General features: G+C 44.3%; 2 protein-coding genes across 3 annotated transcripts; both read right to left on the bottom strand.

Annotated features, from left to right (window-relative positions):
* Nucleotides 1-15,529: 15,529 nt before the first annotated feature.
* Nucleotides 15,530-20,807, bottom strand: ETV3L (ETS variant transcription factor 3 like). Its single transcript, XM_045817313.1, is given in 10 exon segments — nt 15,530-15,715; nt 15,717-16,009; nt 16,153-16,167; nt 19,508-19,555; nt 19,558-19,612; nt 19,997-20,133; nt 20,136-20,185; nt 20,438-20,528; nt 20,531-20,699; nt 20,766-20,807. Coding segments are annotated over 10 exon segments (1,086 nt in total).
* Nucleotides 20,808-41,688: 20,881 nt separating this feature from the next.
* On the bottom strand, nt 41,689-55,622 carry ETV3 (ETS variant transcription factor 3). 2 transcript variants are annotated; one of them, XM_045816696.1, is made up of 5 exons: nt 55,536-55,622; nt 53,634-53,692; nt 52,838-53,075; nt 51,552-51,667; nt 41,689-46,432 (listed from the first exon to the last, which is right to left on the bottom strand). In XM_045816696.1, exons 2-5 carry the CDS (start codon nt 53,677-53,679, stop codon nt 45,291-45,293), a joined length of 1,542 nt encoding a protein of 513 aa, XP_045672652.1. In that variant the 5' UTR covers nt 53,680-53,692; nt 55,536-55,622; the 3' UTR covers nt 41,689-45,290. The 2 variants fall into 2 exon arrangements, with proteins under 2 accessions (XP_045672652.1, XP_045672653.1); XM_045816697.1 differs by having other exon boundaries at nt 53,634-53,689; nt 55,536-55,602.
* Nucleotides 55,623-71,540: the final 15,918 nt, after the last annotated feature.

Raw genomic sequence — 71,540 nt, 5'->3', positions numbered from 1 at the left:
AGCCAGGCCCTGACTAGGTGCTAGCACTGTAGAGAGTGGTAGGGCCCTATTTGACCTTTCCTATGGGGTCAAGATGAGCTTCTGAATGAAATTTTTAAGAATGAGGAGGAGTTAGCTTAAGAAATGGGCAAGACAGGGCCTTTCAGTCAGTGGGATAAGCAGGAACCCCAAACCCAGAAGCATAAGCAACCTGGTGCCACCAGAATGTCAAGTGGATGGTGGTAAGTGGCTGCAGAAGGGTCTCTGAGTGTTTGTGGGACTGCAGTGGTGAGCTCCTGAATCCCATGCCTTATGACACTTGGTCTTGGTTCTTTAAGTCTCAACCTAAAGTCCATGGAATTTAGAAAGGTTAACTTTTGTGTCTTTTAATGACAACACAAAAAACAAATGACATAATCATGTTTTGGATCATCTGGCCAGCACCTATATTGTCTGCATTGCATTTGTGTTTGTGATGAGTTGGCACTAAGTAGTGCTGCTTTAATTGTATCAGCTAATGAGAAGAGAACAAAAGAGGACTTAATATATGAATGATGCATTTGTACCTTGAGGAAGCCAAATGTCCTCCCAGCAGGCTGAGTGAACAAAGGCTTAGCAGAAGTTTTAATAGAGAAAAATAGTGGGAGAAGTGAGTCATCACATGCTTAACAAACTCTAGAGACTCCCCCACTGAGGGATTCCTTTGATATTCACAGTTTACGTGGCAATTATTTTCAGCAAACATCATTTGTTGCAATAAATTAACATTTTTATTTAAAATGTATTGGTTTTAAATTTTTGTTTCTATTTAACTGGTAAACTGCAATTGTTTTCATAGTTTTATGTGGCATAAATATGTTTTTATACCTAGTTTTATGTCTGTATCTATTTAAATGACATTGTAGTCCAAATAAATTACTACCACTGGGGGGACAGAGAATTTTTATTTTTTAATCAGGGGAGCCACTGAAGGCTTTTAAGTCACATGATAAAATTGACATTAATTTTTTTTGAAGTATTTTTATTGATTATGCTATTACAGTTTTCCTAATTTTTCCCCCTTTATCCCCTCTCCGCCCTGCCTCCCCAACCCTCCAGCATCACGCTCCCCCCACTTTCAATTCATGTCCATGGGTTGTACATATAAGTTCTTTGAGTCCTCTGTTTTCTATACCACTTTTTTATCTCTCCCGTCTATTTTATGCCTACTAATTATGCTTCTTCTTCCCTGTACTTTTTCCTCCCTATTCATCCCTCCCCCCTCCCCACTGAGACCCCTCCATGTGATGTCCATTTCTCTGATTCTGTTCCTGTTCTACTTGTTTGCTTGGTTTTTGTTTTCATTGCTTTTCTTTTCTTTTAGGTTCATTTGTTGATAGTTGTGAGTTTGTTGTCATTTTACCGTTCATATTTTTGGTCTTCTTTTTCTTATATAAGTCCCTTGAACATTTCATATAATAATGGCTGAGTGATGATGAACTCCTTTAACTTGACCTTATCTGGGAAGCACTTTATTTGCCCTTCAGTTCTAAATGGTAGCTTTGCTGGATAGAGTCATCTTGGATGTAGGTCCTTGCCTTTCATGACTTGGAATACTTTGTTCCAGCACCTTATTGCCTGTAAGGTTTCTTTTGAGAAATCAGCTGATAGCCTTATGGGCACTCCTTTGTAGGTAACTCTCTCCTTTCCTCTTGCTTCTTTTCAGATTCTCTCCTTATCTTGACTAACTTAATGATGATGTGCCTTGGTGTGTTCTTCTGTGGGTCCAACTTCTTTGGGACTCTCTGGGCTTCCTGGACTTCTTGGAAGTCTATATCCTTTGCCAGATTGGGGAAGTTTTCCTTCATTATTTGTTCAAATAAGTTTTCAATTTCTTGCTGTTCTTCTCCTTCTGGCACCCCTATAACTCAGATATTGGAGTGTTTCAGGTTGTCCCAGAGGTTTGTAAGACTCTCTTCACTGTTTTGAATTCCTGTTTCTTCATTGTTCTGGTTGGACGTTTATTTCTTCCTTTTGTTCCAAATTGTTGCTTTGAATCCTGGCTTCCTTCCTGTCACTGTTGGTTCCCTGAGTATTTTGCTTTTTCATTTTGGGTATCTTTCATTTGTTTTTTCATTTTTTGACCAAGCTCAATCAGATCTGTGAGCATTTTGATTACCAGGGCTTTAAATTCCCCATCAGATAGGCTCTCTCCTCCTCGCTTAGTTGTCTTTCTGAGGTTTTGGTCTGTTCTTTCATTTGGGCCATATTTCTTTGTCTTGGTGCCCCTGATAAGTTGTAAGGGGGTGGGGTCTTAAGTATTTACCTGGGCAGGGCAATCCTCTTTGCTGTGCTGTGGCACTGCCTGTGTGGGAGGGGCCAGAGAGGGAACAATGCAGCTCACCTGCTAGTCCCTAGCACACTTTCCAATGGACTCTCATGTGAGACTGGGAGTTTCTCCCACCGTGGCAACCACCATAGTCCACTCTCCCCTTAAGTCAGCCCTGCCCACACAGCCCGCCACCTGGCTGTGGCCAGCCCCCCTGCCCAGTCCACTGCCTTGCAGTGTTTTTTCTCAGCTGGCCTGCCTGCACGGTCTATGGTCTGCTGCCTTACTGGTCTGGTTGTTCTGATTGATTTTTTCTTTAATTCCTTGATTGTTGGAGTTCTATACAGTTTAATTTTTCTGGCACTTCTGGTTGTTTATTGATTTTAGGTTGGTTGTTATGCTCCTTTTGGTTGGGTGAGGAAGCAAAGGGTTTCTGCCTGCACCTCCATCTTGGCTGGAACTCCAAATTGACATTTTTAACAGAGCACCTGGCAGTGCAGAATATGAATTGGAAAGGGACAAGCTTAGACTCTCTAAGACTTTGGTGAAGACCTAATTTAGGTCAGTATAGAGTTGTTCAGAAGAGGATAGATTTGAGAAATTTTAGGATTTGGTGATGGACTGGGTGTAGGAGATGAGTGAGAAGAAAGCATAGCTTTCCATCCTAGTTTCTACTTGGGTGTAATTGGATATACTGTGGTGTCATTAACTAAAGAAACCAGAAGAAAAGGGGAATAAAGGGCAGTACTGGATGCAGAGACAAAGAATTCCATTTGGGACATAAAATGTTTGATATGCCAGTGGTACATCCAGGTAGAGATGCTCAGTGGGTAGTGAGCCCAATGAAGCTAACGCTTGAGTCAGAGGTCATGGCTGACTGTGTAGATGTGTCAACAGTCAGAATTTGGTGATGGTTAAGGCAAAGAGAGAAGACAAAACTGAAACCATGTAGGAAGCATATGTAGAATAAACCAAGCTGTAGTCAATGTTCTGGAGAACATGGGAAATGGGGGTGCATAGGGGAGCCCAGTAAGGAATTTGAAAAAGAACTTAGGAATAGGAGAGCTGGAAAGGGTTAAGGACCTAAAGCATGCTCACTGAATTTAGTCATATGGAAGTCATGGAAGAAACATGGTACCACTCCTGTTCCCAAGCCCCCAGTACAACCTTGCCTGACCTTCTTTGTTTGATACAAGTGGGAGAGGTTTCATCATTGGGGAGACAACCCCTTCCTGGGACTGGAAGAATAGACCAGAGCAGGGGAGGGAAGCTCTAGTAAGAAGTGAGTAGAGAGAAAGAGAGTGGGATATAGGTAAGAGAACAGATTTATAAAGAATACTGAGAGTTAATCCAGGACTAGCATGAGGTTGGAGAAGGTGGCTTTATAGTAGCACCAAAGCCTGCAGTTGTGGCATTCTGTCCATCAGTCCACAGCTCACTGGTGGTGGGAAAAGTGAATGAGCTTGATACATAGGTATTGATAAACAGGTTTTGCTGTTCTTAGTGGCACAGGCAGGACAACTTATTTTGGGGGAACTTTGAACCCTCAATTGAAAAATAGATAAGGCTGACTGATGGTATCTCTGGCTCCATTTCTAAGTTTCTGTCAGTAGTTCATGGTGACTATGCTGTTTGGGTCTCATTCCATTTGGAGGCAAAGACCAAATGCCTCCCATTTGCCTCCCTCTCTCTGGCTCAAAGACCAAATCTTATCCATTCCTTGTTTTCTTCTGGCTGAATCCCACAGGCAATTACTGCTGTGCTTACTTGATTCTGCCTGGTGGGTTGCCCTGACTTGTCAGAGACTTTCAAAGGACAAAGCAATGAAAAATTATAAACATTCATTATATATATTATATATTATATATATTATATTATATATAATTATTATATTCATTAGCTACATTACTAACATTTGAAATGGATATAACAGTCCTCAGTCCAAATGACCAGATAAGGATATTACAGAAGTAATTTACTTAGGACAGTTGGGCAATATCTATCTAAAATCATTAAAATGCCATAATTTTTGACCCAGTTATTTCACTCCTGAGAATATATCTCCAGGAATTAATTTTAAAAAGAAAGAAGAGATTATGGAGAAAGATTTTGGAACCATTTTATTCACAAAGCAAACAATAAGAAACATTCTACTGGGTTGGCCAAAAAGTTCATTTAGTTTTTTCTGTACGATGGCTCTAGTAGTGCTTAGTTTTCTTTAACTTCATATGAAAAACAATTTTGTTAGATTGTATTGTGCCAACTCTCTATCAGCATGCATTTAAACAAAACATCAAAATTGTTGAATTTTTGTGCAGCCACTTTAATATTGAGGATGGAAGAAGATATGTAACATTTTCAGTGTATTATGATTTATTATTTCAAGAAAGGTAAAAATGAAACTGAAACACAAAAAAAATTTGTGCAGGGTATGGAGAAGGGGCTGTGACTTGTTAAAAGTAGTTTGTGAAGTTGCTGTGGGGCTATCTTATGCATTGGAAGATGCTTAGCAGCACCCCTGGCTTTTACCCACTAGAAGTCAATATCAGGAGATAGCCAACATACTGAAAATATCAATAAAGTTATTGGTGAAAATGAAAAATGTGTCTTTTCAGCCAGTCCTTGTAGCTGACTGTCTTGGGTAAATCCCTCCCACTGACCTGCTAATAGCAATCAAGTTTCAACTACAAGAGGAAGGTGTACTCAGCCCAAACAAAGGGTGCGCCATGAGTACCCAACTTGGGTTACTGGGGAGGCTGTGCCACTGGACCCTACAGGACACCCACTACATTAGGCCATTCTACCAAGACACACATTCATAGCAGCTCTACCTAATATATGGAAACAAATACAGAAAGTCTGCCAAAATGAAGAGATAAAGAAACATGGCTCAAATGATAGGACAGATAAAAACTCCAGATAAGAACCAAACCAAAGAGAGATAAGTAATCTATGAGATTCAGAGTTCAAAACACTGGTTATAAGGTTGATCAAGAAATTTAGTGAGGACCAAAAAAGTGTAAAAAAAGATTCAGTCAGAAACAAAGGAAAGGACTTCCAGATAAGACAGAGGTGTAGGTAGATAAACTTTGCCTCCTCACACCAACAAAGGAAGGATAACAACAAATTTAAAAACAAAAAATAAGCAGAGCTTCCAGAAAATCTAACTGTATGGAAGTCTGACAATCAAGGAGTTAAAGAAGAAACATCCATTCAGACTGGTAGGAGGGGCAGAGATGGGGAGCTACAGAGGAGGGGATGCACAGCAAGGCAGCAGCTTGCAGTCCCACATTTGCATGCAGGTAAATCGGGAGGAACAACTGGGGAGCAAGACAGATCACGCAACCCAGGGTTCCAGTGTGAGGAAATAAAGCCTCAAAACCTTGGGCTGTAAAAACATCTAGGGGTTGCAGCCGCAGGAGAAACTCCCAGTCTCACAGCAGAGTTCATTGGGGAGACCCACAGGGTCATAGAACATACACAAAACCACCCACCTGGGAATCAGCACCAGAATGGCCCAATTTTTGTGGGTAGCAGGGGAAGTGATTGAAGGCAGGGCAAAAGCTGAGCATGCCTGCATGTTCCCTTTCTGACCCCTCCACCACATACAGAGCCACAACACCCAAAGTGGGTTACCCTGTGCTGATGAATACCTGGGGCTCCACCCCTTACAACATAACAGGAGAGCTGAGGCAAAGAAACATGTCCCAAATGAAAGAACAGATCAAAGCTCCAAAAATAGAACTAAATGACTAGGAGATAGCCAACCTATCAGATGCAGAGTCCAAAAAACTGGTAATCAGGATGCTCACAGAAATGATTGAGTATGGACACAAAATAGAGGAAGAAGTGAAGATGATACAGAGTGAAATAAAGAAAATATACACAGAACCAACAGTGATGGGAAGGAAACTGAGACTCAAATCAACAATATGGAACAAAGGGGAGAAATAAACATTCAGTTGGAACAGAATGAAGAAATAAGAAAAATAAATACATTTTTTTAATGAGGAGAGGCTTGGGAACTTCCAGGACAACTTTAAACATCCCAACATCTGAATCATAGGGGTTCCAGAAGGAGAAGAACAACAGCAAGAAATTGAAAACTTATTTGAAAAAATAATGGAGAACTTCCTCCATCTGGAGAAGGAAATAGACTTCCAGGAAGTCCAAGAAGCTCATAGAGTCTCAAAGAAGTTAGGCCCAAGGAAGCACACACTAAGGAACATTATTAGCCAAGATTAAAGATAAGGAGAGAATCCTAAAAGCAGCAAGAGAAAAGGAGACAGTTACCTACAAAGGAGTTCCCATAAGACTATCAGCTGATTTCTCAAAAGAAAACTTGCAGGCAAGAAGGGGCTGGAACGAAGTATTCCAAGTCATGAAAGGCAAGGACCTACATCCAAGATGACTCTATCCAGCAAAACTATCATTTAGAACTGAAGGGCAAATAAAGTGCTTCCCAGATAAGGTCAAATTAAAGGACTTCATCCTCACCAAGCCATTATTATATGAAATGTTAAAGGGACTTATCTAAGAACAAGAAGGTGGTAAAAAATATGAATGATAAAATGACAACAAAATCACAACTATCAATAACTGAACCTAAAACAAAGTAAAACAAAAACAAACTAAGCAAATGACTAGAACAGGAAAAAATCACAGAAGTGGAGACAACATGGAAGATTATCAGTGGGAAGGGTGAGGTGGGAGAATAGGAGAAAAGGTGGAAAATAAGAAGTATAGATGGTAGGTACAGAATATACATGGGGAGCTTAAGAATAGTGTAGGAAATGGAGAAGCCAGAGAACTTATATGTATGACCCATGGACATGAACTAAGGGCAGGGGAAATGCTGGTGGAAGGGGGTGTGCAGGACACAGGGGAACAAAGGGGAGAAAAAAGTGGGACAACTATAATAGTTTAATAAATAAAATGTACTTTAAAAAGAAAATTAAAAAAGAAACAAAGGATTTGCTAGTTGAAATAAAAAACAATTTACAGGGAAACAACACTAGAGTGGATGAAACTGCGAATCAAATCAATGATTTGGAAATTAAGAAAGCAAAAATCAATGAATCAGAACAAGAAGAAAAAAGAATCCCCCAAAACAAGGATATTGTAAGCAGCCTCTGGGACAACTTCAGGCATTCCAACATTCACATCATAGGAGTGCCAGGAGAAGAGAAAGAACAAGAAATTGGAAATCTATTTGAAAAAATAATGAAAGAAAACTTCCCTAATTTAGTGAAGGAAATAGACATGCAAATCCAGGAAGCGTAGACAGTCCCAAGCAAAATGGATGCACAGAAATCCATTCCAAGACACTTCATAATTAAAATGCTAAAGATTAAAGATAAAGAGAGAATCTTAAAAGCAGCAAGAGAAACAAAGTTAGTTACCTACAGGGGAGTCCCATAAGACTGTCAGCTGATTTCTCAAAAGAAACCCTGCAGGCTAGAAGGGACTGGCAAGAAACACCGAAAGTCATAAAAAGCAGGGACCTACATCCAAGATTGCTCTACCCAACAAAGCTATCATTTAGAATCAAAGGACAGACAAAGTGCTTCCCAGGCAAGAAAAAAACTAAAGTAAAAACTAAAGTTCATCATCAACAAACCATAATTATATGAAATGTTAAAGGAGCTTATTTAAGACAAGAAGATCAAAATTATGAACAATAAAAGGCAAAAAATACATATCTATCAACAATTGAATCTAAAAAACAAAGTAAGCAAACAAGAAGAACAGAGACAAAATCATGGGTACAGAGTTTTGATGGTTGCCAGATGGGAGGTGGTTGTGGGGAAATATGTGAAGAACTAAAGGGTTTAAGAAATACAAATAGGTAGTTACAGAATAACCATGGAGATGTAAAGTATGGTATAGGAAATGGAGTAGCCAAAGAACTTATATGCATGACTCATGGACTTGAACAATGGTGTGGGGATTGCCTGTGGGACTGGGGAGTGCTGGGTGGAAGGGGGCAAAGGGGGAAAAATTGGACAACTGTGATAGCATAATCAATAAAAGATCATTAAAAAAAGAAAAACGTGTGTTTTATTTTATGGAGAAACTAAACAGATCTTTTCGGCCAACCCAATAAAAGACCACCCAAAGGGTAATAGACAAATACATGCCGTTTCAACATGACAGGATATTCTGCTATGGTTATGATGATCAACATTAACTGTGAGTAAAGGATGAAGTGTTTATGAAGTAATAGTAAATAAAAAAAGTGATCATAGAATCGTATCTGTGTTTTGATAACTTTATAAGCAATCTACACATATTGCCTGGCTTTCTGCATTTGGGGGTTAGAAGTGACTTAAGATTTACTTGTAGGTGTTCATAGTTGGTCGACTGACTATGAAAAGTAAACAAATTTATATTTAAATTAGGTGTTACACACTTATAAGAAAACTTTCCTGTCAAGTGCTCTGTACTCAATCCCCTGACTGTGAGCCCCTGCTCTGCCCACCCCACCCCCAGTGCAAACTGCTGACTTCCTGTGCAAGGCACTGACTCGTGTCAGCTCCCTGTGACACTTCACAGATGAAAGCATCTTAAGGGCAGATACCTTGCACTTCATTACCTGGCAGCACAGTGTTTGGCATATAGTAGGCATTTAAGAAATGTTTGGTGAATTACATATATGTGTGTGTAAATCATACATGACACTTGAATTTTTTCTCTGCTCCTGGTCAAGGTCCTTCATTGGGAAGAAAAGGGGAGAGGGTAGGGATTATTCTCATTGCCACTAGCAACTCAGGGCAGCAAATGCTTTGCTTTTATGTTTGTTTTTAAATCTCCAAGGCCACATCCATATGCTAATCAAGTGCTCTGGTAACAACACCTTCCATTCAACAAGGGTGTGCTGCACTAACCTGACAATATGGCTTTAAGGGGACATAATATTAACACATACCAACAATTAGAGGACAGCACCAGCCCATAAGTAATCAAACTCCAAAATGCACACAAAAAGGGAAATGTTTGCTACTATGGTCATATTAAAAATTATACAGGAATAACTTAAAATTTCTCTCTCATTATGTAATATATTTTTATTTCTGAGGAATTTTAAGGGCCTCTTAAACTCTCAATCCAAGAGATTATGGTAAGTCAGAAGCATATTGACTGATAATTAGGAAATTTACATTCTAAATTTGGCTCTCCTACATGCAAGATTTCAAACAAGTCTGTTTCTCCCTCTGGGCCTGTAAAATTAGGGGGCTGAACTTGATGTCAAAGATCCCACTTGCTCCTAACAATCTAAGATTTATGAAGCCTGGAAGTCTGACTCAGTAAAACTCTGCCTGAGTGAGTGCTTCTGTTTTTGTCTTTGGTGTGATAGAGCTGAGGGGCCCAGGAACAGGGGTAGTGGTGAACCAACTGAACCTTTTCTTGGTTTTGTTAACCAATAGTAGGTGTCAATTCAAGACCAACAGGAATCCCCAATTTGGGGGGCAGTGAAGAAGGAAACTATTCAGTGCAAACAGCTCAATTGTAATACAGTACCACTGTGAAAACATGACAACTGTGGAAGAGTTCAATAGTGTTACAGTTCAATTATTAAGCAGTACAGCTGTGGAACAGCATGGCTGCGGGGCTATGCAGCCCTGGGGCCAGGGCTCTCTTTGGCTAGACAGCTCTGCTCTACTCTGCTCTGGTGAAATATCGCTGGTGTTTCATCTTCAGTGTTTCTGCTTCAGGTCCAGCCAGGAGTGTCTTTGGCCTTGGTGGAAAAGGGAAGTACGCTCCTAGAGTGGGGCTGGGGGGGGTGGGGGGGGGGGCGAGGTGGGGGTGTGTGGGGCTGACTTACATAAACAGAAGTCCCACCCCTGGTTCCTGATTGGTCTATCCTCACACAAATGAGGTAAAGATACTTATGGGGATATAGCTGCACAGCTCCAACTGAATAGGAAAAGCCTTAGGTCTATTGGTTGAAATAGAATTCCAGAAACCCCTTTATACAGGTTGGCTCAGATGGCAGCAACACAATGCAAATAAGCAGTTCAGGGCAGGAGACAGGCAGCTTAGGGCAGGCTTCTCCCTGAAGTGCGGTTTGCATGAGAAATTTGCCTGCATAGAAATGGTTGCTAGGCTTTGTTTTTTAAACTTGAGCCCACTTAAGCCACTGAGAGAGAGCCCTTCTTAGTAGGTATTTTCTTTCTCAAGAAATAGTTTCCACTGCTCCTAGAAGAAGGCTGAGTAGCCACTTCATCCTCTTCTCAGGGGAGGCTGGTGGCCACAGATGACCAGGAGCTGTGATCTAGGGTTGATAGCGGCGCCAATTGTACAAAAGGAACTGACACCCCACAGTCTGTTGTCATATTAGACTTGCTGATAGACTTGGGTGAATAGTTCATGATTTTCAAAAGGAGTTTGAGATGGTAGGATTAACGTACAATGTTTTTCTCCTGTGATTTGCGTCTTCCTCTCAGAAGACTCCAAGCTGTCCATCGTCTTTTTATGGGCTCCCCATGGACTGTACCCACCCAGGCTAGTTTAGAGCTCTGAGCTCTTCCAATTGCTAGTATTGACTATGGCCATCAGAGGGCACTCTTGCAACGTGGGACCCAACAGTTCTCTGTGTAGAGCCCGAGTCTCATCTTTGCTCCAACAACCCGGAATAGGGAAAGCCATCATTCTCTGCTGAAGAGATTCTCAACCAGGGACGATTTCTTCCCCCCAGGGGACCATTCACAATGTTTGGAAAGGAAAGGAGGGTGCTTATTGCTCTCTAGGGGCCAAGGATATTTAAACATCCTGGAATGTACATATAGCTCCTTACAACAAAGAATTTTGCAGTCCAAAATATCAATAGTGCTGAGGCTGTCAAGCTTTGTTCTACCTGAATCTGTTGTCAAAAATGCAAACTGTGCCACCTGGAAACTTCTGTCCTCTGGAACTAAAATTTTCAGTCTCCTAAGTTCACCTACCCCAAAGGGAAATTTTAGAATAGTGAAGCACAGTATTGCCTGAAAGCGGGGGTGGGGGGGAGCGGGGGTTGCAGGCTCAGCAACCACAAACCACTGAAGAAGACACAAGGCAGAGGACTCATGGGTTCTCATTATGGGACTCTGTCCCTGGGGCTGGCCTCTCTAAACTGGGTTTAAGCCCCTCTTTCTAGAGCAGACAGCCCTAACTCTTTGTCTTCCCAAACTGGGCAAGTTATTGGGAAAGCCTTGGTGTTTGGGCCTGTGGCTTTAGGAGGAAGTGAGGAGTAGTTTTCTCTGTAGTCCCTGGGATCTCCTGGTGGAGACACTCTGAGGTCCCCCTTTGTAGGCATCTAGGGTACAGGAGGGAGATTGAGATGAGGAATACCTTTAGATTATTTCTGTTGGCTTGGGTCTGTGTTTCTTGCTCTTCTCAACCTTCCTGTGGGGTGAGGCCTAACCCTGCCCCACTCTGGGTCTCTCTTTCCCCTTCCATTTGTGACAGTGATGCACCTACCACAAAGAAGCACTGAGAGGCAGCAGAAAGGAAAAAGTACAGGGATCACAGAGAGAGGGAAGCACCCTTACTCTTTGGATGAGTGACAGGGACAAATGATGGACAAAGAGACCCTGTGCACCTCCTTGGTCCCTGCTACTCATCATAGAAAGGAAGTGGAGACAAATCCTGAACCTGTCATTGACAGCCTGGAGATAGGAGAGCAATATTGTTCAGTCACCTTCCTTGGTTAAGCAAAAGACCATCTTTCATGTGTCTCCCCTTCTCCAGCCAATGCTTCAATCAGGCCCTGTCACCACTTTTAGGACCTGAAGTTCAGAACAAGAAGGACTCTGCCAGTGCCATCCTTCACCCCTGCCCCTTAAGCTCTGCTTAGAGATACACAGCAGGCATCCAAGGGTCATTCTGAAAGATCCCTGCTCTGCTCTGTTCTTTCCTTGAGGCTGGTTTTCTACATCTCCAGAGTGGCTTCTTTCAGCCTTTATTTCTGGGACATGAGGGCAGCAGGAGGGAGGAGACTGGCTGGCTTCATTTCCATAGCTGTTCCAGGCCTCATCCCAGTGTTTAGGTCCACAACAGATCAGAGAGCAGCAGGAATGTCAGCCAAGAAGGAAGTTTGCCAAGGGCATTTTATTTATGGTCTGCAGTAGAGTATTACAGAGTCCCTGTTGGCTCCACTTGATTGGGTCTTGGGAAATGGAGATCGAAGGACATACCTGCATGCACATCTCAGGGTCACAGAAATCAGAAGGATGGGAAAGAAGTGCATGGAGGGGCAAGAGGGAGACTGGGTAAGGAACATGGGCCTCACAGAAGGAGGGGGTTGCCCTGAGATTCAGGGAACAAATCAACTCCTGATCCCTTCCCAAATGAGACCTGTGATTTCTTCCTCATGTGGGCAGGTGTGGGGTACTTCAAATGATGAAACCCTACTCTCATGTCCCTTAAAAAAAGTTGAGATTAAGAATGTTCCTTGACATGGCTGGGTGGCTTTATTGGTTGGAGCATCAGCATGTGCACCAAAAGGTTGCAGATTCCACCCCTGGTCAGGGAACACACTTAGGTTGCAGGTTTGATCCCTGGTCAATGTGTGTATGGGAGACAACAGATTGAAGTTTCTCTCTCACAGTGATCTCTCTCTCTCTCTCACCCTCTTTCTCTAAAAAAACCACCACCAACAACAAAAAAAACATATCCTTGAGTGAGGATTTTTAAAAAATAAAATAGAAAAGTGGGGCTTTTGACCAAGATGAAGGCATAGGTAGATACATTTTGCCTCCTCGCACAACCAAAAGAAGGATAACAACCAATTTAAAGACAAAAAAGAACCAGAACTACCAGAAAATCGAACCATATCGAAGTCTAACAACCAAGGAGTTAAAGAAGAAATATTCATCCAGACTGGTAGATAGGAAGAGATGGGGAACCAGGGCAGAGAGGATGTGCAGTGAGGTGGCAGCTGGCAGACAAGGAGACCCCACATTTGCATGCAGATAAAAACTGGGAGGAACAACTGGGGAGTGAGACAGACCACGTAACCCAGGGTTCCAGCACTGGGCAATAAAGCCTCAAAACCTGTGGCTGTGAAAAATCTGTGGTGGTTGCAGTGGTAGAAGAAACTACCATTTCTAAGGAGAGTCCATTGGAGGGGTCCACAGGGTTCTAGAACATATACAAACCCACCCACTCAGGAAATCAGCACCAGGGCAGCAACTGGAAGAGCATCATGTGCTTGTGGGAAGTGAGGGAAGTGACTGAAAGCTGGGAGCAAGCAACATTGTTCCCTCTCTGACCCCTCCACCACATACAGAGCCATGACACAGTAACATGGGTTGCCCTGCCCTGGTGGATACCTAAGACTCTGCCCCTTACAATGAAACAGGAGCTAAGACAAAGAAATATGACCCAAATGAAAAAACAGATCAAAACTCCAGAAAAAGAACTAAGTGACAAGGAGATAGCCAACCTATCAGGTGCACAGTGTTTTGTATTACCAGATATAAAACAGTGGTAATCGGAATGCTCACAGAAATGATTGGGTATAGTCTCAAAATAAAGGAAGAAGTACAGGCTATACAAAGTGAAAGAAAGAAAAATACACAGGAAACTAACAATGAAGGGAAGAAAACTGGGACTCAAATCAATCATTTGGAGCAGAAGGAAGAAATAAACATTGAACCAGAACAGAATGAAGAAATACAAATTCGAAAAATGGAGGAGAGGCTTAGGAACCTCTGGGCCAACTTTAAACTTTCCAACATCTGAATGACAGGTGTACCAGAAGGAGAAGAGGAAGAGCAAGAAACTGAAAACAGTTTGAAAAAATAATGAAGGAAAACTTCCCCAGTCTGGAGAAGGAAACAGACATGCAAGTCCCAAACAAGTTGGACCCAAGGAGGAACACACCAAGAGACATCATGATTAAAATGCCAAAGATTAAAGATAAAGAGAGAATCTTAAAAGCAGCAAGAGAAAAGAAGAGAGTTACCTACAAAGGAGTTCCTATAAAACTATCAGCTGGTTTCTCAAAAGAAATCTTACAGACAAGAAAAGGCTGGCAACAAGTATTCAAAGTCATGAAGAGCAAGGACCTACATCCAAGATTGCTCTATCCAGCAAAGCTTTCATTTAGAGTGGAAGGGCAGATCAAGTGCTTCCCAGATAAGGTCAAGTTAAAGGAGTTCATCATCACCAAGCCCTTATTATATGAAATGTTAAGTGGACTTATTTAAGTAGAAGAAGAAGATTAAAAATATGAACAGCAAAATTACAAGAAAATCACAACTATCAACAACTGAACCTAAAAAACAAAACAAAAACAAACTAAGCAAACAACTGAAACAGGAACAGAAACACAGAAATGGAGATCACATGGAGGATTATCAGCGAGGAAAGGTAAGGGGGAGAATGGGGGAAAAGGTACAGGGAATAAGAAGCATGATTGGTAGGTATAAAATAGATAAGGGGCCCTGGCTGGTGTGGTTCAATGGATTGAGTGCCGGCCTGTGAACCAAAGGGTCACTGGTTTGATTCCCATTCAGGGCACATGCCTGGGTTGCAGGCCAGGTCTCCCGTAGGGGGCCTGCTAATGGCAACCACACATTGATGTTTCTGTCTCTCTTTCTCCTTCCCTTCCCCTCTCTGTAAAAATAAATAAATAAACCTTTAAAAAAATAGACAGAGGAAGGTTAAGAATAGTATAGGAAATGTAGAAGCCAGAGAACTTATATGTATGACCCATGGACATGAACTACATAGTGGAGGAAATGCTGGAGGGAATGGGGTACTGGGCAGAGGGAGATAAAGGGGAGGAAAAAAGTGGGACAACTATAATAGCATAATCAATAAAATAAAAAAAAGAGCTGTGGTGGGCTAGCTCAGTTGGTTAGAGTGTCATCTCAGCACACCAAGTTTGCAGGTTTGATCCCTGGTCAGGGCACATATGGGGGAAAAAAAACAATGAATGCATAGGTGTGTGGAACAATAAAATGATGTTTCTCTCTCTTTCAAATCAATAAAAAAGAAAAGAAAAAGAATTTCTCCTTAAACTGATTAGCAGTTTAGTGGATGGGGAGGAGGCACCCTTCCTCAGTTTTTCCCATACCCACGTATGCTCGCTCCTTCATGGCAATGCCCCCATCCTCTTGGGTCCAACTCCATTCATTCAAATCCTCCTGCAATGTAAACCAATTTCCACCTACAGGAAGGTGCAGAGCCAGGAGGGAGGTGGGTGAGAGGAGAAATGGAGTTTGGAGGTCCCCCACTTCACATATTCCTCCCCAGTTAAGGAGGATCCAAGGTCCACACTGCTTCAAAATTCTCCAAATTAGGGGACATAGGACTTTTCTCCCCAATTTTGGGTCCACGTATCTCTGAGGAGAAGCCCTCCCAGGGATCCAGGCATCGCTTTGCCCTCATTGAGGGGTGCAGCTTTATCTCCAACACTTCCTGCCTAAGAGACAAGAGACTTGAGCCTCTCACCAGCTCCCTGTCCCAGCTCAGCCAACAGGGGAAGCCCTGAAAAATTCCAGGCTGCTGAGGGGCACATCGGCCCAGGAAGCAGAGTGTCTGGCTTGGAGGACCCTGGAAACTGCTGCTCCGGGAGGAGAGGGGGCAAGAAGGGACCTGAGAGGCGGGTCTAGTCAGAGGGGAGAGAGGGTAGAAGGGGAGGGGTGAAGGAGGCAAAACTGGGCAGCTCTTCTGGGAAGCTCCCCAAGTGGCAGCAAGGGTAGAGCAGGCAGGGGGCGGAGGCAGAGCCAAGTCCTAGAGAAAGGGAGAGAAAGAGGGTCAAGAGAGTGTCCCTCCCCACCGACTTATCTTCCCCCTTTTCACTTTTCTTTTTTCTGTTGCTTAAAACTTTCTCTCCTCCCACATGCCCTCTTTTTTTTCTTTGCTTCATGTCTCACTGTAAATTTCACTTCCTTGGAGGAAGTGATCACTTCCAGGAGGCTGAGATCACCCCAGCCTGGGCAAGGATCCTGGTTGTTCCTTAGGACCCCCAGTGCCCCTCCTCCAGGGCCCTTTGCTTGATTAGCATCAGGTACTCATTTGTGTGATTACAGCTCTGTGGGGACAGGAACATTCTGTTTTACTTTCCTCTGGATCCCGCCCAACCCGGCACATATTAAGGGCTCAGTAAAAATGTGTTGATTGAATGATTGAAGATATTCTTTTCCATAACCCAGTGAATCCATTCTTTACTCTCCCTGTAGCAGAGGGCTCCAGTTCTAGCTGGGCAAAGGACTGGTTGCATGGCCCTAGACATGTTGTTGAAATTCTCAGGCCTGTTTCTTCATCCATAAAAATCCCTTTGCTAGCTAAGAACAAGTGGCATCATCAATAAGAAGGGGCCCAGGGAGCCAGGGACCGGGTGCACATGGAATGAGCCCCGGTCCTCCTCTTCTTTGGCTGGCTCTGGCCCAGAACTATTCTCCTCCAAGAAGCCTTCCCTCCTTCCATTCCTTCCAAATCTGCCTTCTTTTTCTAGGATTATACATAGGGGCTCCCAGCTTGGGGTGTCTAGGTATGGCTATATAGAACTTCATGTCACTTTCTATATTTCAAAAACCTAACACTAGTTTCACATTTTTCTTATCAGGCTACATCATTTAACTAGAAGAGCAAGTATCACCTCCATGTGATCCCATTGATGGGGCTATTGTTGATAAAAACTGGAAAAACAAATTAGTTATAAAAATGTAACCGATTTATTTAAGAGAAACAATATTTCTGAAGTTGGATCTATGTAAGGGGAAAATAGTAAAAATGATCCTTTGTGAGGAAAAGTGTGGAGACCTCAGCCAGAGGACCCCCTTCTAGGCCACTGTCTTTTTCTGTAGGTCCTTACATGAGGTGGAGACTGCTGTTTTTCACCAAGAAGGTTGTGTCCCCTGACCCCTGAGGTCAGGGCTGTGTCTCCCTAGGAGATCCACAGGTGAGTAGGCATGTGGAGGAGATAGTCCTGCTTCTTTCCCGCCCCTTCCTAGCACCAATCTTGCAGCTTTTGTCTCTGGCTCAATAGTCTTGGACACTGTTCTGCCCAGAACCAGATTCCTCTCTTGGCACCATGTACTCTGAGGGAAGGTGGAGGGGAGGGGCTGGCACAGCTTTCTGAATCACCATCCAGAAGTGAGGCATGTGGCTGCTACTAGTCTTCTGGTGACCTACACCTTCCCTCAGGGCCCAAGCACAGGCAGGTTTGTGTGTGTACCTGCAGAGAGTAGGGAGGTACAAAATAACCCACTCCAAGCCAGGGAACACTTTTTCTCCCCTCATAGTTTCCCAAAGAGAGGAGCTCTGTGCTCAAGGCATTCCCAGAGCTGGGAAGGGGTGGATGGGGGCGGGAAGAACAGGCAGTACTGTTCAGGTGCTATTTGGCTCCAGGCTGCCAGATGAGTTCCAGCAGGCCCTGGGCTGCCCACACCCACACCCTCAGCTGCATTCACAGGGACCCAGAACCAGGCCCCTGTGTTCTCTGAGAGCGGGGACTTCTGGGTCCCCAGCTACACTAGGGGTGGGACTAAGGCCAAGAATTCTTATTCCAAGAAACTGCCAAGGAATAAAGGGGTGGGTCATTGGCCTCTGCATTAAGAGCCCATGTCTTTGTGATCTTTTATATAGAAAATCTGACTTTGTCACTTCTTAGTTTACAGCCCTGTAAGTGCTGGCCTCTGCATACATTTCTACCTTCTCCCCGCAGATCATTATATGTGGCCATATTTGCTTTCTCCTAGCTCCTTTTCCCTGTCCTAGGACCTTTGCACACATGTTCTCTCTGTTTGCCATGCTCTCCTCCCTCCTTCGAAACTAAGCTGGAGCCTCTTACATTTTGGGTCTCAGCTCAAATGTTACTTTGTCAAGGAAGTCTTCTTAGATGCTCTATGCCCCCTGAACTTCTCTGCAGCAGTGAACACAGTTATAATTTCATATGGATTTGTTAAGATATTAACTGAGTATCTGCAAACTCCCTCTTACCTACAAGCTCTATAAAAGCAGTCTTGCTCACTCAGGCTGGTGTTCCCAGCCCTAGGACAATGCCTGGCACATTAAACAGGAGGTCATTAAATATCTGTTGAAAGAAGAAATGAGTGAGTGAACTTTATCTTTCTGATCTTTCTTCAGTTGGCTTCCTTCTCCATGCCATGGTCCTTTCCTTGGCTCTGGTTCCATCCTCTTCAGCCTAGATTGTCTTCAAAAGACTCCTAATATTAGTCTATGCCCACTCCAAACCAAAATCTAAATTAACTCAAGTCATCTTAGTAAAATGAAGATCTTAACATACCTCTTCCTTCCTAGATACCCCCTGCTCACAAGATAAAGTCCAACCTCCTTAGCATTGCTTTGGAGGACATCTGCTACTGGACACCTGTTTACTTTGCTAGCTTCATCGGTCACCCTCCTCCTTGTCTCCACTACCATCACATAACTCACTCTCTGATCATGGCAAGCTACTGGTAGTTCTTCAAATTTGCTACACTTGTTCACAACTTTTAGATTTATAAATGCCATTCTGTGCCTGGGCATTTTTCTCCACCTGTTTCACCTGCTCAGGTACAGCCTCCTCTAAGAAGCTTTAACTACCTTCTCTGCATTCCTGTAGCAGCATTTGCTTCCCCAGATCTCAGCATCTGTCACTAGCTGTATTCCCATCTCTGCCCCTCACTAGTCTCTGAGCATCTTGAGGGCCATTTTTCGTCTCTGAACCCCCAAACCTAATAATTGCTGGTGCTGAAGAAATGTTTGGTGAATGAATAAATGGCTTATATTATCCCTTATCTTAATTGGCAGGCATTTGGTCCTGCCCAAAACATCCACAGAGATGTTTGGTCATGCCAAATGTCCTTGAAATTTGGTCCTGTCCAAAACCTCTACTGTTAGAAAATGTCCCTGGGTTCAACATCCAGAGTGTTTATTTCTACTTTTGGTTTACAGGTTAATACATAAAAAATACTATCATGTCTTATTGGTCCAATAATAGTGTTGTGGCTGTATTGTCAATAATCTTTCTTGCCTCAGTGGCCCAGCTGGTCATGGCATATGGGTTAGGGAGATGGGTCTGGGTGGACTGAATGTCTCCGTGGGCATTTGGGACAGGACCAAATGTCAGGGGCCTTTTGGAGTGGGTGTTTTGGCCAGGACCAAATGTCCTGCAAGGCTTATCTCATGTGCCCTCACTCATTTGTTCATCCAAAGGGTGCTCCCCTTCTCTGGTTAAGGCCCCCTGGGCCCTCCCCAGTCCCAAGCATTCATGGTAGACACTGCTGCTCCCCTTCTTACCCCCAGAGGGCTCTGGTGGCCCTCAGGGGGTCACTGTCTAGCCATCTGTTCCACCATGGCCCAGTGGGTGAGCAGCATGTTGTGTAGGAGCTGTGGAGTGAGGGGAAGAAGGTGTGGGGGTAGAATGGGTTCTCCGTGGCATGCATTCCCCAGGACACACTGTTTAACAACCATTTTTTAAACTAATGAAATACCCTGACCATGGTTGTTAAATCACCCCTGCCCATATATCCTGGACTGATACCCCTACTTCCTTCCCTGTGATCCACTCCTAAAGGAGTGATGCTTAGCACAGGAATATTAGAGTATCTTAGAAGATTTAGAGTATCAATCCTGCTCCTGGGACATTCAGTGACTATGATACAGGGGAAGTATGACATTGGAAGCTGATGGGTCCCTGAGGCAGAAAGGAAGGCTGGGGTTCTGCTGGGAGACTGATGGACCCCAAGGGCTAGGGGCTGCCTTCATACCTACCTCACTCTGCATGCTCATGGGCACCATGGCTGGCCGAAAAAAGGCAGGGGCCCCTAGCAGCAGGTTGGGGGCTGGTGCTGCCTGTATCTCCCTTAAAGGATAGTTGACTATGATGAGCTTGCTGAAGTTGAACTGCATGTGAATCTTTTGCCTTTGATCTTGGGCAGGATCTTCTTATTGTAGTAATGTCTGAAGATCCAAAGGGTGAGAATGGAGAGTTAGCCCAGTGGGCAGAGAGTGTAGCCAAAAACCCAGCTATGTCCCCCTCCCCAGGCCCGCAAGGCTAATCCAGAGCTGTTTCTGGATAAGCACAAGGCATCTGACCACACTCAAGAGCATTTCCCAAGCTTTAAAAGGGCAGGAATCAGATGGGGTGCCAGAAACAGCAGCCCTTTTCTTTGAACTCTGCCCTGTCTGGCCACTTGGGCTGCCTCCTCTCACCTGAGGGCCCATCTCAGCTTGTCATAATTCATCTGTGGCTTGCACTTCCTGCGGCCCCAGAGGTGAGCCACCTCACCTGGATCCTTGATACAAACTCCCTGTACTCTCCCTGCTGCCAGGCAATGACATGGTGGAACTCTTCCTTCTACAGCAGCTCCAGGATGAAGTGCCACAGCTGGATCTTCTGGGAGCCCGGGGACAACTCAGCTTTGTAGGCCCAGTTGGGGAAGGCGAAACCTGGGGCAGAGAGGGGTTTGAGTGCCTCCAGCATCATTGCTGGAGCTTGGGTGGTGGCCTGGCAGAGGCTCACCTGAGATCCAGGAGTTGCTGCAACTCTGGGGATGCCTTCTGCCAAGCAGCTGTGGTACATGTTCCAGTCTGGAAGCAAGGACTGTATCTGGGCCTTGAGGAGAAATGGCCACCACTTGGAGGAAGGGAAAGAAGGTAAGGGAGAGGAAGGTGAAAGAGGGAGGGAGGCAAACAAGGAAGAAGATAAGAGGGAAGAGATGGAGGAAAAAAGGGAGACTGAGGCAGGGGAGCAAGGTCTGGGGCAGGAAGCTCCCCAGCACCCTGGCAGGGTCCTGCCTCCTCTGTGGACCTCCTCACCAGCCAGGAGTTGATCCAAGACATGGGGTCACTTATATAGATGGAGAGGAATGCAAAGGGCATGATATCCTGCCCCTGCTGGAGGATTTAGAGAGAGAACATCTCTTCTCAGGGCTTAACAGGATTGGAGTTTTTCCCAAGATAAGACAAGACAAAATGTAATTAGTCATGGCTCTTTTTAAACCTTGAGTGGGAGGAGGTGGCAGATGCAAAGAACCCAAACTGCCAATATACTTAGAACAATTTTACATTTGAGAAGAACAGGATTTTTGTGTTTTTTTTTCCACTGATGAGTTTTGAGTGCCTAGCAGAGTGTCTAGCACATTGTAGGTACTCAGCAAACAATTGTTGATACAATCAATAAATGGTACTGAATATATCAATGGTATCACTGTGTGTTTAATACCTGTCTTCTCCCTCAGAGTGTCTACTTCATGAGGCAGAAACCCCAGCTCTCTTGTTCACTGCTGGCTCCCCAGAGCCCATCCTAGCCCAGGGCCTTGTACCTGCAGGTGTGCTGTGAATATTTGTTGAACTGATGAACATGGACAAGGAAGAAGGGATCTTATTGATTCCCAAACTGGATGGGTGGTAGGGTGGCAGTGAGGTGAGGAGAAGAGTGTGGAATGAGCCCTAATGTGATGCAGGCAAAAGGAGGAAATGTTTAAGTCCCAAAGCCTCTGGATGGAATTAAGGCTGGTGCAAAAGACTGGCATTCTCTGTCACTAGTGGAAGAGAAGATGATAAGCAAAAGGAGGGATGGCAGAGGTTGCCATGGGGATGGCAAGATGCAGCCTGATCCTGGGGGTGGGTCCAAGGAGTTACCCTGATGTAAGGACCATCTGTAAATAGGGGACAGGTGCTGGGTTACTGTCTCTGATACCGTGGGTATGATGTGAGCACTGTTCTCAACTAGAACTTATTAGGTGGGAAGATCTGGAAGGTGTGTGAGGATGTGGCAAGAGTAGCTGCCTCACTCCCCAGACCAGGCTCAGAGAGGGAAAGTGACTGACACATATGGTTTAGCCACCATACCCCTTCTCCTAATCCATAGCACTTTGTTATTTCTCATTTTTTAAAGTGCTGCCTCAAGACTAAAAAAAAAAATCATTTGTAGTAGTAGTGTGCTACTCAAATTCTAATGTACATAAAAATCACCTGAGAATCTCTTTAAGTGCAGATTCTGATTCAGCAGAACTAGGTGGAACCTGAGATTCTGCATTTCTAACAAGCTCCTAGATGATGATACCACTACTACTGGTCTATGGACCTTACTTTGAATAGCAAGAATATAGCAAAAAGGAGCTGTGGGTGTTAGAACATCAAGAAATCCCAGGCACAGCAGATGGTAAGACCCTCCCTGCTTTCCCCAACCCCACACCAAGAGGTCATGTGGTCTTTTGCTCTCCCTTCCCCAGTGAATGTTTGACTCTAGGGAGGTCAACTGACAGCTCAAGAGGAATGGGAGATGGGGCAGGTCCTTCTGGGGATCCCCAGCCTAGCCTGAGCAGAGTACATCTCTGGAAATTAGACAGGGCCATGGTTAAGTCAATACTACTCTGAATCTGGGTGAATAGGGTTTCCACACAACCCTCTGTCTCTGAAATGCCAGCTGACATTCTGGAATCCTCATTTCTCCTTGCTTTCCTCTCTTGAAGCAGATGTCCCCACTCTTCTCCCACCCTTATTCCCTGCTCTGTCCTTTGGGAAGTTCCTCCCCATTCTTCGGGAATTCTAACTTCTCCCACCTCATCTTAGAAAAATGGGTTGGGAAATGGGGGTTGTAGAAGTGAGAGATTTCAAGGGAAAACTCTTCCTTGGAGGAAGCTGACCAAATTCTATGGCTGCCCCAGTGCCTGCCCAGTCTGATCATATTTCCTGGTCTGGAAGGTTTGAGACCTCAGCAAAGATTTAGGGTCTGGCAAAAAAGTGAATAATAATCCACCTGGAAACAGATACTCTGTGCCCCAGCACTGTGCTGAGGAACTGGTCTGCCCTGAACTTCACACAAAGTATCAGATGGGATAGTGCTAAAAGGGGTGGAGTGACTTCTCTAAGGTCATACAACTCTAAGTGAAAAAGTGGAAAGCAAGACCTTAAATCAAGATTTATAATATTCAAGGCCTGGCTGGGTAGCTCAGTTTAGAGCATTGTCCCAATACACTGAGGCTGTGGGTTCAATCCACATTCAGGGTACATAAAAGAATCAACCAAAGAATGTACAAGTGGAACAACAAATTGATGTTTCTCTCACTCTCTCCCTTCCTTTCTCTCTAAAATCAATTAATAAAAAATTTAAAAGTTTGTATATATTTTTAAAAGATTTATAATATTCAGCCACATACATAGCCTACCAATGTGCCCAAAAGAATAAAACTCAAGATACAGAACCAGAGTGGGTCAACCTCTAGGTTTCCTGAGTGCCTGAATGCTATAGCCCTCCCTGGCCTGGCTGGCATGTGTGAGAGTCCCTCCAGTAATCCCAAGTCTCTGAGGAGCTTGCTGGTCCTGGAGGTGGAAATCTTCACTGCTGGAAAGCTTTGTCAACTGTCTCCCCTTAAATTCTTTCTTTTCTGCTGGAGACCTTGAGCTGCCCAACCATGGGGACCCTCAGAGAAGAACAGATTTTAGTTCCACCTCCTTGCCTAAGAATTACTGTTGGTGTTTAACCTTAATTCTTTGTGCTTTATTTTAACCCACACTCCTGGTGATGCTCCCAAGGCTGATGGAGGTAGGTGGTCCCACTCTGTCCCACTTCCCCAACTCCCAGCTCCCTCCCTCTTGTGCTGTGAGCTAATTGTACAAAGCTTGGGGTAGCTCTACCATGCCCTGCACAGCCCCTACAGTCCTAGGAGGACAATTCCTGAGAGCTATACATCAAAAAGGATCATAACCCAATCTTGAAACATCAGTGGCCACTCTTAAGCGCTTTGTGTTTCTTGAAGGATTAGAGCAGCAAGCAATTATTATTGTCATCACCATCATTCTGCTTACTAATAATATGATTAATCCCCTTGGCCAATACAAGTTACAACACATGTAGGTTTTAGGTTATTATTTAATAGAAGCAAGAGATCATGGTGATAACAATAGGGAGTAAGCCTTAAGCTGGGACTTGGAGCCAAAGGAAATGCCCAAAACCAGATTTTACCTTTTTAAGAGTTCAGTTAATATGAATTGGGTCTCTTTCATGCACCCAGCACTGAGCTTGACATGTTTTTGTTATATGTTACTTCCCCAAGGTTTCATAATAACCCTTCAAGGTGAGTATTATTTTCTCTGTTTTGCAAGCCTAGGAAATTGAGGCTCAGACAATTTAGAGACTTGCATAAGATCCTTGGGCAAGTGGTGGAGCCAGATGGGAACAGGTCTGTCTGACTTTGGGCTCTCAGCTGTAATCAGTCAATCGGGGCAGAAATGTTGAGAATGAAACTTGGGAGCAGATAGAGGAGGCTGGAAGGAGGCAAAAGAAGTGGGCTCTTTGCCAGAAAAATTATCGTGTAGGCTGCAGGAAGCCAAAGGACAGACAGTCAGATGGGCAGACTGGACAACAGAAAGGATGAGAAGGATAGGAACACACCCAGGTTAAAAAAAAAAAGTTGAGAGTTCAAGACCAGTGCTGCGTCTCTGCAAAGTAGAAACTTGCATCAGAAGTCACTTTGTTGTGGGGCCCTCTGAAGGGCTGCATAATCTGACTGACTGGACACAACCAAGTCTTCTGAAGACTGCTTGATTGATTCAGTGGGAACATGGGACTGTTTCTAAATACAGAGGTGGAGGATAGAGACAAGAGAGAGTCAGAAAGAATGAGACAGAGAAATAGAGTGGAAATGGGCCTGTGAACACAGGTGAAGTTCAGACATGCAAGTGGGGGTGGGTATCAGAGGGACAAGGCAGTGTTAACTCAGAGATGGGTTTTATTTTTAGCTCCAAGTAAACTGCCATTCTCACCCTCTCCCAAATCTGGAATCTGATTGGAATCCTCTGGTTTCTCCCTTGATCTCAGCCCCAGGTGGAGAGTGGTTAGTCTTGAGACCTCCCTTAATGCTATTAGCTAAAGCTGCTTAGGTAGGAGAGCAAGACAAGCTGGGGCTGGGAGGGGCAGAGCCAATCACTTTTTTCCCTAGGGGAATTCGGAGGGAGGGGCAGGGATACCCAGGGCCTCTTGTCCCTCCTTCTGCCACCCAGAGAGCCCCACCCCTGCTACCCCCTAAAAAGCCTGTGCCTAGGGCAGAAAGGATTCCTGACTGATGCTCAGTGGCTGGGAATCTGGCCAGCTGAACCCTGTGTCCCTCTTACAGCTTCCCACTTCCAGCCATTGTCCCCAACCTGGGAGAGGTCCTGGCCTCTCTGCTGCTCCCCCAGAGGGTCCAGTTGCACTTCTGCCCCTTTTCTTCCTCCTCCCAGCTCTGAGCCCCCTCCCAGGCTCCCTCTCACTCTGCTCTTGTAGCCCATCCCCAAAGTTGGGTCTTAGATCTCTGCCCACCCCTCCCCCTTGCCCCTGTTCAGTGCAGATGCCTCTAATGATAGTCTTTGTGGTTCCTAGGGGCCGTGGGGTTTAAAAGGTTTGTGTAACTTGTAAAATAGAAATCCAAACCCAGACACCCCAAGGCCCACCCCCAGACCTGTCTTGAAGGGCAGCTGAAAGTCATGGGGAAAGTACCCACCACCTCAGGGATCCAGAGGTTAGGGACATGTGAAGTGCAGAGACCACTTCCAGCCCCACAGCCAACCCCTTTCTTTGGCCCCTCCAGGGCTCTGTTTCACTTCGTTTGACCTTTCAATCTTCAACTCATTTCCTCTTTCATTACTGTTTCTCTCCTCTCTTCTCACAGTTTATCTCTTCTTCCTTTTTTTCCACTTCCATCCACTAACCTTCTCTTGTCTGATTTCCCACCACCATTTGCTTTCTTTTCTCCCTTGTCCATCATTTTCTGTCTTGGTTTCCATTGATCTCTCCATTTCTGTGTTTACTTCTTATGTCTACAAATCATGTTGTCACTGGCTCTCCCTGTTTTGCTATCTCTGTCACTGTCATTGTTACTTTGTTTCCTTGCCTCTCTTTCTGTCTTTTTCTCCCTCCACCCCATTTCCAGTGCTTCAGAGTTGGAGACTGAACCCAGGCCTCCCAACTTCCTAGCCTTGGCTCACACAGCCCACCTCATTGCTCCCTACTCTTTCCTTCCCAAACTGCTCCAGCACTCCTTGCCCCTCCCCCAGTGGCAACCTCAGTTGGTTCCGTTCATCTCATTCCCATCAGCTGTGTCTCAGGGGATCCCCCTGTCTGGATAACCCCTATCCTTCCCTTTGTCCCTCCAACCCAGAGACAAGAAATCCCCTCCAGCAGGCGCTGAGGTGGCTGAGGAGCCAGGCCAGCCAGAGGAAGTGAGAGCTCCTAGCCAGATGCTAGGCTGGGGTGAGTGAGCAAGCCAGCATGGGGTGAGTAACTGGGGACCCTGAATGCAGCAGGCCTCTGGGGCGTTCTCACTAGCTGGGAGCCTCTGGTGCCTCAATCCCAATCCTCAACCCTGCATCCGCTTCACCTCATCCAGGCTCCACCTCAACCTCAATCTTAATACAACCCTAAATTCAACTTCCACTAAGAGCCAAGTTCAACCCGAGGCTCCATTCATGTGTCCTGGTCCCTCTTTCTACTGGGCCCTACTATCCTTGAGCAGGGCCAGGAAGGGGCTTGAAGGTGGAGTGGCGGAGGCAACACACTTTTCCTCAGCCCATTCTCTTACCAACTGGGAAGGGATTGAAGAAAGGAGTGGGACTTCTCTGCCATAACAGCATCACCTCAATGGCTCTCCAGCTTCACATAGCCTACATCTGTCCTGTGGTCATAGGGCTCTCCTGATAAAGGGCACTAAGATCTCAGATTCCAGGCTTCTTGGTTCTAGTTCCTTGAAAAGGATGCCAGGAGTCTGAGAAAGGAAGAGAAGGATGGGGAAGAACCCTCTTATTCCATCGGAGGTTTCAATTCGGTTCATGTCAGCCTGGCTCAGGTGAGAGCACGACCTTAACTCTCCCCTACCTGGGATCCCTCTGCCTATCCCCATTTTCTTCCCACCCCCAGGCTGTAATGCCCACATCCTCAGTGCTAGTTCTCACCCACTGCCTTTTAACCTCAGCCACAGGGATGGCTCCAGTGAGTTCACTGAGATACAGTGCTCCCTGTGTGTACACAACAGGACCCCCAGGGCCCGCAGGGCCCTGCTCAACCCCATTAATTCCAGGAATCTGTTCCAGTGAGCAAACATATGACCCCACCTGTGCCTCCTCTGGGGAGAAGAAGATGCTGATATGCTGGACTTTCAGTCTTTATGAGGTTCCCACCTCTCTCTGCCTTGACTGCCCAACGACTGGCTCTGGTGGCTTCAGTGTGGCCCTTGGGTGTTCATGTTCATCCAGTGATTGTGTCTCCTTACTTCTCCCCTTCCCAATTGCCCCACTACAGGCTCCACAGCTGGGGTGGGAGTTGAGGAGGAGAAGGGCAGTCCATCCGACCAGCCCCAGCCTCGGACCTGCCACCAGAGTCCTTTACCTCAGTGCAGTAGTCTGTCTGGTCCGTGTTTTGTCCAGTGTCTCCTTCGGGCTCATGCCTCGCCAAGCAACCCCTTGATCATTACATGCGAAGTTAGGTTACTTAAAATGAGAGCTGGATATCCAAGCTCCCAGGGTAGCTGATGTGATTTTCAGACAATAGAATTAACCCTTTTGGGGGCAAGTGGCACCACAGCCATGTGCCCTCCCCACCTCTGTGGAGGTGGGGTGAGAGGGACTCTCTTCCAGGATCCTTTGCATCCAGCACACACCTCTGGGGGCAGACAGCTTCTGAAACATCAACCAACAGAGAGACTGGTGAGAGGGCTGCCCCTTCTTCAGTTCTGGGAAAAGAGACACACGTTGGACTGCCAGGAAGCCTTCCAGCGGTCCATCCTTCCCACTGTAAGCCAGCTTTTCTCTCAAGGAGGTTTCTTTTTTAAAACGATTTGTATTTATTTATTTTTAGAGAGAGGGGAAGGGAGGGAGAAAGGGAGAGAAACAGCAATGTGTGGTTGCCTCTCGTGTGGCCCCCACCGGGGACCTGGCCCACAACCCAGGCATGTGTCCTGACTGGGAACTGAACTGGCAACCCCTTGGTCACTCAATCCAGTCACTGAACTGGCAACCCCATGCTCACTCAATCCACTGAGCCACACCAGCCAGGGCTCTCAAGGAACTTTTTGTGGAGATGAAAAAAATCTGGCCTGGAAAAGGCCTCCCTTTACAACCTCTGACTCTTAATACCACCTCACTCCCAATTTTTTCCTGAGTCCCAGGTCTCACCTGTGCTCACATACTGCTGCCAAATGTTTACAGTTTGTAACTTTTTCTCTTAGTCTCAAGTATTTAATAGGCATAGTTTACCCAATCACCTTCTTTTAAGGATTTTTAAGGACTCATGTCCCTTTGCTTTTAGAGTTCTAGAAAATGATTTTTTCTTTTCTTTATTAATATGAGTCAAAGTTAGACAGCAAGAAGAACTTCCAAATGAGGTATAAGCCAGACAAGAGAAGTAACTGCATGGCCATCAGATACCTTGTTAAGGACATAATAGGAACAAGGGGTAGGATTCCAAAATACATTGGGATGGGGATGAAGAGTTTAGGTAACTAACCTCAGGAGAGACTTCTCAGCAGAAACTAGAGGAGGGTGGATGTCAGAGACTAGAGCTTCTGTCTTTACAGTCCTGGGAACCAAGCAACTCTGGTGCTGAGTGAGTGGGCCTGTGTCCAGTCTCCCTGACCCCTAGTGGGGAGGAGAAGACTGATGGCTGTCACTTGGGAATCAATATGATCTTTATTTTTTCCCTCTCCCTGACTCTGAGAGGCCAAGGTTGCTCCCTTCTTCCCCCGTCATTACACAACCCCTTTCAGCCCTGAGCTGATCAAGATGGGAATGGAGGGCCATGGAATTAAATTCTGGGGGTTGTTTTCTGGTTAAACCAATGGAAGCTAACATAATAAAAGTGGGAAAGAGAGGCTGAGTGATGGAAGAGACAGGAGCTGTGGACCATGAAGAGAAGGTCCTGGTTGGGGCTAGGCAGGAGGATGGACAGGGCTTCAAGCTGCTGAGGGCAGAGGCTCACAAAGGGAGGGAAGACCCTGAACACTGTCCCAGGGAGCTGAATATTAGTAGGAATGAGGCAAACTTGGTGCGGACTGATGATGGAGAGCTGCAATGTGGAAGACTGAAGTCAGTGCCAAGATGTGGTATCGGGTATTGTTTTTCAGCGTCACTGGATTTCCTCACCTGGAGAGCTCATCCTACCCCTTGCTCACCTTCTCCTCATCCCATTTCCTCCATTTAACAATTCAGGACCATTTGAGTTAGGAGCAAGAAGATGCCAAGGCCATGGAGGGCTCGGGGAGGAAGGACTGCTCCCTTTCGTCCTCATGAAGGTGTCAGAGCTGAATCTGAAGTGGGAGAACTGGGACCTAGACCTTGGAACTGGACTCCACAGGGACCTCAGACCACCTCCTGCCTCCATAGCTATCCTGTCAGGGTGACCTCTGGGAGGTCTGCAGAAGGAGGTTTATGGCTCTTTTGCTTTCCCAATTCTTGCCACCATCCTAGCTCCTAGGAAAGTCCCTCAAGTCCTTGTGAGAACTGGAGCAGCTGCTGAGATAATCGCAGTTTTCACCTTTTCTCTTCTGCTGTTCCACACACTGTCCCTACCCACTTCCTTTCATATTCCTGTAAACTCAATCAAATCAGACCCTGAGCTGCCTTCTCTGTCCAAATCACATTGCAGAGGAGGCTGGGTACGGGGGTTAGGAAGCCAGGTGTTGATACTGGCACAGACATTGGTGTCTGGGGTGGCCGGCTGTGTCTCCTATTTCTTCCCCAATACATAGGCAAACGGCCTAGTGACTTTTGGAGAGGAGAAGTCCTCTGACCAAAACCAGACCTTTTCTTTGCTCTTATGAGCATTTCTATTTGCATCCCAGTGTTTGGCACAATGCCTGGATGTGGGGGTTGTTTTACAATGACTGCTGAGTGAATAAAACAAAAGGTACCTCAACCAGCTCCCCACACTCCAGCCAATCCAAATATCCTAACTTGCAACATGCAGCCTCAACAACTTTCAAGTGCCTTCAACCCCTGGACTTCATATCCAGTAACTACCTGGACTGATCATCCCCCTAAATTCTTTTGACAAAGTGATACAATAACAGAGGCCAAGTGAACTGGGGTGGAAATCCCATCCCTGTCTCCCTGACTGGAAACAGGAGGCAGCCCTTCCTCTTTTGGGGCTAGGAGCTGGCTCTGGGTGCCTCCCAGAGCCCACATGGAGAGATGCCTGCCAGGGCTGAAGGAAGGATAAAGGGGGCCTAGGAGGAGCCCCTCTCAGCCTCCTGCCAGCCTTCGGGGCTTCATGGCACAGACTCAGGCATGTTGAGTGTCTTCACAGCAACAAAGCAAGGGGTGCTCTATCTGAGCCTCAAGTAGAATTTTCCTGTCCTAGTTAGCAACTTTTTCCATACTTGAGTAACCAGCACTATCTGCAAAATTGCAAGCCTATTGACATTGTCTGACGTACTTTGTATCAAGACCTAACCACACTGAATGGGTCCTCCCAGACCTTGTGCTTTTGTAACAATCTGACGATAAAATGGGTGGGACCAAAGACCCAGGGATAGGGTTGGAGCCTGGGGAGGGCTTTTCAGGAGGCTGCACAGGATCAGGGGGTTGCGAGGTAGGGTGGAGATGGGGAGGTGGTGCTATCTCTTTGATGAGGAATGGGGAAGAAGAACAAAAAGTCTCCTTTTCCTTGCCCTCCTTGGTCTTCTGCCAGGACTGGTCTGGGATTGAAAGAGCAGGGGACTTGGCTCGTTCCAGGAAGGTCTGTCTGGCTGCTCCAATTATGACAGGAGAATAACCCATTATAAACAGTCCTTGCCACCTGCTGGCAAATGAGGGGTCATTCCCACTGGCTCATTACATCAAATCCCCCAGCTGCTCCCCAAGACAGGAAGGGGCCCAGTGCACAGAAGGACAGAGGGAAGTGGTGGTGACTGGGATAAAGTCTCAGGTGGCCAGAAAGGGGTGGTGGGGGGGGAGGAAGAGCCAGTTATGCTTTTGGAAGGAGGAGGAAATCAGCCTTAAGAAGACAAAAAGAGGGGGAGGAGATGACTAGGAGAAGGAGTAGATGAGGCAGAGGGTAGCGAAGAGGCTAGAGGTAGAGGAGGTGGTGAGCAGGAGGCACGGGAGGCAGCGTCAGGAGGCAGCGTGTGGATCTGAGGGCTGGGGAGGAGTGACTCTGTGTGTGTGTGTAGCTGTTGGCTGTGGTGTCTGTGGAGACTCTTCATGTTCCATTAGTGTCAATGGAAGGTGACATGCAGGGATCGATACCAATAGAGGCAACAGACTCCCAGTAAATAAACCCATTTTACTCACACTTCTCCATCCTCACCAGCCAACCCAAGACAGGGAGCCATGGCTTCCCACTACTGACCTCCTCTCCAGAAAAGCTGCTCTGAGAAATGTCCCTAGCCTTGATACCGGGATGGGGTAGGGGCCCCAAGCTTGGGAGGAGTCTTCAGCAAGGTTGGTGCATGTGCTATCTGGCTCTGTGAGGCTCAAGCCCTGGGTCCCCTGCCTGTGGCCTGAAGCCTTACACCTGGGCCACTGTCTCCTCTCAGGTGAGGGGAAGCTGGGCTCACCTCTCAAATCCTGTGGCTGTTTCCAAGGCAGAACAGGGAAAAGCTCTGGATTTGTCGATCAGCTTACCCCATGGGTGCAGGTGAAGGCCTTTGTGTATTTGGATCTGTGTGGGTGTCACAATGTGTGTCTGTCTGTCTCTCTCCATTAGCATCTGCGTGTGTCTGAGGATTCTTGAAATGAGTGTCTGTCTCTCTACGGAGTCTGCCTCTGTGACACTGTGTGTAGGTGTTGGTGTTTCCAGCATGTGTGGTTGGTGTAGTGTGTGTGCCTATCTGTGTCCACACATATCTAGTTCTGGGAATGTGGGTCTGTGACCCTGACTTGCCTGTGTGTGAGTCTGAGTGTGTGTATCTGGGTTACTGTGAGTGTCTGCTGATGGGTATGCAAGCTGTGCTGTGTTTTGGAGACTGTAGGTGTCTCTGTGTACATGTATCTGAATACGGGGTTGGGGATGGGGGTTGTGCTTGTCTTTGTCTCCCATACATGTGGGAAAGTGCTGCTGGCCTCTTAGTACTTGTGCACCCAGTCTGGCCCCTTACATTGGACCTCAGGCAGCGTACTACCCTCCAGGGAGGGTGCCCACTGTTCCTGGGACTGAGCAATTTCCCAGCATGAGACTGTCAGTACTGAAACTAGGATAGCCCCAGGCAAACCAGGATAGTTGTTTCCACTTCTTCCAGGCCTGGACACAAGGAGGCCAAAGTGAATAGCAGGGCAGTTGTACTGGGAAGGAAGGATGGGAGAAAGGTGGAGTGGGGAGAGTTAGAGGAGAAGCTGGAAAGATTGAGGCATTTGAATAGAAGATGGACTAGCAGGAAAATGGCTGCAGGAGCAGCAGGAGGAATGCTGCCTAAAGGAAGAACCTCCTCAGGGCACAAAGGTGCCACTCCAGAAACTGAGATAGGAGGCAAAGAGGGTGGGTTGTCCTCTGTTTAGATAAACTCTGATGAAGAGTCCTGTTGGGCTCTGTAGGGGGACACTGGCAGAGACTGATGCTGCTGGCTGGCAGGTAGCCCCTCTGTGGGGGCTCCAACCCTCCTGCACACCCCCTGCTGTGCACTCTATCCCATGGTACAGTGTGTGTGGATGCCCTGCTTTGAATCCTTCCCTCTCTGTGCTTGGTGGGCTTTCTCTTTAAAGGGAAGAGTGAGAGGGGTCTGGTGCCTCTGGGTGATGGGCATTGATGAGGTAGGGGTCAGGAGTCTGTGGAAGGTATAGCTGCTTTATAATGTCCTAGAGTCTTTAAAACTGCATGGGAAGATCAGAGTCCCATTCATTGTGTTCCCCATGGATTATCTGCAGTCCATACCTCAGTGCCTGACACACGGGAGTCTCTCAGGAAACTATTTTGATGACATTCATAGCTTTGCCCCTGCTCCTGAGTGTGCTAGCTGTCCTCCTTTCAGGGAGCTAATAAGAAAAGTGCCCCTTTAGATCTCTGGCTGTTCCTGCTCTCAGCCCCATCGTTCCACTCCTCACTCCTGTCTTCTCCAGGGATTTGTACTGGGCCTCACAGGTGAGCCCTGCCCTGCAAATCCCACTTCTGCAATCTCTGAAGGCCAGAGGCTCCTGCCAAGGGGCTTCCAGCCTCTGCTGAAAGCTGTCCCCTACTATTTTGTCTCTTTGCAGAGCTTTCCAAATTGCCCTGATAATAGCCCTTCAAGGTGTTTGAGGGGATTACACCAATAACCATGAAGATTGAACTGCCTTTGGGGGTCACACAGGCTTTTACCTATTTTATAAACTGAAAAGGGAGAGAGAAAGCGAGGGAGAGAAACATCAATGTGAGAGAGGGAAATATCTATTGGTTGCCTCTTGCATACACCCTGACTGGGCACTGAACCCATAACCCAGGCATGTGCCCTGACCTTTCTCTTTGCAGGACGATCACCAATCAACTGAGCCACCCTGGTCAGGGCTATAAACTAAGTTTTCAGTATTTGTTTTTTTTGTTTATCCTCACCTGAGGACTTTTTCCCATTGTTTTGAGAGAGACAAAGAGAGAGAGAGAGAGAGAGAGTCTTCAATGTGAAGGAGAAACATTGACTGAACCCAAAACCTGGGCACGTGTCCTGAACAGGAATTGAACCCATTACCTTTCAGTCCAACCGAGCCACACCAGCCAGGGCCTCAGTAAAGTTTTCATAATAGAGCTCCAATGCTAAGAATCTTTGCAACCCCGGCGACTCCTGACACTTGCAGTTGCCTTTGTGAGAATGAGAATCAGGAAAATGCACACAGGGCAGAGGCCTGTGCATGCCTGGATACTACTCAGGGTCAGACAATTTAAGCAGGTAATTCCACAGTGCCAGGAACCTAGATCATGGGCTAGAAGGAGGGACATGGCTGAGAGTGGACATGTCCTCTTGACTCCACAAACCACACCTGGGCTGGGGACGGTACTTTTTGCAAATTAGTAGTACAGTTTCTGTATCCACTGTCTTCACCTTGCTAGTCTGTGAGCTGGGCCCTGGGCTGAGCTCTGGAAGACAAGAAGGTGAGGAACAGAATCTTGCCCAGGATCCTACTGTGTTCATTCTCCTTTCGGCCTTGTCTTTTTATCTTTTGTGTGGCTCTAATGTCTGTTTCTCAGATGGATTTTGTCTCTTCCCTCAGACTGGGGGGCTTCAGGAAACCAGGAGCTGTTGCTTCCTGAGGGAACTGTATCTTATCCTTCAGACTAGGGATTACCTGGTTGCTGGGGCTGGGGGTATCCCTCCTTCCTTAGTCTGTAGACTGCCTGGGAGGGACTAAATATCCTTCCTTAGTTTCCCTTCCTCAGGCTGGAGGCCCAGTAGGTTGCTTGAGCCCTGGGAAGAGGGGTGGGGTAGTAGGGAGATTTGGCCAAGGCTCCTTGAAAACAGCCAGAATGGGAAAAGGGTGAGAGCTTGAGGAAGGCAGGCAGGGAGCACACACACACACAGCCACAGAGAGGGCAGGGGAGAAACTGGCATTATGTGGCAAGAGGAAGCAGGCAAGAATCTGCAGACTTAGTGAAGGGACATCCAAGAGCCTGGCTTGGGAGTAGGGTAGGGCAGTTATGGTGAGAAAAGGCAGATTGAAGCTGAGGCTAATTCTATCTCCCCAGCTCTTCTCTGGACATTTGAAAACAGGAGATGGGTAGATACTTCCATTGTCTGGAGCCAGGAAGGATTTCTTGGCAGAGAAGAATGCAGGGACTCGAGGGGGAGGCTGGTCTCCCTTCCCTCCATCCAACTCCTGACCCCTACCCCAACACCAACCTGGGGCAGGGTAACTAAACTTTTTAATATATACATACATATATCTATTCTGTATTAAGAAGCCCTGTGCCAGGCTGGTAGGAAAAAAACAAGAGGGAGAGAGAAGGGGAAGCCAGGCAGAGCTCAAATGAGACCTGAGATAAAGCAATTACCTAGTCAATATGGGTACAATTGAGTAATATACCAGATCAAGGGCAGGGGCCTGGGGGTTGCTCCTTGCTTGCAGTCCTGCTCCCCTGACTACCCTTGGCTACAGCCCTTCTCTTCCACTTTTGTCCCTCCCCTCAGGGAATTCATCTCTAAGTCTTCATTCCATCCCAGCCTTGAACTCTGGTCCCCCCAAATCTGTCGCCCCCACCTAGGACTTCTCCACCTTATCTCTCTGCCTTTCCCAAACTGATCCTTCTTTCTCAGCATTCCTTCTGGGTCATGCCTCTCTATCTTTCTCCATCTTTCTCCACTCCTGCATCTCTTCCCACTCACTGAGGTCCACAGCCCAAGCTAGATCAGTGGCCAGTTGCCCACATCTGTGCCCTGGGGACAGGTGTGGGGAGGTGGTTCCACCACTCTATCTCATGGGACAGGCACTTTCTAAGGACAAGAACTAGGTGCTCAGGGACCAAGTCTTCCCCAGACCTGACTGGAGAGGAAACTGTGCCTTTCATTTCACTGTTGTTGGTAGTACGACCTAAAAACTCAATTTATGGACCACTTCTCATATGCTAGGTGCGGGCTGAGCTGGACTCTGGGGGCAGAGAGCTAGAGGACCCTGGTTCCTGCTCATCCAAAGATGACACTGTGGGTGCTGACAGTGAAGGGCACTAAGCCATCTGGGGACTGACTATTTAGAAGAGGGTCTTGGGGCTCTGTGTATTTTTTTTTAGAGAGGGGGTGTGGTATGGGGGAGAGTGAGAACTCTCCTAGTATGTGAGAACACCCAAGTTCCTGCTAGAAAAATTAGTATTAAAGATTCTCTGGCAACCAGCAAAGTTACAGCTTTCTGGGGGATGAAGAGAAAGGGGAAAAAAGGCCATGGCGCTGAGGGAAGAGCACTGGAGCAGGAGTTAGAGCCACCCCATTACTCATCTGCCACTGCTGCAGGACTGGAGGGTCCTGGCAGGTAATGAGTGTCTTTATGTGGCTGTGAAAGCCCAGGTCAGAGCCTGGCATCCAGCAGACACTCAGGAAATATTAGCTGAATGAATGAAAAACTATTGTCATCTTGCCACAGTCCACCTTGTATTTCAGTTCATTAAGTTGGCTTGTTTCCCCACCTAAACTGTGAGTTGAGCAGGAACCTGCTGTGTCTCCTAGCAAGCTTTCTGCAAGCTTTCACGAATAAATGAGATGAAGGTATGTATTTGTTTATGTGCTTCTCCATCTCTCTCTTCAGTTTGGAGGTCAATCTGGGGGACCTCACACCTGTAATGATTCCACAAGTTTCCCTTAGAGAAATCAGGGGCCTCTTTAAAGCAACCCAATCCCCTACCTGTTCCTTCTGCCTGCTGTGCATCACCTCAGAGAGGCAGGGAGGTGTTAGAGGAAAAAGCATGAACTTTGGAGTCAGAAGCTCTGGGTGAGCCTGGTTAGGTTACTCACTAGCTGTGTTGACCTTGGGCAATTCCTGTAACTTCATAGACCTTTATTTTCTTCATTTGCAAAATGGGCATAATAATGGTACATTCTGCAGAGGGTTATTTTGCGGATCAATAAGTTAACTTAGATTATGTGACAAAATGTATCAACATTACTTGTTATTTTTTAAAATATATTTTATTGATTATGCTATTACAGTTGTCCTATTACCCCCCTTCACTCCCCTCCACCCTGCACACCCTCTCCCACCCACATTCCTCCCCTTTAGTTCATGTCCATGTGTCATAAGTTCTTTAGCTTCTACATTTCCCATACTATTCTTACTCTCCCCCTGTCTATTTTCTACCTGCCATCTATGCTACTTATTCTCTGTACCTTTTCCCCCTCTCTCCTCCTCCCACTCCCCTGTTGCTAACCCTCCATGTGATCTCCATTTCTGTGGTTATTTTCCTGTTCTAGTTTTTGCTTAGTTTCTTTTTGTTTTTCTTTTAGGTGTGGTTGTTAATAATAATTGTGAGTTTGCTGTAATTTTATTATACATGTTTTTTTACCTTCTTTTTCTTCTTAGATAAGTCCCTTTAACATTTCATAAAATAAGGACTTGGTGATGATGAACTCCTTTAACTTGACCTTATCTAAGAAGCACTTTGTCTGCCCTTCCATTCTAAATGAAAGCTTTGCTGGATAGAGCAATCATGTAGCAATCATGTACGCCCTTGCCTTTCATGACTTGGAATACTTCTTTCTAGCCCCTTCTTGCCTGGAAGGTCTCTTTTGAGAAATCAGCTGATTGTCTTATGGGAACTCCTTTGTAGGCTACTGTCTCTTTATCTCTTGCTGCTTCTAGGATTCTCTCCTTCATTTTTACCTTGGCTAATGTAATTATGATGTGCCTTGGTGGTTCCTCCTTGGGTCCAACTTCTTTGGGACTCTCTGAGCTTCCTGGACTTCCTGGAAGTCTATTTCCTTTGCCAGAATGGGGAAGTTCTCCTTTATTATTTGTTCAAATAAGTTTTCCATTTGTTGCTCTTCCTCTTCTCCTTCTAGTACCCCTATAATTTGGATGTTGGAATGTTTAAAGATGTCCTGGAGGTTCCTAAGCCTCTTCTCATTTTTTTGAATTCTTATTTTTTCATTCTTTTCTGATTGTATGTTTTTTTCTTCCTTCTGGTCCACTCCATTGATGTGAGACCCAGCTCTCATTCCATCACTATTGGTTCCCTGTGCATTTTTCTTCATTTCACTTATTGTAGCCTTCACTTTTTCATCTAATTTGAAATCAAAATCAACCAATTCTGTGAGCATCCTGATCACCAGTGCTTTGAACTGTGCATCTGATAGGTTGGCTATCTCTCAGTCGCTTAAAAGTACTGCTTGTGAGGCTTTCAAATCTGTTTGAGGCATCTCCCCTCCACCCCGTTTTGGTTTGGTTGTGCCTGTTAAGTATGAGGGGCAAGCCTTAGGTATTCACCAGGGCGGGGCACCCCAGTTGCTGGGTTGTGACGTTGTATGTAGGGGTGGGGTCTGAGAGGGAACAATGGTGCTTGCTCCGCTCTCTATGGGGCCTCAGTCTCTTTTGCCGCTTCCCCCAAGCAAAGTGGGCCCCTCTGGTGCCAATTCCTAAGTGGGTGGGCTTGTGAACCCTGTGGGACTTTCCAACGACCTCTTCTGTGAGGCTGGGAGTTTCTCCCTGCACTTCAACCCCCACGGGTGTTTTCAATCAGTGTCTCAAGGCTCTGTTTCCCAGTGCTGAGATCCTGGGTTTCACGCAGGGCCTTGCTTCACAATTGCCGCTTCGCTGGGTCTGCCAGTTGCCACCCCTCAGCCGGGGTCTGCCAGCTGGCACTTTCGTGCTCAGGGCCCACTGGCTGTGGTCTTGCGTGCCCTGGATGCCTTGCGAGCCCGGTCCCAAAGCTCTCTGCTCTCTGCACTGTGACCTGAGCCCGGCTGCCCAACTCTATCCCTCCTACCAGTCTGGATGAACGTGTCTATTTTAACTTCTTGGTTGTCCGACTTTCATACAGTTCAATTTTATGTCAGTTCTGGTTGTTATTCTGTTTCTAAATTGTTGTTGTCCCTATCTTGGTTGTGCAAGGAGGCACAGTGTGTCTACCTATGACTCCATCTTGGCCTGAAGTCTGTTAGTTGTTCTTTTCAACATGGGGGTAGGAGGGATTGGTCAGCAGAAGACCAAAATTTCAACAAGTGCAGATAAAGATTTTTTTCAGCTGGGCCAGGAGTGGAAGAATAAAAGCAAACTTCCTTTACCTGTGGTATTCTGTAGATATCTTGAAACCACACACCTCAGTTTCCCTTTCCTTCTAGTTAGTTTTAATGCCCAGAGGGCAAAAGTCATACAAAGAAGACACAGCTCAAAGTGTATTATGACTGGATCCCTGCCCTCTCATCTGTTTGTTACTTTTTGAGGAATCTGGGGGAAAAAAACTGGAGGAAGTCTTAATGACACACTGGAACAAAAGGCCCTGTCCCTGGAGCCAGGATCTTGGTTTAAAGGCTGACCTCTGGCTCCTGGAAAGGTCTTTCCATTCTCCTCCCTCCTTTCCTTCCCTCCCTGGTGTGGTCCCTATGTGACTCCAGGTGAGAGGTTCCTTGCTGGACCTTAGCACTCTGGGACAAAGGTTGTAAGGCTCTGAGTGTTCTCTTAGGCCAGTCTTTGGACTGAGCTGGGGTGGAGCCAGCACCTGTCAACGGAGGCAGGAGACAGTGACACTAGGGCAGAGGCCTGCTGCCACTTGGCTTCAGATCTATGCTTCCCAGTTTGGGCTGCTCCCTCCCCATTGTCTTCCTAGACTGAGTCCCCAGATCCTGGACTTACTTGCACTGGGCCCTATCAGTGAGGGCTGGGTTCATCTACAGTCAGGGAAGGTTTGAACTTTGATCTTTACCTCTCCTCAACCCCACAGCTCAGCTCCAGGAGACTGTTTGACCACAGGTGTTGGCTCTTGCTCCTGCCGTCCAGATTGGGACACAAGGCCTGACACTTGAAGAAACACTAAAGTTGGGGTCCCCCACAATATGTCCAATTCCTCATGATCACTTTGTAGATGCTGGGGAAAAAGTGTCTTTACCATTGCCTCGGAGACTCAAAGCAATGGACGGTAACAAGCATGGTATTCAGAGTGAGGAGACCAATTTGAATCACAGTGGGCCTCATTTTTCTCCTCTGTAAAATAGGGATGAAGGTATGCGTGGGGCCAGTGAAAGAATGATGAGCAGGCACAGAGACCCATCAAGTACAGGAACCATGATGCGAGAGCAGGCCTCACAAATACACCTTGGTTACTTATTTAAAAAGGATTTCAGTATTAAATGCTTCATATGTGTCATTTAATCCTAAAGACAATCCTATAAAATTGGGAAATTGAGGCATGTAGATAGAGCTTCTGTAATCTGCCCAAGTAATCTGCCCACCTCTGCATTAGAATGGCAGGGGTGGGACTATGGGCTTAGAGCCAGTTCCAGTTTATCTCCCTTCTTCAGGGAGTTAACACACCCAGCTCCTGAGAGAGGAGGGGAGCAGAAGTCCTGACAAGCGGAGTTGGGGTGGTAGAGTGGGGGATGTCTGAGACAGCAGGTCTTCTCCTGGCCTCAATTTCCAAACCTGCATCCTCTATCCCAAAGATCAAGCCTTCTTTGTATGTTTTTTGTCATCCATCCATCCAACAAACTTTTATCAAACACCCTTAGGCACCAGGCTATGTGCTGGGCACTGAAGAGTTGACTCTTGTGCCAGTCTTTGCTGCTTGAGCACCCTGTGACTGAGATGGACCAGCAGGGCATTAACAGTATGGAAGGGTGATGGTGCAGAGGTCAACATGAGCTGTGACACAACACAGAAGAGTGCCCACAGAAGTGCACTGGAGGTAATAACCTGAGTGGTATTTGGAAGGATAATATGTAATTGGCCACGTGGAGGAATAAAAGGGCATTCTAGGGGCTTGAACCCTGGCATACCAGTTAATATTTCTGTGATTTAGTGTTCCCCTCATGAGGATTAAATAAGTTAATGAGAAGCCCTTAAACATTCCACAGTGGCTGTTGGGGATGCAGCCACTTGGACTTTGTGTGGGGTGGGAGAGTACGTACATGTGCATGTGTCTGTTAAGGATGAGGCTGGAAGGGTAAGTAGGGGCCAGATTATGAAAGGCCTTCTAAACTAAACTAAGGACTGTAAATAGGGAGATAATGAGGAGTCATGTAAAAGCTTTATTTTCTACTCACTTATCTTGACAGGCTCTGAGACTCACCCTTTCTCATCACCCTCTGTCCCTGCACAGTGTTCTCACCCCCAGACCCCATCTGTTTCCTCACTTCTTCCCTCTGATCACCATCAGTCAACCCTATGCTCAGAAGTGAAATAATCACCATCCAATTCTCACCATTGGTCAACAAAAGGTGGAAGAACCAGATACCTGGGATCCTGATCTCAAAACTATATCCAATTTCACTTACAACTCAAGTCTCAGTTTGCTTTCAGTAGCATGAGGAAGAGAAAGAAGTACCCCAAGATCTCCTCCTGCCCTCTGCTCAGAAACGTTAGGTTTCCCTAGCACTAGCTTGCCCTGTACTTGAACCACCACCAACAAAACCACTTTTACTATTATTCACATACCATAAAACTCACCCTTTTAGAGTGACTTGCTCAGTTTTTTTCTTAAAATTCAAATTGTTGCACAACTATCACCACTAATTCCAGAACATTTTTATCACCCTACAAATGAAAATGTGACCCACCAGTAGTCATTCTTCACTCTCCCTGGCAACTAGTAATGTCTTCTGTCTCTATGGATTTGCTTATCCTGGACATTTTATAGAAGCATACAAAGTGTGGCCTGCTGTGTCTGGCTCTGCATGTACTATTAATCAATCTTCAAATGATCTTGAGGTAGAAAACATGTGTCCCAGGCTTCAGTTGTCCTTTATCTAGCAGTAGCCTTTGATTCAAGGAAACTGACACTCCAAAACTAGAGACCTACCTCCTGACTATGCTGGTACCTATACAGGAGCAATAAAACCTTGGGCATAACCACTCTGATTCAGTGTGTCAACAACAAAATGAACACTCTGCAAGCATTACTTAAAGTATTTTTTTAATTTAACTTTAATTTCTGAGGTAAAATACTTTTTTTCTTTCAACTTCCATAACAAAATACAGAGCTATCAGATACCCCTGGAAAAAAATATGTATATTATACATATATTTCTATAACATTACATCATATATATAATATATATGCAAAAATTTGAAGACTTTATAGAAAGCGGAACATCTAAAAGGCACTGCACAATGGAGTTCAGATCTCTCACATTTTATGTACATGTACACACTTCATTCTGCTTGAGCTAACTAGTGATCTTTCACATACCTCACAAATCCCTGCAGCACAATTTTATAACACAAAAAATGCCTAAATATTCAAAACAAATTAAATGGTGATTTTTTTTTCCTCCACAAGAAACTGAAAATGGAACAGTTCTTGAAAAGACTGGGTCAAAGTTCTTCTTTTTCACAAAATTAAAATTCCATTACTCTTTATAGAACAAAAAGCACAAACATAATTATGGAATAAATAAAAAAGGGACAAATAGTCAACTTTCACTACCTGCTTGGTGAGAAGTGAAATACTTCATTTTTAATGCTGCTGAAAGCTTCTTGGCCCATGGAAGACTAGGGTGCAGTAACTGCCCATATTAGTGAGTTGGGTTTAATGCAGTGCAGCTCGAAAACCAGGGGTGAAGGTGAAGGGACTAGTAAATTGTTTATATTTCTTCACTCACAGCCATTCTCTTTAAAAAAAAAAAAGCAGCTCAGTAAGGCTGGATGCCTTTTACATTGACCTCTACTATTTTCAATAGTCAAAAAAGCAAACTTTGCATGAACAAGTTTTTAATATAATTTCAAGATCTATATTTGTAAAGTTTTAAACATTTGGCACAGCAAAATTTGGGAAAACTGGGAGACAAAATAGGTCTGGTTTTGTCCCCCTTTTTTCTACCTGCTGCTGGACAGTGACAAGATGCTCACAGAAGAGAAAAAACTACATTAATTAGTGCCAGGCTGGTGACAGGTGCTGCCAGGAGCAGGCTGGGGGGAGAAAGACTATCTCCTACCCCTTCACCCCAGGAATGACCTACCTTCACATTTCCTGGTTCACTTTCTGAGCAAGCCCAAAGTCAGCTCTGTACAAGGACCCTTCCTTCCCCTCCACCTCAACCCCAGTGTGCAGTGCAAACTGACCAACAATTTACTGGTGGAATGGCAATCAAAGGAAACAGTTTAACATCAATTTTTTTAAAGCCAAGAACCATTTTCATGGAGCTGAACATTTTTTGAGTGCTTTTTTCAAGTGTAAAAGCAGTGACTTTTTGTTCAAACAGAAGCAGCATCTAGGAATTAATTCTGGCACTTGGGTTGTAGGGGGGTTACAGGTATGCATCATGGATTTCTCTCCCTCGTATTTTAAAGGCCTCATGTTTCTATTCCTGAGTTAATACCGATACCTGCTGGCCCCCGCCTTTAGTGGACAGAGAGGGTAGCCAGCCAGCCTCCCTGGTTAGATCGGGCAATGACAAGAGATACCTCCTCCACATGCCCGGACTTGCTTTCTGATCCGAGGTAAGTCGAGGTTCAGAGAAAAGAACTGACAAAAACATAACCAACCAAAGTCAGCCTGAACAGGGAGCCCTTTGCAGCCTGACCAAAGCCTGAGTCCTTACGGATGGCTCTGTCAGTCCCTTCCCCAGGGAAGGACAAGTCACTCGTGGAATTTGAATTAAACAAGGGGAGAACAGTTGCCCCACCCCACAAAAAAACAAAACACAAAAGCCAACAAAAAAACCCAAAAACCAATCCTGCATGATGGACTCATGTCATTCCAAGCCATCTCACAACTCTCTCACCTGTTCTAACCTTTCTTGAGCCTCTGTCTCATGCATGATCTCCAGTTTAAAAAAGAACACCCATCCCCAACATTTAAAGACAACCCTCCAATGCTACTTAGTATATACAGTTCACTTAGGCTCAGGAATTTCTCCATCCCTAGACAGCATCCCTGTGCCCACTCTGTACCATCAGGTATGTAGTTATTTCTCTCTCTGTTGCCCCGATACCAGGTGGATCTGAGCCACAGTTAGTTTTTCCACACACTACAAAGTTACATGTGCACACACATACAGAGTTGGCTGTGGCTTCTCTCTCTGCCCCTAGTCTAGGTTTCTTTTCCTTCACAGAAGATCAATACTTTCCGATCCCCCTGAAGTTGATGGAAGGATATTTCCCATGAAAAAACAATTCATTGTCTGTAAACTGGAATCTCACACAGGATAGCCAATTGATCATGAATATTAGAACAAGCTTGGGAAATGGGTATAGCAAGAATGGCAGTGCCACAATAGGACACCAACTTGCATTCATACCAGGCTTTTTGGCATCTGGTTGCCTTCTGTTTTGCCTATCTATTCCTTCAGGTTCAACAAACATCCACTTGTACTCCCAGCTACCTTCTGTATTTCCAGGTATCATCTGTCCTTAACTCTCATAATCCTGCCTTTTTGCTATCCAACCCAATAACATCAAGAGGGGATGACTAAATAGTAGCCCAAAATTTAACCATGTTCCAAAATTCTCAGATAATCTGAAAAGCTCATCATGCCCTTTTACAGGTTTATTTTGACAGACCCGTATCATGTTGAAGTACGTTCATTGGTAAGGCTTGCCTTAAGAAAATGGTTAAGAGAACCACACACAACAAAAACACATCTTCACCATTATCATGCCTCTCAGTGACCTTGCTACAATCACACTGGTTTGGGTCCCCAAACCCACGATGGAAAAGGAAAAATAAAAGTCATTTTTGTGTTTGTTTTGTCTTTAAAGGCATTGGGTTACTTCCTCCTGCCTTCTTCTTTCCTCCCTGAATAAGAGTTTACAACTCCTCATGGCTTTGTAACAGGTGAAGTAGGCGAAAGTCCAAGATTCACAGCAGAGCTTCCTGTCTCAACCATGCGGCCAGGCTCAGTGCCATACTTCCCAGTCCGCTCTAACTGGCAGTATGTTTCATGTTTCCTGAAAACATTTCTTAGAGGAAAAAGAAAAAATGCCAAACAACATAGGAAAAATAAGAGCAACACCTGAAGACCCCTACCCTCCACCCCAGTAAGACTGTGATTATCTTATTCTCCTCCTGAAATAATTATAAAGAAACACCTCAGGCAAATACTGAGTATTAATGGTTTCTCATTGCTTAACCTCCCAACCATACCCTTTCCCCTTTTATATGTAACTCTCAGAGCAAAATAAAGTCATTAATGGCTTTTCATATATAAATACAGTAGAAAAGAAAGAAGTCTGGAACCTGAACAATCATGGGACCAGTGTCTTGGCCCTTTGGGAGTTTGTCAGAAAGTATTAGCCTCGAAAGGAAATAGAGGCTCTTTCTCCTTCAGTTCATACCCTTCTTGTATCCTACTCACCAGGAAAAAGTGTGTTCATATCCCACCTAATTTACAACAGAAGATGCGCCATCCCATCCCCAAAACATAAAATACAAGTCTATGCCCCTAGAATGATCAAACCAGTCTAATTCCCTCCCTCCCCCCACCCTGAAGTCTTGCTACATAAATATTGATACATGTATGTGATTATAGTATAAACAGCTCCCAATCCACTTCCAGTTCTAAGCATCAGCAGCTGCTGTTGCCAAGCCCCGCGGTCCTGACCCGTTCCAGGGGAATGTGCCATCCTTACTCAGCTCTCGGGCTTCAGGGTCGTCATTCCAGCGCCGCTTTAATCGAAGCTTGGGGGGCATCAGGGCATCTTCTTTTTTCTCAGGTGCACTGGGCTCTTTGCCAAGCCTGTCTTCACTGTCTGCAGTCACCTCTAGGGGTTCTTCACTTGGGGTGCTAATGGGTACAGAGGGCCAGATAGGTGGTGCTGCTGGGCGGGCAAAGATGGTACCTTTCTCTTCTTCTTCTATGGTCCTCCTTGGCACAGTGCCCTCTTCTTGAGAGCATTCCTCCTTCTCTCGGGCTGACTGCCTGAGATTCTCAGAATCATTTTCAGAAGCTGGCTCTACTTTAATTCTTGGAGGGACAGGAGCCATGGCTGGAGCAGTGACAGGTGCTGAGTCCTCATTGCTCTCTACTCTTTCCCGGTTCTTCCGCCCAACTGGCGGGGGCTGCAGTTTGATAGAAAACTGGGTTGACTCCTCAGGATGCATTTGGCACTGCAGTGGTGGAATCATGAGCCCTGGGTAACGGGGAAATGTCCGGGGACTCAGATGGTAGTTGAATACAGAACAGGCTTGAGAATGAAGGTAGTGTTTCATTTCCTCAGGGTTGAAGGAAAAGCAACTGCTGCTGGTGAAAGGGCTCAGGCCTGGTGATGGGCTATAGGAGAAGATAGTGGGAGTCAGGGAGAGGGCTGGTGAAATGGGGACATTAAGGACACCTCCTCGGCCAGGGACTGGAGAGACAGCGAAGGGACTGTGGGGGTCAGGGTAGATCCCTGGCCTACTGAATAGAGGGAGCATGATGTCAGGCTTGCGTTTTTGATGGCCAATCCCTCCTCCACTGACAGCATTCCGGGAAGACATGAGATCCACACCCCGGCGCCAGTCAGTGGCTGAGCCATCCTCCAGCTCTGAAAGCTCCACCTTTCTATCAGTGCCATTACTCAACTCCTGGCCAGAAGCAGTTAGGGAGCTAGTAGAGAATCGCCCTGGCTGCACATCACTAGTTGGAGAATGAGTGTCCAGAGGTGGAAAATGGAACCGGGAAGAGGCTGTTGGCACTGGTGGTGCACTCTGGGGAACCACACCTGTGATGGAGGAAAAGACAAAAGGCTACTTCAGGGATCTGGTTATTTATTATCAGTACTTGTACTTATGCTAAATGGAAGATATTCAGAACAATAAGTAACACTCTAGAGCTAGACTGAATCCCTTAGCTCCCTGTCTTCCTAGTACCTATAGCTCCACTTCCTCTTCTCAATTTAGTTGCCATTTTTCCATAGCCTCTTACTCACTTTGTCTTCACAGTACTCTTTGCTTCTGAAATATGATTTACTTGTTTATTTGTACTCTAAAACATAAATTAAATGAAGGCAGGGTTTCCTATTGTTCACTACTAGATTTCCAGCAGTTCAGGGCTTAATGATGAGTAGCTGCTCAATAACTATCAGTTCAATGAATGAATGGGTACAGGGGCCTTCTCTGCAACTGTAAATACTGTGTATATCACCTGTTTTAATTATTGGCTTTGCAAATAGTATTTTTCTTATTTTTGTAATTCTGGACGTATCTATAATGTAAAACAAATCAAATCAAATCAAACGAAACCAAACCAAACAAACCTGACAAAATTAAAAATGACATGCATGTAAAGCACTGTATTAAAAGACAAAGATCCTGCCCTGGCCAGGCGGCTCAGTTGGTTGGAGTGTCATCCCATACACCAAAAGGTTGTGGGTTCAATTCCCCAGTCATGGCACATACCTAGGTTGCAGGTTTGATACTCTGTGGTACTAGAACACAAGAGATGCATTCCAGTACCACATATAGGAGGGAGCTGTTCAATGTTTCTTTTTCTCCCTTCCCCTCTCTAAAATTAATAAACATATTCTCAGGTAAGGATTAAAAAAAAACCCCACAACACAACAAAGACACTGCACCTAACATAGACAGACACAAACAAGGCATATTTTAATTATAAAACAGATTAAAAAAGAAAAAGGCTGTATGTTTGTTAAGTTCTTATGGTACACCTTTTATCATTTCTGATATACAGTAACTTCTTTACAGAAATTTAAATATTTTTCAATCTCTCCAAATCTGTATTTCTCTAACAAACTTTATACAATAATCTCCATTCCCATCTGCTTTCAATACTTTTAAAGCATTAACAAGGCTAGGTGAATCCTAGAACCTATCACTCCCTTCTTCCAAGGTCATCTGCTAAAATTTGAAACTCTAAACTACCAACACCATGCTAAAAACATCAACTTCAGAGGCTCACAAGCTCTCAACTTCCTAAAAGGCCCTTCTGATAAACCGGGCATAAAAATGGTATGCTAGCTAAGGCCTCAGGGACCCTTTGGGTTCTTGGAAAAATTAGCGGCTTCTATCACTGTTGATGTCAGGAGGGCTCTTTACACTCTGAGGTCGAGGTGAGGGAGAAGGAAAAAAGGGCAAAGAAAAAAAAAAATCCAAATAAATGCACGAAAGCATGGTGATCCAGTAGCAAAAAAGTGTGCTAAGATACAGTGTTGTTGGGCATCACCCCCAATCAGCTGCCTTCTGCTATTTGTATAAAGGAGCCATCCTCAGATATGATTCTGGAGTCCACTGGTGTATGCAAGACTAGCTTTCTAGAAACATGTGACTGAGTAACACTGAGCTAGAGCAGCATTTCCCAAACTGATGCCTCACAGAAAATGCAGGACTTTCCCCCATAAAGCCACTGATTTAATCTTACAATTGGGGGTGGGGGGGGGGAGATGACCTTACACATAATTTGAGTTGAGTCAAGAGGGTTCCAGTGGCTTACATTCTATTCTTTTTCCTTCTGTCGGATCTTGATTTTGTAGTAAGAGCACATCTATTTAAAAGCAAAAAATCTCTACTTCTGTGTGTTCTGAAGGACTGAATAACATTAAGCATAATGTGAGAGGTGGTCCTGTCTCCTAAACAATTACTTTTTTTAAATTGAAGGATATCTCAAGTCTTTACACAGGCTAAGATACACTGTAAATCTGCAAGAAGGAAACAGAATAAATAACATTTCCCAAATGTGTTTAAAAGGAGTGAAGACAGGTGAAACCTAGGAGCAATGTTGAAGGTAGCATTCTGGACCCCTCACCTCTCACTGTAGCAACCTTCCTTGCTCTCTACCCTCTATTATATATGTTGAGATAGCAGATCTAAGACTTTATTTGAAAAAATGAGTTTGCTACCTAAAAAATGTTTGAGTAACACTGCTTTGGAAGAACATCATGTTCATGGAGTCAACATGAAATTTGAGTAGTAAGGTTGGAGACTTTGGGTTTGAATTCTACCTGCACTACAGTTCAGTGCAAGTAACCAACCAGTCCTTAAGTCTCACTCTGGCAAAATAAAAATAGTAAGTCCTTTGCCTAGGTTCAAACCCTAGCCCTACCACTTACTAGCTGTGTGACTCTGGATAACTTACCTTTCTGTGCCTCAGTTTCTTTACCTGTAAAATGGGCAACAACAGCACTAATTTCATGTTTTGAAAACTAAGAGTTAATATTTATAAAGATCTCAGAATGGTATCAGTCCATAGCAAAATGCATGGAAAATACATAACAAAATGCATGGAAAACACATAGCAAAATAAGTAATTTATTATTAGATAATAATCACTGTTCAAAAATAAAAACTTTAAAAAGCATATGTCATTTGAATATGGATCATATATTAGATAACAGTATCAGAGCAATGTTAAAAACTTCCTGGGTGTTGTAATGTTATTGTGGTTTTGGAGGTCTATGTCCTTGTATCTAGGAGATACATAGTGAAGTGTCTATAACTTAATTTCAAAAGACTTAAATATTTAAAATATATTTAATATAGTATTTTACAAGATACTTTTAGTAATAAGAACGAGATACTACACGTAGAGGTATTTTCAACACTATTCAAATGTTAAGTACTCTACCCTTAACTGTTGCAGTGGGATTTTGCGAAAGGGAGAACATTAACTTTACTTTTAGTTTATGAACTTTTGTATTATTTATGTTACAACCAGTATGTATTGCCTCATTTTAAAAAACACAAAGATCAAAACAGCCCAAGTGAATCAACCTACCATCTACACATGATCTCTCTGGCCTGCAAAATCTAAAGGCATATAGCCCTACCTCTTAGTGTGCTTATCACATTCCACATTCCAAGTTGTATGAAACCTCCTATATATTATTGCTCCTGCTAAACTGTAAGTTCCTTGAGGGAAAGAATGCCCTCTATAATCTTTCTTATTTTTTATTTTTAGGGCTTAACACATTATCTGTTGACAGAATGAATGAATACCAATTTGGAGGAAGAACAGCTGATCTAGTAAATGAGAGCTAGATTTCAGTAGCTCAATCTCTCAGGAATTGTTTCATCTTTGACTTTGCTGTCATCCTTAATTTTATCATTTGTAAAATGATAGTGAGACATATACTTTACCTGGCTAGCAGAGTTGAATGAAATAATTCACAAAACACTGAACGATAGTACATTTGTTAAGTTCAATAAATGTTATATTTCCTTTGTCGCAAAAAGTTAACTTGGAACAACATTTGGTCTACCTGGGTAAAAGCTCTCTATGAAGCAATGACTCCTTCCAAAGAAATAACTTTGAAGTTATCTGCATCCAGGAGTACACAACCAAGTGGTGTGCCTAAATTAGGAAATACACACTGCTTTGCTTTCCCTGTGACTTTTCTGATTAGGCTCTTAAGCTCAGTTGAAGATCAATGTTGGTTTTGTTGCTTTCTAGAAGAATGGGTTGAGCTAGGCTACTACTGTTAGGCTTCTAAACCAGAGTCTTGACTGTGAGAGTCTAGACTTCCTTGTCTTAGAAAAGTGTACTACTCCCAGGGGCTGATGGATGCTCCATTCCAGGCTGCCTAATGGCTGGAATTTTAGGTTTTTCAATAGACAAGAATAGGTGAAAGACAGAAGAACAGGGCTACTGAAGCCTTTTTGGGGCGAGTAGTATGAAAGGGTATGAACACCAACACATTCTTCAAAATTGGTGGTATGCCTAGCTAGAGTTCCAACCCCTCTAGGTGTACAAGGAAGGAGCAAGAATGAAAAATAGAGGAAATAGGATTCCAGTGGCTAGAACAGGTTTGATTTCCTAACACCTCTCCCTCAGGCACAAGGAAAGAAAACAGGTTGTAATTAGAGAGATGCATTCCAATACCACTTTTTTTTTTAAATGTATGCCCCAGGGACAGGAGGGAGTGGCTACAGAATGAGCGATGGAAATGTAATGATAACAACATCAAGCTAAAACTGCCCTAACTTGTTGTGTGTAGCAATTAGGTATCTGCAGTGGATCTCAGCATTATACTCTCTCAGCCACACCCCCGTTCTAAATTTCAGGTTGTTTCAGACTTTTCTGAGAGGTTGCAATACTGCAAAATCACAATTAGATTTCTCTACCTTAATATACAATGCTACAAAGACAGTATTAATGGTTGGTCAGAAACTGGTTAACACAATGTTTTCTTTGGCAGGGGTATGATTTGCATCAACAAACACACTCATGTAAGAGACTGCCTTCTGTTTCGAGAGAGGCAGACCTGAAACCTCTATGAAAAGCTGTGATGAAGGGCTATCACCTGAGATCCTAGAGGGGAAACCTTGCTGACTTAAGAGAAGGTCAAGTAACCCCACACTCGTGTTCTGAGGAGCTGTTGGTACAGATCAAAGACACTGCTTTTCACTGCAAACACAAGAACCTCCTCTTCTGTGATCAAGGATGCTGTGGTTTTGATGATATTCACTTGATAAGGAAGAGTTTGGTAGTTTCATAGAAAATCGGAAGTGTTTGTAGAAATAGGTTCTTGTCTATGAAAGAGCCACTGGGTAGGGTGTTAAAACTGAGTCCTGAACTTAAAGATCAACACAAACCTACAGAACGTCATTCCCAAACAGGACAGTATAATATTATCTAGGAGATTACAAATAATATGCAGAAAAGGAAACCAAAACAACAAACCAAACACATTTATCTTGATGTTGCAGAGCCTATCAGTTTTGATATGAGACGAATGGAAACACCTGAGCAAGAACAGAGGCAATCCAAGAGGTCACAGCATTTTAGTGCTTCCAAAAACCTCTTAAACACGTCAGTCTTGGGCTTGGGTTTTCAGGATTCTTTTTCAACTCAAAATTCGTTCCCCACCAAGAGACTTTGCATCTTACCACTTGACCGAATGTTGATGAATGGGTAGTTGGGCGTCACCAACTTGTTGAAGTTAAATTTGTAAGTAAATCTTTTTCCTTTTGTTTTATGAAGGATCCTCTTGTTGTAATAGTATCTGTAAAAACAGGAATGCATGTCAATTTATCTTCTACCTACTGACAGTGATACACTTAGGTAATCACTAATAGTAACAATTCTTGTTCTAAGTATTCTTTGCAAACATCACTATCATTCTTTTGCAGATTTACCCTCAGGTTAGGGCTGGGAGACCTAGGAGGTTACTTTTCTCATTCAATTTTCAATTCAACTAAATTCTGATCGTGTTCACCCATCCTTGTCCCAACCACCTTTCTTTTCCAGCCCTCTCTAGTTTCAATCCTATAGTACATTTCCTTCCTCTTCCAGTATATGCCACTACCTAGTTTCTCCTTTCTGCCTTATCCAGGTGGGGGCAGACAAGTCTCTTGGGATACCTGATGTGGTTAGTCTGGAGGCCATAGAAGGAAGAATGTGGAACTGTTTTATGGTGGCGGGTCAAACAATGGTGTACTCTGATTTGGAAAACTGCACTCAGCTTGGCCTGCATCATTTTTAATACAAAAGCTGCCACATAGATTTTACAGAGTCACCAATAACGAAAAACCTTCATACAGGGAGTTTCAATGTACCTGAAACCTTTAGCCTCACATCTATTCATTAGCAAAGGTTATAAACGGCCTTCTGGTTCCTTGAGGGCTAAGGGTTAGGAAATATAGAGACTGACAAGTGGAAAAAAGAATCTGAGAAAAACTTACAGATCAATGTATCAATATTGGATATGTTGGAGCAACCTGTGGACTGACAACTGAGGTCACAGATATGGTCGCTAAATAGCTAGGTCAGAACCATTCAGTGAGTCCTCCTTCTATGTGTCTGCTGCACTCTTTTTCTAGTTTCTTCAAGGAGAACCTAAAGAAGACAAATTCTAACAAAGTTCTAACAAGGAAATTTAAGCTACTCTTTGGATTATAAATGAGCTACAATCCATATTTTATACACTCTCACTACAACAGAGCATAACCGGTGCTGTCAGAAGCCAGTGATGACCACGTTGGAATTCCCTCCTACATATACCCAAAGATACACCTTTTCTCCTCCTGTGTCTCTACTACTCAGATTCAACAGCTCTTCTACTCCCACTTGAAAACTACACATTATTCAGTTAGATAGTACAGTCTCTTGTATCAAACTGCTTAGCTTCCTTTCAATCTGTTGACATTGTGGATTTGGGGACCCTTTCTGTTACCTAAGGGCCCGGCTCAGCTTGTCATAATTCATCTGTGGTTTGCACTTCCTGCGACCCCAGAGGCGAGCCACCTCATCTGGATCTTTGATGACAAACTCCCCGTACTCTCCCTGCTGCCAGGCAATGACATGGCGGAACTCTTCCTTCTGCAGCAGCTCCAGGATGAAGTGCCACAGCTGGATCTGCCGGGAGCCTGGGGATGATTCTGTTTTATAGGCCCATTCAGGAAACTGATACCCTTCAAAATGGAAAGGGCAAGATCAAAGTTGTCAGGAGTTAGGTACATACCTTCCAGTATCCCCGACTATACATTCCAATGCTCAGAATCTTTAGAGTGCTGTGCAAACATGCCATAAACACACTTTTGGTTAGCTGGGGCTAACCACAACAGGGAAGAGAAAAGCACAGAGACGTTACCTTCCTTTACGGCAATTATCAAATTGATAAGAGTGGGGTAGCAAGCTCCCAGGTGTCCTAATCTCTTACCCCTTCATACATTACTAAATCTTACACCTACTTTCTATGAGGGCATAAAAGTTAAAAATCCCTTTTTCTCCAAGGTTAGAACTGTGTTTTCAACAGAAAAGAGATTCTAAAGCTTGGGATAAAAGTGTGGTAACCAGACATGTTAGATACACGTACAAAGGAAACAAGCCTACAATTGTCCTAACAGAATCCACCCAATCAAGAGGCTACCAGTCGTGGCCTGGCATTTGTGAACAGAGCCCAAGTGGAGAGAAAAAAGAACCATGGATGGACATTCCAAGTATACCACAGATGATTCACTTCTGCTCACCTCCACCTCCTTCTGGCTTTTCCACGATGCTACAGCCTGCTTTCATTTTCACCCTCCTGCTGAGAGATATAAGCCACATCAATTACTTTAAGGTGTCATTTTTTATTATCTTCCCAAGGTTTTCTGACATAGCCTTCCCCCAAACTTCCTTTTCCTTATCTTTTCCTCCTTATGTAACCCTCTTTCTTTCAAACATGTCACCTCCAAACTGCTAATCCTCAAGTCATCAAATGATGGTCCTCAGGTCATCAGCTTCAAAGGCCATAATTATCTTTCACCTGACTTTCAACCACAAAAGGTAAACAAACATGTCTTTAATATTTGCTTTCTTTCTCCTGATCAGCCCTTTGGAAAGTACAGGTACTGTTAAATGGGTCCAAAGAGGCAGCCAAAATGAGTCAGTTTGTCTTCTGTTACTAGACGGACCCAGATGCCAAGACATACACGCTCGAGTTCACCCAGATGTACCAGTTTAAAAAAGAGTGGAAAAAAAAAAATCTAAATCCATCTGACTACTCAAGAAACATCTGATTTTCATTTATTTTACTGAATTACATGAGATGGGAGAAGGAAAACTCCCAGTCAGAAACTGCCCCCTTCTCTTTGAGAAATACCCTGAGATAGAGAGAGTAAACACACATGTACAGTTACTCTATACAAAACACACACATTACTAAAATCTTTTTGAGAAAAATTTATATTTTCTCCTTTTAACAGAATGAAAAAAAAAAAGCAAGCATTTCTGAGAACTTTTGCCCAATAAGTGGAGGGAGTCTTGGCGTGATCTGAATTCACTTCATCTAGATTTATAGTTCCTCAATAAATTCCCTGTTCCTAGCAGCAAGCAGCTCTGTATCAGTCAATCCTTTAGCAAAAAGAAGGGAAGGGTGAAACTGCCAGAGAGGTGGCCAGGAGAGGGCAGATCTAACCTCACTGTGCCTCACGGTGGATGACAGGCCCTCAGCACCCCCATTAGTGGGAGAATGTAGATGCCTCAGTAGTCTCAGTAGGGTGGAGTAGGGACAAATTCCTTATCTTGGAAATTTCATCTAACCTAGGATTTCTCCAGATCCTTTGAATTTTTTTTCTCATCAACCACATTAAGAAAGCCAGCAAGTTTTAGTCTGTAATACTACAAGAGAATGAGGGTGATATAAATACTCCAAAGGAAGAAGAAAACAAACACAGACACAAGATGCACAATAACACGGCCAGGAGCCGAGGTAGAAGCTTCCTTTCCAGCTGCTCCCATCTCCGCGACAATAAGGGGGGAAAAACACTAATAACCCCACAGCTCCAGGAAGCTGTCCTGGACTCCTGGACGGCTCTGTCGGATCGCAGGACCTTTATCCTGCCACAGGAGCCTTCAATCCCTAAGACAAATCCCGCTGTAACAATAACTTGACCAGGAAGCTCTATCCTGACATCCCAGCTCCCAATTAACCCTCATGAAGGTCCACCGGCCAGGAGCCCAGAGGTGACTATGCAAGCGTATCACAAATTCACTCCGAGGGCATTGTCCAAATAGGGCCACTCATCCCAACTCTGCAAACCCCACGAAGGCCCCTCGCCCTTCCTCAGATTCCGACCATCCCCTGAAGAGTGAAGCACGCAGAGCCTGGCGCCGCGGTTCCTTCGCTGCAGCTCCTGGGGTCGGCTCAAGGCCCCCAGAGCCTCCTTTCCATTTGCTTTCAGGCCGGGTCTCCCTCGCCCAGTGGCACGACTGCTGCCCTGGGTTCCCGTCCGCCCCTCAGACACCAAGGTTCCCTCCCTTCCCCGGCTCTGGGTGAGGGCAGCTAGGTTGGGACTTGGCACAATGGGCGTCCCCGACCCCAGGGACACCATCCCCATCGAGATTCAGGAGGTCCGTCCAGAGGGGCCGGACGGCGAGGCCACACTCACCTCTCCCCGGCACGGTCCGTCTACGGTCCGGTCTCCTCCGCTGCGTCTCCGGCTCCTCCTCATCCACCCCAGCAGGAAGTGACCTCCTCGGCTGCTGTCGTCACTTCCATCCTTACCCGAAAGGGCGGGGAGGAGGTGACGCCCTCCCGCAGGTCTCCCAGCCGTCTCCACTCCCTTTAGCTGCCCGCGGACGCCTATTTCCGCTGGTACTCCGCCCGCACACCGCCCCCCACCGCCTCGACGCTGCTCCCGCCGCTCAGCTCGCGCATCCGCCCTGGAGCGGCGCGTGCGTCACGCTGCGGGGGCACCACACGCTGGCTCACGGCTGACGGCCCTACCCGGTCGCAATCCCACACGATCGGAGGCCCGAGTGCGAGGCGGTACCCGTGGTGTCGGACCGCAGAGCGCGTCCTTGCCAGCCCCTGGCAGTAAAGGCGCGGCCGCTAGAGCCCCGCTGGTTGCGGTAGTGGGTGTCGCAGAGCCCCTTTCAAGGAACGACGTGCCGGATAAAGATTCCTTCAGACCACTGCCACCTCACAAAGAGGAGAGTATGCACAATAGGCAAAGGACTCCAGACTTCAGAGGGCGTTCTCTACCCCCGAGAAAGGGTACTTTCATATATGAGAAAAGAAACTTAGGCATTTGCCCCTGTATAGAAGTGTGATTGGTTCCCCGCTTATCCCCATCCCTCTGCATTGTTTTAATTTGTCCACATCCAAGCAACTTGCGAATCTTTTATTAATCATTCAACTACATCTCCCATTTCTTATCCCTTTACCTTTTGTTCCTGCTCAAGCAATTACAAGTGATTTGTCCAAAGCATTTTTCTTCCTGTGGAGCTCAATGGTAAATGCTCCCAAGCTGTTCAGCTTTATATCCATCCCTAGCCGCCTGTGGCTGAGTGGTATCCAGCCCTGGTTTCGCTCCAGACGCGGGCAAAAGAGAGAAGTGAGGATTAGTAAAGATTAAATAAATTAGAATAAAGAATGAACGTGTGGTGGAATTGAAGAAAAGATGAAATTGGAGGAAAATTGAACAATTTTGAATAAAGCAATAAACTGTCCTGTATCATTGTTCTAACAACACTTTTACATCCTGAACGCCACCAAGCACATGGAAACATCACCATAAGTATTAGAAAAGTTTCAGTTTTTTATTTGTTCCTAGCCATTCCCTAGCTGGTGATAAATTAACTAGCATTTTGGGCCCAAAGTTGCTATTCCTGTTAAAAAGAAAGGATAATAGCATTGGTGACGTAAGATCTTTTCTAGTTAAAAAAATCCTACTATGTAGGTGAATAAAATGACCAAAATTTTAGCTCCTTAGGACTACCAATGTCTGCAACTACACCATGAGCTCTTCGTAGGAAATGCCTACCCTTTGTATGTTCTGCACCTAGAACAATGTCATATGTAAACATCAGATGTTTGGTTGAACAGTCTTTTTTAAATATTGGGATTTAGCTAAGTGATGTCAACTGTAGTCAGGTCCTAGTGCTTTCATCTACTAGCTGTGTGACTTTGGTTGTTCCTAACCTCTGTATCAGTTCATCTGGATGAACGTAATACCTATAGTATTGACTCATGGTTGTATGAAATGTGTTAATACACATAGGTTAGAACAGAGAATGACAAGTGAATATGGAAAATGAACAAATGTTGGCAAAAATAATCATAAAAATCATTACATTAAAAATTCTCAAATTCTCATACCACCCATGCAAATTTTAGTAAATGTGTCAACTCAAAAACCAGGGCAATCAGTAATGAGCAGCTTCTTTGAAAGTCTGAAATAACTAGCTTTTGGCTTATTGCTCAAACTGTCATGGGTAGAGCCAGCACTTAACCTTCAAGGACCCTTTGTTTTACAAAGGGCTAGAAACCAGGTATAGGGACTCTTTCTGAATTTTCTTATTCACCCCAATCCCCCAGTGGTTCTCTGCTGCAGCTTTTTCTAATTAGAGTTATAAAAGATGACTTGTGTAAACATAACAGAGATAAATAGGTCTCTGTACCTGGCTGCGGTCCGAATTGATATACTGAGAAATGTTTATATGCCAGAAGAGCTCAACATAGTTTCTACATTAAGAATCTAATTGACAGGTGAATTTGGGTTTGATAAAGCAAACTGGAAATTTCCTTGAAATTAGTGAGTCCAGATAAATGTGTTTTGCACTGGCAACTTCTGTGATGGTAGAATCTGGGAGATTTGGATGTCTAGGGACTTCATGCCAGTGTATCCAAGGTCCCTCTCCACTCTCTTCTTTACTGTAGTGTTGCTGCCTACTTCATCTCCTGCAGACCGACTTCCACAATGTGGAGATTATTCTTGTTCCTGAAATATGGAAAGCATGAGCTTTCTGAAAGTGTGGGTGTGGAACACACTTAGGCATGGTCTAGGAGTCAAGACAGGTTGTAATCTCTCTTGAATTTCCACTTGCTCAAAGCCTTCTTTGTCCACTGACACCGCCCTCTGCCCCACTTCCCACCCATCTTTATAGTTGTTCCATATACCTAGGATAAGTTTTCTAAATCTCATGCTCCCAACTTGGCTCTCATGCAACATGGTACTCCATTGCCTCTGAAATTAGAAAAAGAGAAAAGAAAGAACATCTAAAATTAATTTTTCTTCAAAAGCTCTTCCTGGATTGGTGTGTGTGTGTGTGTGTGTGTGTGTGTGTGTTCCCTGGCTCAATCTTTATTGCTCCTCTTTTCATTTATACACTTATATTCTTCATATTCAAACTTACCTGGCCATATACAATGGTGGCAAAAGTAGGTTTACAGTTGTGAGTACATGAAACATGGAGTTTATTCTTGTATTATTATTTATTAATGTGTAATTTTTCATATGAACAACTGTAAACCTACTTTTGCCCACCCACATATATAATATAAATGCCTTCCTCTCTACTATCGTAGTATATTACTATGGTAGATTTGCTGTAGCATATACTATATGTGTATCATGTACATGTTTGTTCTTCTTAGTGTGTTTGTCTTAGACTGCAGACCCTCAGAGCTTAAAGTTACAGTCTGTAGATCCCTGCAGTGTCTATGTCATCATTTGAAATGCCTAATGATGATAATTTCCTTTTCTGTGGCTCCTGAGGTGATTGTTACTGGCACTGGCTTCTTCCCACCTCCCTCAGTCTCCTCTAAGTCTCCAAATAAAAAATAGGTAGACTGTTTTCCCCAAACTATGTCTCATTGCATTTGGATTCAGAAGACCTGAGTTTCAGTCCTACTTCTGCCCTTTGCTAACTGCTACATATTCCCTGACAAGCTGCTACGTGTCTTTGAATTCTGGCCTCCTCATCTTCATCTTTAAAAAGGGGACACTAATGATGTCCTTGATGAGGATACAGTGTAATAAGGGCTAAGGAGTGCTTGTAAAGTATGAAACCCTTTACAAAGGTCAAGGATCATGATTAATCTGGCTACCACCCCAGACCCCCCACTGTACTTGGTATCAAGAACTCAAACTTTACAGCAGTTATCACCTACTTTCACAAACTTTGAGTGAATTTAATGTTTCAAAGTTGGGTATGAATCGAACAGACAAAAATTTTTGCCTTGAGAATTAGGGTTCTTAAGTTTTTCATCTAGGCACTATTTTATACAGCCTACCAAGAGGAAATACACTTCAATTACTCTGTGTCTCAGTTTCCCTGGAATAAATTGACTATTCCAGAAAGAAAAATACTGTAACATCAAAACATTATTTATATCGATAAAGTCAAACACTGAAGGGTGTATTCATAATTGACTTATTTCTACACTTTGTGACTCAGTTTTCTCTAAAGTGAAGGTAAATTATTTCAAGAGAATAAACTTTTACAAAATATTAATTGCATTTTACCATATTGAACTCAAGTAGCTCATAAGATTTTGTGTTTTGGTTTATTTTTCCCATCAACTCAATGTTCTTGTGAGGGTAAAGGAGTTAATGTCAGTAACATGAGTGGGGATCCCCAGATTAAAGGTTAACTGAATCCAAAGCAGAAGTAACTTTGTCCAAAGTCACAACTCAACCAGACAGAGCCCTGAGCCTGGCTGTTTACTCAGCAGTGACTTGGGGATTCAAGGACTCTCCCTGATTCCACATCCATTACAGTCCACAAATACCCCTTCCTCTCATTTCCCTTTTTTAGGTCTTGGTTCCTCCATCTCAAATCGGCACAGTGGAGAGGGTAGTTAGAGATCATGAAGGAACCGCATGGGACAGTATTTATTTACATGAGGAAATGGCCACTTAAACTATTTGCGCCCCCCTCTCTTTTTTTTCCTGGCAGCCTAGGAGCCAGGTTCCCCTAACCAAATGTTTGATTGACAGAATCTGTATATTTCTAAAGGCTCACTTTTTCCAGGAAGCTTGCTGAAGTTAATTGGAGCAGAGGGCTAGCTTCTCTTGGTCTATCTAGGTTGTGTTTTTCAAGACTCTTTATTTGTTCCCTACTCTTTAAAAAATATTTTATTTATTTATTTTTAGAGAGAAGGAAAGGGAAGAAGAGAGGGAGAGAAACATCAATGTGTGGTTGCCTCTCATGTGCCCCCTTCTGGGGACGCGGCCTGCAACCCAGGCATGTGTCCTGACTGGGAATCCAAATGGCAACCCTTTGGTTCACAGCCCACGCTCAATCCACTGAGCTACACCAGCCAGGGCTGTTCCCTACTCTTAGAAGACCTGAAAGCTTGACCTGTTTGCCACATAAACTTTTTTCTGTCTTTCGTATTTATACACTGTTCATACCTGACTTTCACTGTGTTTTCATTGTGACTGTCTACAACATTTGTAATCCCAAAAGGACAGAGACTGTCTTACCTAATTCTCATTATATAATAGCCAATAAAAATCATAATCACTGTAATGGAGATTTGATGATCATAGTCTAATAAGCCCTAGTAATGGTTGTAGTAAACAATGTAGTGAGGTCTTGAATCAAATTAATTAAAAGTAGGCCACCTTGTCCTGGCCTGTGTGGGTCAGTGGTTGGGGCATTGTCCCATAAACTGGAAAGTCACATGGCAAAAACATTACATTGAATCTGCATTGCCCCAGTACCCAGAACTAGGAATTATGGGTAGGTGTGTCAATAGAACACATTTCAGCTCCATATGAGGAGGAACTTTCTACAATTAGGGTGATTTAAACATTGAACTTGTATGAAGTCAGGAGAGGCAAAGAAGACTTCTAAGATATGGTAATTTCTCATCTTTGCCTGGGTGGTAGGTACTTAAGTACTTTGTTTTATTATTATACCTTATGTAAGGAGTTGCTGGAAGAAACATCCTTAGTGCTGCTTCTTTTCAAATATGGGTTCAATAACTTGACATGGTCCTCCGTAGACCTGGTCTGACTACCAATATAGAGAGTGAAACATTGTCTCCTTGATTTGGACTCTCTTTCTCAAAGATGGCCTTGGATAGGATTGACTGTTTTAGAGGCCATTTTACACTGCTGAGTACATAGTCAAAATCCCCATATTTTCTTACAAGAACTATTAACCCAGGTTTCTTCTGTTAAGTAGTTTTAAACTTAAATGCCAGACTCTACATCAGTTATGTTAATTCTCATCACTTTCATTTGGTTGGTTTTGGTCTGTTATTCATTCCAGACTGTTTATATTGTCTTAATTTATTAGACTGTATTATTGCATAATTTAATGACATAGAGACTCTCCTTGGACCAAGCATGAAAAACACCTCTGCAGAATATATTAATATGCCGATGTTAAACTATTCTGAACATAATGAAATATTTTCTAAATGGCTCAAAAGTCACTGCAGGATCTTGCTGTGTCTCTTCAATTATTGTACCTTTAATCTGTGGAATGCCAGTTAGTGGAGTTGCAAGTAAATGGGATTCCAAATAGCAGTGTGCTTTAGTGCATGGGACTCTGGGAGAGAGTTAAAGCTACTGTTGAAAGCAGAAAACAGTATAAGGCTAGTTATTATTTTAGCAGCAGGGAGAGGGGAGTGGGAGTTCACACACAGTACTTGGACATCAGAAGGAAGTGGGAATCTATCATATTTTGGCTTTAATTCAGAAGGTAGAACTTCTAGTTACATGTATTGCCAGGATACTTTTCTCTTAACAATAAATTATTGTAATGAGCTTGGTTAATGTGTTTGCAGTAATGTGTTAGGACCAGGATCATTGGCACAATTTAAAAAATCACTGTTATTATAATAACAGGTCTTGATTTTGCCACAAAAATCTAGGCTGCTAATACTTTAAGAAAGGAAGAAAAAGTCAAAGCTTGAAAGGAAAACATCCTAGCATACACCTCTTCTTGGCTGTTAGGGCAGCACCTGGGGACAAGGAACGTGTGCTGCAGAAGCACACACACACACACACACACACACACACACACATGCCACCTTGTCCAGTTTCTACATTTTGCAGATACTGGGTGCAGACCAAGTCCTTGTATGTCCCTACACGTCAGCCTGGCCCAGAACAGTGCTAGTTTCTTGTAAGTTCCTTGTGGAAAATATTCTGCCCTGAGACTGTCCCTGAAGCCCTGAAACTTTTATTGAACCTGAATGTTTTAATTGAACCTCATTACTTGAACTGTGTGAGGGAGGTGTGAGTCCCTTGGGTCTGAAAGAGGGCAAGTGGACACTCAGCTCTTGGTTACACTGTTTGTCTCCTGGTGCCAAAATACACTGCCTCTTGGAACCCAGTTGTTTGTGGCAACTTTGATTTTTGTTTGCCTCTCCTACTCCTCACTTACTAGTGTAATTCACACCATACCTTCCTAAGTCCTCTCACCTTGATGCAGAGAGGGAAGTAGGCATTACATGAGAATTATGAGAGTCTCTCTAGCATGGTGAGGGGTGACCAGAATTTGGGGAACCACCACCAAATCAGTCATCACTTACCCTCACAAATAATGACATTCATTAGTTAGGTGCTTTGATCTTCCCTATTCTGTAGAACATGAAAGGTCAGATATGTGGGGTTATATGGAGCAAAAGTGACATGCCAGAATCCAGCAATACTTTGTGTGGATTTGTGACAGGTGTCTTGAAACTCAACAGATCCAAAATCAAACACCCTTCTAAACAGCTCTGTTTTATACTTATGAATATATCTTTACTTTTCAGATAAAATTTCTCTGAGTATTATGGGCCTATTGACCAAGTTCATCAGGATCATTCTTTAGTAAAATAAGATACATTAGAAATAGGTGATATTAATGCCTGGTGACATACCAACTTTGTGAGTACCTACAGAGCAGAGTGGATGCGTAGTTCTGAAAGACATTTTTCCAGAAAACATAATAACTCCTTAAGTTTGTATAATATTTTAAAAATCATTTTAAATATTAGCTATTAATTCGCCCATTGTTTATTTTATAACAATTCATGCAGCAGTTACTAAATACCATGTACTATGCCAGAAATTATGGAGACAAATCTCATGTAGCTTGGTCTCCTCTGATTGTAACAACAGTTACATTAGCAATATTCCCTACAATTATTTAAAGGTGTGAACCACAGACTACGCAAGCCAAACATATGAACAGAGTTTAATGTCATAATCAAACATAACATGAACAGGTTCATCTAGTTCATTAAATTCTATTTCTTCATTTCTTTAATAGATATTGGTGGCTGAGGACCTTCTATGAGCTAGGAACTGTGCTAATCACTAAGGGCACACAGATGATTGAAATGCTGGTCCCTCCTTCAAAGAGCTGGGAATCTAAAGGCAGAGGTAAATGCAAAAGCAAACAAGCTTGACACAGTGTGAAGTGTAGTGCAACAGGCAGTTTGGTGACCCACCTAATTACCATTTCTGATACTTTCTTTCCAGCTGGCAGAGCCCCTTTCCTATTATATAAGTGAACATGCTTTCCTAGACTCCCTTGTAAACTAGCAAAAGGGCATGTTACCAAACCCTGCTATGTAAGTCTGCTTGGGAGGATTTTGGGAAAGATTTTCACCTGAAAAGAGAGAGTCCCAGAGGGCAACTCTATCCCTGCATTTTTAATGTTATGAACTGAATGGTGTCATCCCTAAAATTCATGTTGAAGCCCTAACTTTCAGTGACTCAGAATGTGACTGTATTTGGAGATAGGGTGTTTAAAGAGGTAATTAAAATGAGGCCATTAGAGAGGATCCTAATTCAACCTGACTGGTATTCTTATAAAGAAAAAGAAATTTGGACACAGACTCTCACAGAGGAAAGACCATGTGAGGACATAGGAAGGAGATGGTCATCTAAGCCATGAAGAAAGGTCTCAGGAGAAACCATCCTGGCCTACAGCTTAATCTTGAACTTCTAACCTTCAGAATGATGACAATAGAGTTCTATTGTTTGAGACACCCAGTCTGTGGTACTTTAGTGTGGGAGCCTTAGAAAACTCATGTATCTTCCCTGATCTTGAATATCATCATATGAGTTTGGAAACACTTCAACCATATTGTGGAAGAGCCCAGAGAATTGTAGAGCTGCTAACTTAGAACTCTGACATCACTGAGCCACCTCTGAAACCATATACTTCAAGACTACTGGTAAAGAGACAATAGGCCCTATTCATTAAGCTGTTTTAGGAGTGGAGTTCTATTACCTAAAACCAGAAGTGTCCTAATTGATACATGCAAGGATAGGTGCATTGTGATATGGAGATGGGATATTACAGGGACATCAAGAAGAGGTATCTAGGTGAAAACGAAGCTTGAGTCTTTAAATATGTGAAGAAATTAATCAAGTAGGTGGCTGGACAAAGGACATTTCAGAAAGCAAGAATCATAATAAGAGCAGAAGCCACCAGATATGTGGGAGAAACTTAGTAACTGCAAGGTATGTTGTGGGAGCCCAAGTGGAGCTGGGAGGGGCAAGAGGGAGGCTGTGGAGGTTGGCAGGGGTTGGATTGTGGAGTGAGGCTTTGATTGCTGCTAAGATCTGTGATGTTGTTCTATTGGCTAGATCAGAATGATGTGAGTGGAGGAAAAATTTGAGGGGTCAGAACTGAAGGCAGGGATCCCAACTGGGAGATTTGTGAGAATTTAGGAGAGAGAGGATGGAATAGAATTAAAGCAGTAGAATAGGGATAGATAGAGAGGCACGACTGGTACCAGAAAGTGCAGGAGACACACTTGGATAATGTACATCAACGTTATCATGCTGTATGGCAATTAGGCATAAAAGAGGGAATGACTATAATTTATTATGTAGCTGAGAACAGAAAGCTGAACTTTATCTTAAATGCCAAACTTTGTCTGTTTGTATTTTTTTTGAAGAATTAAAAAAGTGTATTGCCTACTTCCCTGTTTTATTCAACAGAGTTTACTAACGTAAACTGACCTTTTTGATGACTCATGGTCATCACTATGAAAAAGGAGGCATCATGGCACAGAGGAAAGGGTTCTGTGTTAGACATCATAAGATCTGGGTTTATTCCCAGCTTCCTCAGTAATCTGTGTGATCATGGAAAAGTCACTAAGCTTCTCTGAATATTTGTTTTCTCCTTGGCTTCCTACTTCCTAGGCTTGCTGTGGACATGAAGTGAGATAATGTGTGTGAAAGGGCAAGATAAACCCATCAGGCACCATATGGAGAGGCATTACACTCCTTTTTCTAGAATGAAGTGACATACAACACAATGCTATGTCTACTTTTGAGTTCTATTGTCCTTTGCTGTTAGGTTGTTTGCCGTCTCTGCTCTCAAAATGCTTCCCTCCCTGGAAGGCTTTTCACCCTCACCCACCTCTCCTGCAAGGTCCAAGGGCTGGGAAGCCAGGTCAACTTCTTAAATACTTTGTTCAGTGTAACTAGTAAGAGTTTGCGTAGAAGCCTAAGGATCTGGCTTTGGTTCAAGAGATTTATGTCAGTTATTTTGTGTGTTTAAAGGCCTCTTTCACTTTTGGATTTGGTGCTGCATTCTACAGAACTGAGGTAGTCAGAGCCTGACCTCCAGTTAAGAGAGGTGTAACTTCAATGCTTTTATACTGCCAAATAAACTATCCAGTTTTCCTTCCTTTCTGCTTAGTTCTCTTTTATCTCTCTGTAACCGGTTTTCTATGGTATTATGTATAGATTGATCCTCACCACTGATCCACATACCATGACATAAATTAAGACACAAAAATGTTGACCATAACTTTTTAACAGAGCTATTTCTTGCATTCCCTCCTTTAAGGGTTTAGGAACCACACTGACTGTGGGTGCCTAGAATATAAGATCCAGACATAAGGATATGGATGATTTATTTAAACAGTAGATAATTAGATGAGGAGATGTTTAGCATGGTGCTTAAGGCCTGTACTTTTAAGCTGGACCACTTGAGCTTAAATGTATTGCATACTTTTTTTGAACCTCAATTCCATCATCTGTAAAATGAGAGTAAAGCTTTATACAAGGAGTCAGTCTAATAATGCTTATGAAGCGCTCAGCACAGACCCTGGTACAAAGTAAGTGGCCATGAAATGGAAGGTAGTGATGCTGGTTAGAGAAATCAGTCCTGGGATATACAATAGTAAGACTAAGGGGCACAGGGTCTGAATTCATTACAACAAAGGAGAAGACAGGAGTTGTTAGAAGAGGGGGTAGAGGATTCTAGAAGAGAGTTGGGTTCTAGACTACAGGCTGGATTTTGAATTATCCAGTGAGGGCAACTCCTGGGATCTGATTAGTGTAGGCTGGGTTTGGGGTGGGAGACAGGGCAGATATCTGGTATTTACTACCTTCTTCATGGACCTCAGCCAAACTTGAAACTTTAACTTTCATATAAAGCAATTCTCCTAACATTTTTCATCCCAGGTATCCTTTCCCACATGTCTTTCCTTTTGAGTCCCTATCAGGTTACCCTTTGTGATGAATTAAACATGGTCACAAATTCTTTGATACTGCTCTCCACCCCCAGACAGGTGGTTTCTAATGCTCCTTCTCCTTTATTTTAGCTAGCTTTTGATGGCTTTGACCAACAGAATACAACAGAAATGACACTGAGAGTTCTGGGCCTAACCTTTAAGAGAATTTGCAGCTTCCACCTTTTTCTCTTGTAACCTTGAACTACCATCAGAGAAGTCCTGTCCTCTACTAGAGAAAGCACAGGCAAAGACCTTGGGACTACAGGGAAAAGGAAAGTTACCCAGCTCAGTCCAGCCTTTCCACCACCTCAGGCAAGGTAACATACATACGAGAAAAGTCATCTTGGACTGTCTAATCCAGCTGAACCACCAGATGAACACTACTCGGCAACTCCAGTGTGTGCCAACTGGAGCAAAAGAATCACCCAGCTAAGCCGTGTCCAAATTCCTGATCCACAAAACTCTGACATATATTAAAATGGCTCTAGTTTTAGGCTGCCAAATTTTGGGGTGGTTTATTATATAGCAATAGATAACAGAACCAAATAAGAACAAAATAAGGTTTATTTGCAATATTTTGAATGAGTACAAGGAATTTCAGGACTCTCAATTATTTCTCCATCAAAATATTTATAGAGATAATTATTGGAATATGGAATACAGTCAATCATTATTACCGATTAAAGACCTAAAGTTCAATTGACCTGGGAAGGCACTTGAATGAAACTCATCTAACTCCTACAAAAGTGGACTCTACTATTCTAATTATTTCATGTTTAGATGGAAACATTTAGGGAAAGATTTGAGAAAGGAGGCCCTCCCTGCTTCTCCCACTGAATATTGGAAGTGAGAAGGGATTTGGGCTGAAAGGACTGATGAGGACATCAAAACATAGTTTATAGAACTTGAGTTTGGTTTAAGGTCAGTTCTATTTTCCTTTGTGTATAAGTACACAAACAACAGCTCTGCCCAAGGTATTGTGGAGAAGCCAGCCATATACATAGCCTAGGATGTGCTGAGATTATCCCCAACGCTTAGAACCCCAAATTGGAAGAACTGAGTCATGGAGAACTTCCTTTCTCAGGTCACCCACCATGTCAGTTGTGGAACTGGAATTCAGATCCTGGTTCTCCTGAGCTCTTTTCCTGAGGGACTTTTTTACTGCACATGATGTTTCCTTTGTCCTTGTTGCTGAGGACAGAGCACATTTAAATAATGTTTATGTTGTAGTTTTCTGAAACCCTGACCCCAGGAGGTTCATACCTTCCATCACGCTGAGATGGTAAGAAAGGGGCAGGCATGTTTTACTGTCTTTGACAAAACTGAAAAAATGAGCACACAGAACTGGGATTGCACAGAGCCCATAGATTATAAAGAGGCATTCTTGTGTGGTGAAGAGCATTTCAAAAGGGTCAGTTTCTGTTCTCAGGAAGTTACATTCTAGGGGGAATTGGTATCTGCTTCCACTAGTGGCTGGGGAAGCCAGGACTAAGCAAGGCATGGGAAATTGCAACTTAATACTGGTCCTGGAATCAAGTAGAGAAGGAGTAGAGAGGTGCTAGTCAAAGAAAGCCTCTCGGAGGAAGTGATAGGCCCAAGTTGGAAAGGAGTGAGAGAGAAGATTTAGGAACAAGCGTTTTGTGCAAAATTTCCATATTTATGTTTAAGACATGATAAGAAAATTGTCAGAGATATTACATGGCCCTGGATGAGGAGGCAGGACAGGTGTGATTAGAAAAGTGGAGGAAGAGAGAGTTGAATTAATAATGGAGGGAGCTCTGGACTCAGGACTCTGATCTCTGGACCTGGAGTATGAGGCATCTGATCTCAGGGCCAAACCTCCAGCTTTTTTCAGTATCATCTATGTTCCAACTCCATCTGTGTCTCCTGCCTCAACAGTAATCTCAACAGCACCCATAATAGCTGCCATTTGTTGAGTGCTTATTATGTGTTGGGCACTGCATGAAACCTTTTACATGCATGTTTTTACATGAGCTCCCTAGAAACACCATGGGGATTCTGTATTTTATAGATGAGGAAACTGGAGCTGTGACACAGAGCTGGGTGCTGGTTGAGAGAGGTCTGGCAACTTGCCTCATGAGTCATGTATAAGTAGCAGAGCTGGGAAGGAGCCTAGGCTGTTAGCTCCCGTCTGTGTTTTCACTTTCACCTGCATGGGCTCCAGGTTGTGGAAGGAATCACATGCAGGCCTGGCTGCATAATTTGCTAGGCCTAGTGCAAAAGAAAAATGTTCATATATGGTGAAGAATTTCAAGATGACAACAGTAAGCACAGGGATCCCTCTGAGTGCAGGACTCTATGCCTCTGCATGGAATGCCTGCCTATGAAACTGGGCTTAATCATATGGTTACTGCAGAGACTCAGGAGGGACAGACTCACACTGGGCTTGAATGCTGCCAGCAGCCCCCAAATGCCTTTTCCTGCCCTGCCATTAAACCTCTTCTCCTCTTGGGTAAATCTCTCAGCACCCTCATTCAGGGAGAACAAGGAAGAAGGGAAGGACAAGAAACTGGTGCTATCAATGGGGAGAGGAGGGTAAAGCTGTCATTTGGTGGCTATGTCTTCAAAGAACCCCCTAACTCCCAGAAGCTCTGGGGAAAGCTGCCTTCAGGTGAGGTTTTTGCTGCATCCAGCCAGGGTAACATACTGTGTAGATATACATCCATATAATAAGATATGAAGGTGTTTAATGATCTGAGAATTTCTGCCTCTTCAGTGCTCTTTAAGGCCCTATTTATTGGAGGAGCTCTTTTTGTGAGCCTAGCACTCTAGAAAGCTGATGAGGAGAGAAGACAGAATAAGTGAAGGGAAAGTCAAGATTGTTGCCCTTAAGGAACTTTTGCACTCTGCTTGGGGATGTAAAATTTGTAAACATTAAATAATTAGAAGACAATGCCAAATAATATATAATTACATTGTCAATTAAATATGATCAAGTACCAAAATATATTCCACAAATGTGCTATGTGCTGTCTGGAAGAGGAGAGGCCAAGTAGCTTGAATGAATTAGCATGCAGAGCTTCCCAAGAGAGTGGTGTTTGAGCTGGGCCTTGAAGAGTGGGTAGGAATCTGAAGAGGGGAAGAGGCAAGTCAGGTGGTGTGGAGAATGAGTGAGAACATTGACAAGGTGAAAAGGGAAAACAAGCATAATGACTGAGTCTAGAAGGTGACAAGACAGACAGAGCCATAGGTGGGTACTGGCAGACTTCAATTTCAGTCTGGCTTTTCAGAGAACTAGTTGTGTGATCTTAGACATTGCTTAACCTTTCTGAGTCTCGATTTTCTCATAAATGATAATATCTGCCATTCAAGGTTGGTGTAAGGATTAAATGTGAGTAAATTATTTGACATAGAACCTGGCACAGAGTAGAGCTAAAAAAAGCTATTATTACAATTATTTTGAAGATAAATTTGCATGGGTGAGTAGGACCGGATTATGAAACACTGTCTTGCATCAAATCCTGGCTCCCATCCTTTTTAGTTGGGCTGAACTGGACAATTTACCTAACCAACCTGAGCCTCAGTTTGTTTATCTGAAAATAGGGATGATAATGTCACCTACCTCACAGGCATGGGGGGCTGGGGAGGTGGGGTGGGTTCAGGATACAGTGACACAGTATATAAACATAAAACACTAGGGACAGGGGTTGGTACATAAGGAAAACTAACGAATGCTAGCTATTGTTATAGCCGATTCTACTCAAATCCTGCAAGGGGTTTTTATCATTCCCATGTTGTTGTTAAGGAAACAAAGACTCAGAGCTTGAGAAAATTGTCCAAGGCCACCTGGCATGTCCCGAGTGAGCCAGAATTTCATCCTTTCTACAAAAGAAAAAATAGAAACAGTCCAGACTGCCTTCCTCATCCTCCCAGGTGGAAATTAATCTCTGATTCCAAAATTGTCTGTGTTTCTAGTATAACACTTATTATAGTCTGACCTAAACTACTGTGATTGCCTCTAAGGCTGGTGTCTTACTCACCTTTTGTATAACAGCCCATGATATTTGCCTATCTCTCTCTGGAAGGTACTCAAGAATGCTTGTTGACTTGAAATGAAATAAGGTGATTAACATTAGAGCCCTGGAAAAGGTAGGGATCATTTCAGTCTGTATCTGGGATGCCAGAGGAAAAAGTAAAAGAAGACTCCAGGTTTCTAGTCTGGGTGAGTGGGAGAAGGACAGGAGTATTGGCATAGAGCAGGAAGTTGAGAAAAGCTGTTGACTTGGGTTTAAGAAGAAAGTGATGGAAGGGGAGATGCAAAGGTAAGGTTTAGACAGGTATATGGAGAGATGGGGGCACTTAATTAGGATTCTGTGCTGTGAAAATGCATGGGGGGCTCCCCAACCCCCTCCCTGAGGACTGGCTTGTGGCCCTGATGCCCAGGTCCCAGCCCTGGTGTTGCTGCTAATGGTAGATACCTGAGACACACCCAGGAAACCACAGTGCTCAGAAACTTACCTGGCTACTTATCAACACTCAGAAATGAGAAATGGAAAGGGTATTTGGTCATTGCGGTGAGGGTGAGGAGCCCTGGAGTTAGTGGGGTGAGGAGGGGTCAGTCTAGGAGCGCTTCTTGGAGGAGGAGGAAGCCCAGTTTTGGCCAAGAGGGAGCAGTAGGCTGCAAAGGAGAGAGAGAGAATTGGGAGCAAGGGAGGTGCTCACTACAAGGAAGATGAGGTTTCCTGCCCCTGGCTGGAATTCTGGGCATGGTCCCCTAATCCATCAGTGGGAGTGCTGGAGGAAGAGCACATCACAGCCGTTGCGAGGGGGCCCAGAATGACATCTCTAGGGAAACGGAACAAGAATAACTGTTCTAATGCCCGGCATCATTCCATGCTCTGCTTCCTTCTCTCCTTGTGGGGGCTTTGCTTTCTGCTTCTCGGACATTTCTCCCTCCCACTTCCTCTTTCCTCCATTCCCCAACTTTCCACCCCAGCAGACTGTGGGGAAGAGGGACTATCACCTCCCAGCAGGCTAGGGAGAGCACGCTTTGCCAGCTGTCTCCACCCTCACCTCAGTTCATCAAGGTCCCTTTCTCCTGGGCTGGCAGCACCCACTCTGGTCCTGAAAGACAAATCTGGCCACCTGCCTCATTACTCAGCCTCCACCCCTCTCCACCCTCCCCACCCTCCCCCAGCCTCTCACCTCCCTCCACTTTCCT

This window comes from Phyllostomus hastatus, unplaced genomic scaffold (assembly GCF_019186645.2).
Source record: "Phyllostomus hastatus isolate PE091 unplaced genomic scaffold, TTU_PhHast_1.1 phas_scaffold_216, whole genome shotgun sequence".
NCBI lineage: Eukaryota > Metazoa > Chordata > Mammalia > Chiroptera > Phyllostomidae > Phyllostomus > Phyllostomus hastatus.
Note: the sequence above shows the minus strand (reverse complement) of the source record. Positions and strands in the feature narration are given on the sequence as shown.

Coding starts and splice junctions, on each gene's coding strand:
- ETV3 (XM_045816696.1), bottom strand. CDS start 53,679: ATGAAAGCAGGCTGTAGCATCGTGGAAAAGCCAGAAGGAGGTGGAG. Junction 51,668..52,837: donor AAGCTGAGCCGGGCCCTTAG/GTAACAGAAAGG, acceptor CTGTTTTTACAG/ATACTATTACAACAAGAGGA. Junction 46,433..51,551: donor CATCAACATTCGGTCAAGTG/GTAAGATGCAAA, acceptor CCTCCATCACAG/GTGTGGTTCCCCAGAGTGCA.